The sequence below is a fragment of the Triticum urartu genome, chromosome 1, assembly GCF_003073215.2.
Source record: "Triticum urartu cultivar G1812 chromosome 1, Tu2.1, whole genome shotgun sequence".
Lineage (NCBI taxonomy): Eukaryota > Viridiplantae > Streptophyta > Magnoliopsida > Poales > Poaceae > Triticum > Triticum urartu.
In genome coordinates this window covers 48,890,567-48,962,655 of record NC_053022.1, presented here as the reverse complement: position 1 = coordinate 48,962,655, position 72,089 = coordinate 48,890,567, and the positions used below count along the sequence as shown (strand labels likewise).

Genomic DNA, 72,089 nt, shown 5'->3' with positions numbered 1-72,089 from the left:
ACAACCAGGGAACGACATCAATCTGTATCTGGGGCTGCTGAAGGAGGAGCTAGACACGCTGTGGAAAACGCCAGCCAATACGTGGGACGCCGCAGAGAAAGAATATTTCCCTATGAGAGCGCACTGCTCACGACGGTGCACGACTATCTCGGTTACGGATATCTCACGGGGCAGGTAGTCCACGGATTTTCTGGATGCGTAAGGTGCATGGATGACACAACGTATCGCCAGCTAATAGAGATCCCGGGTCTTCGAAAACCGTGTTCATGGAACATCGAAGGTGGCTTGCACGATGACCCGTGGAGGAAACGCAAGGATCTGTTCGATGGTGAAACCGAACCCCGAAAACGCCCGTGTATGAGGAGCGGCGAGGAAATAGACGAGCTGTTGAAAAATTGGAAAGACTGCCCACTGCCGGGAAAGAAGCAAAAGGCGCCAGAGCCGGGAAAGAAGCGAAAGGCGCCAGAGCCGCTGCTGAAGGTATGAAAACGAGGTCTGTTTTCTGGGACTTGCCGTACTGAAGATCCACCGTGTGCCTCACAGCCTTGATGTCATGCATATCACGAAGAACGTGTGCGAGAGTCTGCTTGGTACCCTGTCAACATGCCAGAGAGGACCAAAGATGGGCCGAAAGTAAGGGCAGACTTGAAATCAATGGGCATCATGGCAGGAGCTTCACGCTAATGATGATGATGATGATGATGATGATGATGAGGCAAAGCAGGACACAGAAAGTCGTCGCAAAGGCAAAAAGGCCAAGAAGACCGAAAATGACTACCCTCCCGCGTGCTTCACTCTAAGTCAGGAGGAGATCGAGCAGTTTTTCATCTGCCTCCTAGGAGTAAAACTTCCTTACGGTTACGCGGGGAAGATAAGCAGATACCTAGACCCAGCGAAGCAGAAGTTCAGCGGGATGAAGTCTCACGACTGTCACGTGCTGATGACGCAGATACTTCCAGTTGAAATCCGTGGGATCATGGACGCGCACGTCCGTGAAAGGCTATTTGGCCTATGCAACTTTTTCGACGTCATCTCTCGGAAGTCGATTGGCGTGAGGCAACTCAGAAGGCTACAGGAAGAGATCGTGGTGATACTATGCGAGCTTGAGATGTACTTCCCGCCCGCATTCTTCGACGTTATGGTGCATCTGCTGGTCCATATCGTGGAGGATATCATCCAACTCGGGCCGACGTTCCTGCACAGCATGATGCCGTTCGAAAGGATGAATGGTGTCATCAAAGGATACGTTCGCAACATGTCACGTCCAGAGGGAAGTATAGCCAGGGGCTTTCTGACCGAAGAGTGCATCTCCTACTGCACGAATTATCTAGGCATCGAGAACCCCGTTGGTCTGCCCGTCAACAGGCACCTCGGCAGGCTCGCTGGATGGGGTCACCGTGAGGGTCGCCGCGAAATGCATGTCGACTTCGAGGGTCGACTCGCCGACTTTGAAAGAGCAAACCTAGTCGCGCTACAACACATAGACGTGATCGATCCTTGGGTGGTAGAGCACAAAACCTTTATTGAGAAGACGTACAATGACCGAGGCCAACAGAGGACGGACGGAGATATACTCAAAGAGCACAACTCATGTTTCACGCGTTGGTTCAAGCAGAAGCTTCTGTCGTACCCTTTACATGAGGATTCTTCCGCGGAAGAACAACTCATATTCGCCTTGTCACAGGGCGCCGAGCACAACCTGATGACCTATGAGGCGTACGATATCAACGGCTACACATTCTACACCGAGAACAAGGACATGAAGAGCGATGGTTATCAGAACTCCGGGGTAACGATGGAATCCTACACCGGTAACGACAAGGACAGATACTACGGAAGGATCGAGGAGATATGGGAGCTGAGCTACGCTGGAGAGAAGGTCCCGATGTTCCGTGTCAGATGGGCCAAGAGCGTCCTAAAAGAAGACCGGTATTTCACCACCATGGTTATACCCGAAGCCAAATCCAAGACCGCGGGCGCAAACGTCACTGCGAAAAATAAGCCATGGGTACTGGCTTTCCAAGTGGACCAATGCTTCTTCATTACCGACCCGTCAAAGCCCAGTCGCGTTGTCATGAGGAGAGGCAAAAGGAAGATCATCGGAATGGATGGAGTAGCCAATGAGTAAGACTTCGACAAGTACGGCGACCCGAAGATCGAACATGACGACGACGATGAAGTAGCAGCACACACCACAAGAAGAAGCAGGACCACCCTACCTAAAGGACGTCCATTTCACAGAAGAACTCCATTTGCGAAAAAGAAGGGCAAGAAGATTATGAACAGACACTACAAGAAAACTGACATACTGTGACGAAAATTCTGGTGACGAAGATGGACAACGTCATGGAAATACCTAATGTGTGATGTTTCTGCAGGTGGCGTCACTGATTATCGCAAGTCAGTGACGATGGACATCACGAGTCAGCTTCAGACTTTGAGCGCACATGGCTACCAATTTCTATGAAGGTTTGGTAATTTCCATGATGAACCGACTAGACATCGAATTAATATTATGAATATGAGATAATTATTTGTTTGTCTTGTAATGTCTATTGGTGGGACCCGCCATAACTGGTTCACGGGTTATTGGCAGTAGGACCCATTCTAGTTTTTCACAATCTACTGAGCACCGTATTATTTTATTCCATCTAATATTAGATAGGTAATGGCCGGGGAAAAGCTTATTTTGTTCCATCGAATATAAATAGACACTGGCCGGGCAAAAAAAAAAACATGAATCCATGCGTTCGTGAGCTGATGCTATTTGAAAAATAGATATACAAGTTAACGGGGAAAAGTTGGTATAGGGAGTTTGAACCCGGATAAAATAATATTGTACTAAAAATATTTAATATGGCTCTGGACTGTATATATACGCCTACAGCACTTAGCTGGTTAATTTTTTTTAGGGCAAGCTGGTTAGTTATTTCTTTCCTGGGGGTGTATGATCCATCTGTTCATCTATGAACCACTAGGAATCAGACTACTGATTCCTAGCGTCCTATCAGACTACTCCGGTGTCGTTGGATTAAGCTTCCTGGAGCGTGGAGATTGACTGGTAAAACATGGGCGTGTGCGGTTAGTCGGATGTGGACCCTATGCATATTTAGCGGTAACAATCATGTCCCTAAAATCACGTCAGATTTAATTAGGGCTATATGGCTCTCATTTTCGCTGCTTCCTTCCTGTAGCTCGATGCTTCCTTCCTTTGCTTCATATAGACTATATTATTTGAACGTGGACGCATAGATGCAAGCGATATCACTTGAAAGTGGATCCATACTTATGTACAAGCACCTGTGTGGTGCTGACCTAGGAAGGAAGCATCTATTGTGATAGGTGGAAATATGGTTGACTAAATTTGGAAGCATATATCAATTTTTTTTAAACACTTGTGTGGTGCTTAGTACCGGGTAGGAATTGAACAATTCATTTCCGTCCGCTAGAGAATTTGCTGCCATGTCACTCGTACATTGTTTCAATTTGATGAAATTATATGTCTAGTGCATAAGTATTTTTTTTCTTTTGCCACTCAATGAATATGTATTTCAGAGGACCATATAATTGTTTCTAATGTAAAATTAAATTGCTTCCAATGAAACAAATATTTTGTTCACAACCAAAATTATTTACCATTGAGACTACAACAGTTTAAAAAAAAGTGGCATCTAGCGTTGTCCAGGGCTCCAGCCTCCAGGCACCACCAGGTGCCATGCTTCTTTTCGATTTTGGCCATGCTTCGTACTGACGCTAGGCATGCTTCCTTGCAATGGTAGCTGTGCTTCCTTCTGATGGTGGGTGTGCTTCCTTCCATTGCCACATGATGAGGGGCGTCAACAAGGAGTGGCATGGATGGAGCGAAGCTGATGCATCCTAGTTGAAAACGAAGTAGGTCAGCTTAGGATGTGATCCATGATTTCGTGTAGAACCACATTAGATTAAAATCCACCTGCAAGAAAACATTATATTAAAATCCACTAAAAGAAGCAACACATGTAAGGGTTGAAGCACGCACGTAGGACTGTTGAAGCGAAAATATCTGTACATGTACGGAAGCATTGCTGAAAATAATCAAGATGAGAATGATCGAAACCTATGGCAGGTGAAGATGGTATCGAGGCGATTCATGATTCCGCTGTCTTGGATTCTGAAAGGCTAAACGAACCGGAGAAAAAAAATATCAGTTGCAATTCCTGAAAGAACCTGGAGATGGGGTGGTACTTCGGCCGCTGGGTAATCATTCGGGCAGCCCGGCGAGGCAAGGCAAACACTGGTGATGGCAAGTGAGATTACCTAATGCCATGATGGTGCACTGGCTAGGTGGAATTCGGGTCGCATCAAGGAGTAGGACGGTGCATGGATCCAATCTGGCGGCGTCGTCGGAAAGAATAGCGGCAAGCAGATGGATGGTGAGCTCGCCGGTGAGGTGGATCAGAAGCAGGCGGAGAGATCAGGCGAGACGCGATGGACGGTGAGCTCGCCGGCGATGAGGTGGAAGAAGGGGAGAGGAACGAGATTGCTATCAACTGCGGATAGGAGGTACAAGACGAGATTATGGGAAGGTGGTGCGTGGTAACCGGGAGGTTAGAATCAGGTTTTTCTGCGAGCTGTGGACCGTGGGATGGTACATGAATGAACGGCGAGAGATCGGTCTGATGATTCCTTAGTATAGGACGGATGATAGAAAGTGTTTCCCTTCATCTATTCCGGGTTCTAGCAGGCGTCACGTTGCGGCAAGGCAACATGGTTCCGGCTGGCGGCATTTTTTTTTTCATAAGTTCGTATGTGACGGGCGTAGCACAGCCCATAGCCTGGCAAGCCCAGCAAAACGCCAGATACATCTCGTTGACCCTCTGTTTTTCTTCTTCTTTGGTTTTGTCCGACAGATTTACATTGAGCACAGACCACAGGGACAACAGGGGCAACATGTGGCAATTGAGTTCTGCGGGAGGTCCGTCAAGCTCGACCAGCAACCTGGGTGGCTGGGTTAACATGTGTACGGCGCTCAGCTATCCGCTCTCAGTTTAGATGAACCGCTTACATGCGGGGATTGATTGAGATATTAGTTTTGTTTTGTTCCTCCCTGTTTGTGAGTTCTTATTGGTCAATCGTGAGATGCTTCTATAGTAATATTTGCTAGGTTTGATAGTCATCTTTTGTGCCACACTGTCAGTAGTGTTGAGCTAGAATATGGAAGCTAGTTTATATTGTCACTAAGTTGAAAATTGTAAACCGAATTGTCCATGTTCTGATTTATCTTTTAGAGAAATTATTATGAGAACCTAGATAGTACATGTGAAATGGGTTAGTAATTAAATAATTAGCTACAGTAAAATATTTTCATTATGCTGATGCTCCCCCAGTATTGTTATAGTATTATTTTGTAGTTCTGATCTCGTGGCAATTCTGTTTCAGGGAATGTGAAGAGATTTGCAAGTGAATTGCTGTTGTAGAACTGCAGTCGTAGTTTTATGAGCGATTCAACATGATTTTGGCAAATTACTAATGGAGAACTAATTCATTGAACTGGTTTAGGCAATTTGAAGTGATAGTGACCATATGTTAATGCAGATTACTGTCCAAGTAAGCAGATATATGACAATTTTACAACTAAAGATCAAAGCCTAAACGAGCTTTTTAGGCCTGTGACCATAGCATAATTGTATGTAATTTATTTTCAGATGGAAGTTTCTTATTGATCACACTATATGTGCAGGACAACAACTAAGCTATGCAAAAGTTTTTCATGCTTCCTTCACCGTTCTAGGCTGCTTCAAGGTTTCTTCCTTTGAGGCTTTGTCGAATATTCTGTTTTTGCACCATTTTAATTTGTGAAGGAGTACCTACTACAAATGCTAATTTGTTCCTCTCAGGATTTCTAACTTTGTGTTGAGCTATTATTTAAGCGTGTCCACTTACCAATAGTTCTCTTTTCTAATGTATTGATATGTGTTTATTCCAATCTAATATTTCAGATGACCTTTGTTGCTCACGAATACGACATGTTTAGTTTTGATCATATCAATTATTAAACAATTACTAACATGTATTTTTTTTGTTAAGGTTCCAACCTAGAGCTCCGAGTTACTTGGATGTCGTTCTTTGTCGCAATTGTAGATTATTTCTGTAACTCATTCATAATGTTATATTTATGTCTTTGTTTCTAATAGGCTGATTCATAAGTCATCTTTCAAGAAGTTGATATGGACAATGGAGGATCAGAACAAGTCTAGTTGTCTTCAAGAAGTCACGAGAACAGGCATCCAACAAAAATTCCATGTTTTGATGAAGGTGGGAGCTAAGAGTCACACCAACAAAGTTAAAAAAATTGTATCCGATGGTTATGTAGCTTGGGTTACTTTGCATGGGGCATGTAACTGTGATGCGTAATATGCACATTGTTTAGAGACTAGTTAGCTTGTAATGTGATGTGAAATTGGTCAATGGAAAGATGGGCTTAAAAAGACCACAAGCCCATAATATGTTTTGAATCACACAATGTTGAGGTATTATTACAGGCAAAAACTATAAAGAAAATAATCCTTGAAAAGGCTAGCAGAAAATGGCAACTGCTCCATAAAAAAGGGCGGGCTGGATCAACCATAATTGAGTTATAAATAGGCTATGATCCACCAAAAAACTAGAACCCGAAATAGAAAAATCAACTAAATTATTGGGCTTGGCCCATTTGGAAATCCAGTGCGCATTGGCCTACCAAAAATCTAGTGACGACACTTTCGTCACCGAAGGTCCCATATCCGGTGACGTTTTTTGCGCACCACGTCACTAGGAATAATCTGTGACGGGGATTCTGTGACGATGCTCGTGACGCCTGAAAAGCGTCACACGTGAGTATTTTGTGACGTTTTTAGCTATTACGTGACATTTTTGAGCTCGTCACAGTAGGTCCGATCTCTTGTAGTGAGATAGCTAGCTAAGATCGATTGTATTTAAATCGTAGTCTTCATTTCTCGATTGTATTTCATGGGCACTTTTTGATATTATGAATATTTTTAAATTTTATGGGCACTTTTGAATTCATGAGGACACTTGATCTCGATCCCACTCCATCTCGATCTCGATTCCCCCTCCATCTCGATCTTGACCCCCTCCATCTCGATCCCACCCGCACCCTCCCCCGCTCCACCGTCACAAATGAATGCAACTAAAAATCCAAAAACACAAATTTGATTATATTTTCAAATAACAAATTTGATGATATTTTCAAATAACAAATTTGATGATATTTTCAAATAACAAATTTGATGATATTTTTTAAAAAATTATTACTGTTTTTATAAAAAATTATTACTGTTTCATATTCATATGCATTTTCTAAAAAATTATTAGATGCAACAAAAAATAATAAAAAAATTACTTATGGCGCACCGCTGGCTGGTGCGCCATTGCATTGCAAAAAAAAAGATTACTTATGGCGCACCGCTCGGGGGTGCGCCATTGCTATCAAAAAAACATTCTAATGGCGCACCGCCAGGGGGTGCGCCATTAGTAATGTCCCCCCTAGCCAGATCCACTTCCCCCCTCGCCAGATCCACTTACCCCCTCGCCACACCCTCACGCGCACCCCCTCCTTCCACCGCCCGCTCCACCGTCGCCGCCCTGCCTCCTCGGGCTCCACCGTCGTCGCCCTGCCTCCTCGAGTCGGGCAGCCACACGCGCCCAGCCTCCGCGGCCCCGACTCCGGCACCGCAGCACCTTCCTCCCTGTCCCCGGAGCAGCCGCCCCCGCCCACGAATGCCGCCGCCGAAGCTACATCGGTGACCGGTCCATAGGCAGGTAGCCACCACCCCTCCTTCCTCCTCCCTCCCCCTCCCTCCTTCCCTATTGCATCATATGCCCGCTCAAAATCCCCCCTGATTTCTGCACTGGATGAGCACCTGCCCTGCTGCTGCCCGCCCTCGCCCCACCTGCACCGGCCCCCGCCTCTGCTCTCGCCCCACGCATCGCGCTCGGCCTACCGCCGGCTGAGCCCCGACCCCGCCCGCGCGACCCTGCTGCCGCTGCTCTGTCGTGGTTGCACGCCTGCGCCGCTGCGCTGCTCTGCTGCTCTACATGCTGCTATCGCCGCCTCCTTTCCTCGTCCTTGCTGCTCCTCTCCCCTCGCCCCTAGTGCTGCTACTCCACTTCTCTAAATCCTTCTTGCTGCCGCTCTCTACTGCTTCTACTCCATCTTTATGCTATGAGAAATAACTGTCATCGAAATCTTGCTTTATGATTGAGTAATCTGCTAGTATAATTGTGTGATTGAGTAATCTGCTAGTATAATTGGTGATGTTGCAAATAGAAGTAGAGTACTGCTTGTTGTACTTGTGATCTTGCAAATAGGAGTTGGAGTAATTTAACTTAACTGGAGTAATTTGTTGCATCTGTTGTAGGTGGTCTAGTGCTGCCCATCTACTGCCCATTTCCTCTGGTACCGGAGTTGGAGTTTAGTGTACTGGACACTTTCATAGATTGCTAGGGTACTTCCTCTCCTTTCTCTCCTTTAGTGTACTAGAAACTTCCATAAATTTCAGAAACTTCATATAAAAATTTTATTCACTGCTGCTGATGTACTACTTGTGATGCTGCTGCTGCTGCACTACTTGTGATGCTGCTGCTGCACTACTTGTGATGCTGCTGCTACTTGGCTAAATTTTATTCACTGCTGTTGATGTACTACTTGTGATGCTGCTGCTACTTGTGATTTTGTCAACTTGTGATGCTGCTGCTACTTGTGATCTTCTGAAATGACCCCTTTCTCCTGAAATGTTGATTAATTTCCGTTTCGGTTGAGAATGGGGCACTCCTAGGTCAAGAAAATTAGCAAAGGTCATGCCCAATTTTCTTGACCTAGAAGGTGCCCGATTCTCAACCGAAACAAAAATTAATCAACATTTATAGTTTGACCTAGAAGATGCCCAATTTGTTAACTCTAGTTCAGGTGTTGAATGTTAATCTGAGTGTGTGTGATGGTGACTGAACAGATAAATCATGTCTCCCAACATTTTCAGCTAAGTGGACTCTCACACACACACTATCTAGCTTTACACTTAAGCAGTGGCGAGATCTGCTCCCTCCACACAATGTGCAACAAGCAAGCAGGTGGATCTAGCTAGGTAGCTTGGCTAGATTAGCTATGAGCCAATGTGGTCAAGTCAAAAGAGATGATGCAGATGGATGGATAGATGGATGGATGGGGATGCAGCACCACTCTACCACCTTCACTTGTCTAGCTTGTGGTTTACCCCTCACTCTCTCATGCACCAGAAGAATATGATACATACATCCACTTTGATAAGGCTAAAACTAGTAAGAGAAGCAGGGCAAAAAATAATTTTTGTATTTATTTTAGATCACATACACAAAATAACCTACCAGCAATACAAATCTAGTACCTACCAGCAATACAAATCTAGTTTCAGAAACATGTGATACATACACCCACTTTGATAAGCTAAAACTAGTAAGAGCAACAGGGCAAAAAATAAATCTATGTACGATATAGGGGTGCTATAGCTATATCCTCCATCCCATCCCACCGGAGCAAGCAAACCTACAAGCTGCTCCTCATGTTTTTCCCTCTACTAGTAGACTTGGAACTTCCCAATGCTGGCTAGTTTGCACCTCTACAAGTTGCTACTGCTTCCGAATAACCTAACAGCCATCGAAATCTAGTTTGAATCAGAAAAATGTGAGAAAACCCATCGATTGAGGCGGACAACTAGTTGTAGATGAGGAAGGGCATTTGAGGCCCCATCGAGTCTATGAAGATGTGATGGGTCCTGATATATTGACTTGCGGATTTATTTTTTCCTAGACTGCCTCGGTGTCGACAAACCCTAAATGATGAGACCATGATCTTGTTCCTTGACAATAACCAACTTTTTGACCAAACTTTTTTCCTATTTAGAGCGAAACATGGCCCACAACGATGAGGCCGGCGGTTCAGGCGGCAAGCAATTCTGGGAGCTGTCCCAGGAGATGGAGGAAGAACCTCACCGCTATGAGGACGCCGCGGAAGACACCGATCCTGACTACACAACCCCTAGTGGCGTCGGGGATGACACCACTGATGGTGCCGCCGAGGATGCCACCACTGATGATGGCGGCGCACACACAGATGGCAGCCAACCGAAGAAGCAAAGGAAGGACCGGCGCCCGAATGCGCTCCGCACCCTCAAGGAGGAATTCACTCAAGTGGACTCCGACGGGAATCCAACGGAGCCCAAACATATAGTCAAGGGGTACTCGTCAGCTCTCTCGATCAACACCGAGAACCTTAGGCATAAGGACCGAGGGAATTTGCGCAACCTCCTCTTCACGAAGCTGCACGAACGATACAAGTTCCCCGCCGAATTTGAAAACACACGCCTCTCAGGGAATAAAGTGAACAGTGCCGCCCTCACGAAGATGAGCACGGCCCTGTCTACTTGGAAAAGCGCGGTGAAGAGAATGATTGATAAAGGTGATAGTTATGAGAAGATCAAGGCGAAATATCCTTTGATGAGCGAAGATGAGTACAAGGAGTTCAAGATCAAGTGCGAGAGCAGTGCAACCTCCGAATCAAGTCAGTGGGGGAAAGAAATGCGGGAGTTGAACTTAGGGGAACACAAACTCGGTCCCGGCGATTACAGAGTGGCGGAGCCTATATGGGACAAGGAGGACGCGGAGCGTGCCGAGCAAGGCCTACCGCCCCGCTTCAAGAAATACAGCGGTGACAAGCAGACCAGGAACTATGTCAGGGCCCGGTACAAGGAGGACCCGATAACAAAGGAGCTTACCACGGATCCGAAGACCAGGGCGCTTGAGCTTCTTCTGGTAAGGAATACACCCCCGCGTAATTAGCTCCATATGGTTGCACTCTAATTAATCCCCAATATTTCTAAATGGTTCACGTTCCTTTCGCAGGACACTGAAAGTAGTAGCGCGGGGTCGTCTAAGAGCTCCCCTTTCAACACCCCTTTAAATAGGGTGTTGAACGTAATGAAAAACAAGGATAAGCTCACTAAGCCGACGTCAGCTGGTCGTGTGGCCGGCAAAGGCTTGTCCACAAAATGGGGGTCATACTATACCGCTGGTGTGCGGAAGGAGAAAAAGACCAGCTCGGAAAGCCAGACGCGCGAGGTTAAAGAACTCAAGGCACAGGTGGCGCGGATTCCGGAGCTTGTCCAAGAGCAAGTGCAACAACAACTTGGAACGACGCTCAACGCCATGGTGCCTACGTTGATTCATGGGCTGACGACGTGGATTGCGGGCGGCCAATAGGGGCCTCCCCCGGTTCCCAGCTTCACGGCCAGCAACTCGCACAGCGCGCAGGCGGCTCCATTGGTGTCTCCGGCGGCGGCGCCATTGGTGTCTCCGGCGGAGGCGGAATTCATGTCTCCGGCGCCGGGACGGGCATTGGAGCTTAATGCACCCGGGTGTACGCCGGCCGGCACCTCGCCAGCAAGCGCCCCCTCCGTCAGTTGCACGCCCACCGTTGGCGGTGCCTCGACATTAGCCGAGCTCGACGGCATCATGGTAACTAAGCCTCTCGGCCGATGACTTCATCTCCTTGCCTTTGACTGGGCATCCCTGACGCCCTGTACATGTTTTTGCAGGGCACCGCCGACGTTCCTTGCACTTCTGCACTTCGTGGGCGCCGAGTTGGTCGATGTCGCCAAGGGCAGAATCATTCAACCGGGCAACCCCATGTTCCACGGTAATCCGATGCCACCCACAATGTATAGGGTTGAAGTGGTTCGGGTGCTGCCAGGCTGCGACGAGCTGTTACCTCCGATTCGACCCGCTGGGGCCGACGAAGAAGATGAGATGACCCTCAGCACCTGTGTAAACTGGCCCCTGCTTTGGCCAAAGAGCCAGATTCGTTTGGGGGCGGGGGACACCACCCCACAGACAAGACCGCCAGTCGTGCCGGCGCCAAGCCATGGCAAGAACGCCGCAACGCTACCGGACCTGCCGGACATCCCTATGGCACAGGATCCGGACAGCCCTATGGCACAGGATCCGGACGGCGACGACAACGACGACGGTACATTTACCAAAGTTGATAAGTACTTTGCCGAACATGGGTACGCTGACGAGTTCTGCGGGCCTCTTTCTCAAGAACCCAACCAAGACGACCGCGATCTAGCTGGTACGGCGGAGAAATCCAATTGCAACAGGCGTCGTCTGGCGTTCAGTTCTCAGGACACGCCTCCAGCTCCCGCCTTCACCGAGCCTCAGATAGCTGAGGTGAGAAATATTATCAGCCCCAACACGCTCAAGAAGGCGGTCTGTGAGCAGAACTCGGTCCCATTACAGGAGATCAAGAAGAAGGGACGGAAACGAAAGACTAACAAGGGCGCCGGTGCGAGCCAGCCGGCACCGAGTTCGATCCGTGCTCAGGACGGGACACCTTCACCTAAGGATATCTCGAGGAGGGTGCATGTGGCGGGTAGGGCGATGCTACCGCCAAATATGCTGAATGTTGCAACCGGTGCTATGCGGAGTCTGCACGACAGTGTTCTTTCTTTGGAGAAGCAGCGTCTCAGAGAGAAGGATGTGGCATACCCGGTTTTCGTGGCCAAGGTGCCAGAGGGCAAGGGCTTTGTGGATGGCGACATCGGGGGTACGATCGTCCTACGGTTTGATGACATCTTTGCTATGTTTAACCTTCATCCACTGCACTACACCTTCGTTCGGCTGTTTTCGCTAAGTATGGAGATGCGGATCATTAGAGACAAGACCCCGGACATCGTGATAGTCGACCCCTTCTACATGCGTGCCAAGCACTTGAGCGGCGCTGGGGACCGCCAAGTTGCGAGTTCACACCTCGAAGGCGTCATTCTGGCAAACCCAGATAAGGATAACTTCCTTGTGGCTTACTTTCCCGAGTAAGTCATCCCTTAACCGCCCCGTAACATATGATTTCTTAGATTTCGATCGTTCTTTTTTTTCTAACATTCCGTGTTCTGTGCAGTGACACACATTGCACACTCATCCTCTTAAGCTCGAAATATTCCATGGCCACGTATTTAGACCCGAACCGTAACTCCAAGATAGACTACACAAATGTCAAGAAAGTTCTTGATGATGTTCTCCCCGCCTACGCCAAATCTGGAGGCACCTTCACCAAGGCAGTTCGTAAGTACGGCAAGCACATGTTCTCACACAATACGAAGTTCTGCTGCGTCAAGCAGCCGCCTGGCGGTCAGAAGGATGCCTACTACGCCCTCCATCACATGCGGGCGATCGTAAGGGACCATCATCAACTTCTGCTACCAGATAATCTCAAAGATTGGGCCGCGAGCTTGTCGGCAGTCCAGGACGCGGACCTTAGACAAGAATTCTTTCGCATCCAGTCGGAGTTTGCGGACATCATCCATCAAGATGTCCTTCATACCTCGGGGCAGTTCTTCCTCAGATATCACCGTCCAACAGTGAGATAGATGAAATGCTACAAATGCAGGGTGACAACGACCGTGATTTCATGACCATCACGACAGACGACGGCTTCATCCACGTTCCTGTCCGATGAGTCGAGTCGAAAGTAGTGATGTGTAGTTCTGAAACATTGATTGTCTCATGTTGTAATTATACTTTAATGAATTCGTATGTCTCTTTGGTTTGGACAGTCGTTCAACTTAGATGTAATCGATGCTATTTATTAGTAGGACCATGAATCGTGCTATTAATGTCTTGCTTTTCTCTTCCGATCCTTTTGTTGCATACTTACATATTGCTTATGTATTGTCTGTTGTTTGGCTTGTGCATAGAGATGCCGTCGTATGTCGTGTACAAGGGTAAGGTTTCCGGAGTCTACGACGACTGGGAGGAGTGTCGGAGACAGGTTCACCGTTTCAGCGGTAACAGTTACAAAGGGTACACCACTAGGGCGGAGGCCGAATGTAGATACGCCCGCTATCTAGAGGGAGAGAGGAGGGAGCGTTGGAGGAACCAGATGAAGACCAGTTTGATCGCGATGATGCTCATCGTGATGACCACAGCTCTCTTCTATGTGATGGTAGTTTAGATGATCGATATCGACTTGTAATGTGAAGGCAAACTCGATATTCGCGGTCTTGAGACTTGTAATGTTTTATCTTTGCTCGGTCTTTTGAATTCGGAGACTAATATGATGAATTGTATTCGGAGACTAATCTTCTATTGTATTCGATGAATCTGATGTTGCTGTGTGCTGCTGTCTATATTCTGTCCAATAATATATTTTGTAATCTGTGCAAAAATCAGAAAAGCAAAAAAAACCTAATATTCATACTAATGGCGCACCACACAAGACACTAATGGCGCACTGTGATCATCACAGTAATGGCGCATTAACTGCTGGTGTGCCATTAGAATGCCAAAGCACATGGGTATATATGGCCCCCTGGGAGGCATTCTAATGGCGCACTGCAGGCTATACTAATGGCGCACTACGTGGTGCGCCATTAGAACACCAGATACTAATGGCGCACCGGTGATGCACCATTAGAATTTAATTCTAATGGCGTGATGCCAGTGGCGCACCGGTAGTGCGCCATTAGAAGGCAAATTTGGTGCGCCACTAGCATGCCTTTTCCTAGTAGCGCTACTAGCTATCAACATAAAATGATTTGCTGCAGTGTGTGGCTACCAGGTGACATATATTAAGAAGCTGCCATGACTTAGGGCCTGCTCTGCAACGCTCCAGCTCTCAGCTTCGTCAACTTCACGTATGAAGCTGAGCCGAACGCTCTAGCTTCACGGAGTCGAAATCTGAGAAGCTGGCGGGCGTCTACGTGCAAAAACTGAGGAGTTTCCGAAGCTAGCATTTGCCAGCTCCCAGAAAACAGAGAAGACAGAGTTGGGTGAAATTACAAAGCAATGCCACCGCCAAGTGAATGATCGAACCGGTATGAGGAAAACTTCACGAGCGAACATAACGATTCACCAACCAACCTTCCACATGGGCTGAAAATAACGTCCACACCCACCAATCCGACCAGGCCCATGCCTCTTTCACAGCCACTTGGGCTCTCAGCCCACTCCAAAACGCTAACTTCAGAAGCTCACGCTGCCAAACGATTTCCAGATCGCCACCAGAAGCGAGAAGCCACGCGAGAAGCCAGATTTGAGAAGTTCTGCAGAAGCTGGGGCGTTGCAGAACAGGCCCTTAGATTCGACTTTCCAGAAGCTCGACAACATTGCACGTGTGTATTGTAACCACTGAGCAGTCAGCGCTGTGAGCCTGTCAGTTACCAAGAGGAAATCCATGTATTAGTTTTTTTATTTCGGAAATGATAAGGATGTGGCGTCAGATACGTGCACACGGCAAATTGAACGTTTCCGATGGCAATTCTAGTAACACAAGGATGGCAACTTAGTTGACACACACGGCAATTTTCTGTCAAAAAATAAACTGAAGCACGAAGTTGGCATGCTTGCCAATTAAATTTGTCATCCTCGCTTCAATAAATTTGCCATCGAAAACGTTTGATTTGTCATGTGCATGTGACGTCAGATACTTAACAGATTCCTAGTATTTTTGTAGATGTTTGCAGTCAAGTAATCCATCAAATTGTTGAACAGTTTACTCCAAATATTATACTTCCTCCGTCTGAAAATACTTGTCATTAAAATGGATGAAAAGAGATGTATCTATTACTAAAATTGAAATTTGTAACTACCAAATGTTCCGATCTTGTGATTAGATCCGAACGAACTGGATCACCATCGGATCTCAATCGCGCGGTCCACCTTTCACATATAATGCGCTCGGTTTTCTCTCCTTTCCCCATATTAATTATGAGATTTATTTCTCTGCATGCATCTATTAAATGGCACTTGCATGCGAAACATTAGCTATGACATTAACTACGAGATTTGTTTCCTGATTATTCATTGTGCATATAAATTAACCGTTTCCAGAAGGACGGATTTCCCCCCTAATTATTCGCTGCATGCATGGCTGGTTCCATAGATTGAAAAGAAAAATAAAGTGCATGCAAGGATTTGAACTCAGGTCGGCTGGGATATTATCCAACCCAATAACCAACCAAACGAAGTTTAGTTGTTATTTACTATTTGAAAACTAGATTTCTTTATGCTTCTCTGACTACCATGTCGGCCACAAAATGCATCCCATAAAAATTTATTGAAAACTTACTTCAATATTTTCTTTGTAAATAAGTAGATAATTGATAACTTATGTGGTAACTTCGATCTTGTTGAAAAAAATACTCCAGTAATTTCTATGTAAATAGCATGGTATGTAGCCTCGTTGTAAATATCATGGCAACTTCACATGAGGGATTTTTTTGGTTGAAACATACCCCGGAAACTTCTGTGCAAATGGCATGGTAATTTGTGCATCAGGACCTGATAACTTACGTATAAATGTCATGGTAATTTCGACCAGGGGTGAAAAAAATTATTGAAACATCTCCCCGATAATTTATGTGCAAACAACACGGTAATTTCTGCATGGCAACCCTGATAACTTAGGCACAAACACCACGACAACTTTGACCTAAAGGAAAAAAGTTGTCAAAAATGCACCCCGGTTTGTATAAACATCATGATAATAATGCATCATATACATGATAACTTAGGTACAAACACCATGATAACTTGGACCCCCAGGAAAAATTGTTGAAAAATATAACCTTAATAACGTTTGCGTGAATATCATGGTAATAGAAGCACATCATACCTGATACTTAGGTGAACCGCGCGGCGGGGGGGGGGGGATTTGTTGAAAACATATTCCCGGTACTTTATGTGCAAATAACACGGTATTATACACACAATGAAGTTGATAACTCACTACAAACTCTACAGTAACTTTTGACCCCGGGATAAAAGTTTGTTGTACCATGATAACTTGTGTGTAAATAACATGGTAATATACATATAACAGAGCTGATAACTTACTTAATCCATACATGATACCTCCCAATAACTCATGTGTAAAACCACATGATAATACACGCACATGAGAGCTGATAACTCATATACAAATATCGTGGTAATTTTTTGCCCGAGTTAATGAAAATTGTTGAAAAAACATATGTTGGAAATATGCCCTAGAGGCAATAATAAAATGGTTATTATTATATTTCCTTGTTCATGATAATTGTCTATTGTTCATACTATAATTGTGTTATCCGGAAATCATAATACATGTGTGAATATATAGACCACAACATGTCCCTAGTAAGCCTCTAGATGACTAGCTCATTGATCAATAGATAGTTACGGTTTCCTGACCATGGACATTAGATGTCATTGATAACGGGATCACATCATTAGGAGAATAATGTGATGGACAAGACCCAATCCTAAGCATAGCATAAGATCGTGTAGTTTGTTTGGTAGAGCTTTTCTAAGTGTCAAGTATCATTTCCTTAGACCATGAGATTGTGCAACTCCCGGATGCTGTAGGAGTGCTTTGGGTGTGCCAAACGTCACAACATAACTGGGTGGCTATAAAGGTACACAATAGGTATCTCCGAAAGTGTCTGTTGGGTTGGCATGAATCGAGACTGGGATTTGTCATTCCGTATGACGGAGAGGTATCTCTGGGCCCACTCGGTAATGCATCATCATAATGAGCTCAGTGTGACTAAGTAGTTGGTCACGGGATGATGTGTTACGGAACGAGTAAAGTGACTTGCCAGTAACGAGATTGAACAAGGTATTGGGATACCGACGATCGAATCTCGGGCAAGTAACGTACCAATTGACAAAGGGAATTGAATACGGGATTGATTGAATCCTCGACATCGTGGTTCACCCGATGAGATCATCGTGGAATATGCGGGAGCCAACATGGGTATCCAGATCCCGCTGTTGGTTATTGGCCGGAGAGTTGTCTCGGTCATGTCTGCATGGTTCCCGAACCCGTAGGGTCTACACACTTAAGGTTCGGTGACGCTAGGGTTGTAGAGATATTTGTATGCGGTAACCCGAAAGTTGTTCGGAGTCCCGGATGAGATCCCGGACATCACGAGGAGTTCCAGAATGGTCCGGAGGTAAAGATTTATATATAAGAAGACCAGTTTCGGCCACCGGGAAAGTTTCGGGGGTCACCGGTATTGTACTGGGACCATCGGAAGGGTCCCGGGGGTTCATCGGGTGGGGCCACCTATCTCGGAGGGCCCCATGGGCTGAAGTGGGAAGGGAACCAGCCCCTGGTGGGCTGGTGCGCCCCCCTTGGGCCTCCCCCTGCGCTTAGGGTTAGAAACCCTAGGGATGGGGGGCGCCTCCACTTTGCTTGGGGGCCAAGCCACCCCCTTGGCCGCCGCCGCCCCCCCCCATCTAGATCTAGAGGGGGCGGCGCCCCCCCTTGTCCCCTATATATAGTGGAGGGGAGGGAGGGAAGCCCCACCCCAAGTCCCTGGCGCCTCCCTCTCCCTCCGTGACACCTCTCCCTCTCGTTGGTGCTTGGCGAAGCCCTGCCGAGATCCCGCTGCTTCCACCACCACGCCGTCGTGTTGCTGAATGTCCATCAACCTCTCCTCTCCCCTTGCTGGATCAAGAAGGAGGAGACGTCTCTCCCAACCATACGTGTGTTGAACGCGGAGGTGTCGTCCGTTCGGCGCTTGGTCATCGGTGATTTGGATCACGACGAGTATGACTCCATCAACCCCGTTCTCTTGAACGCTTCCGCTCGCGATCTACAAGGGTATGTAGATGCACTCCTCTTCCCTTCGTTGCTAGATGACTCCATAGATTGATCTTGGTGATGCGTAGAAAAATTTTAAATTTCTGCTACGTTCCCCAACTAGGCAGTGGTATCAGAGCTAGGTCTATGCGTAGTTTCTATGCACGAGTCGAACACAAGTTGTTGTGGGCATTGGTTTGGTCAATTTACTTGCTGTTACTAGTCTTATCTTGATTCGGCGGCATCGTGGGATGAAGCGGCCCGGACCGACCTTATACATACGCTTACGTGAGACTGGTTCCACCAACTGACATGCACTAGTTGCATAAGGTGGCTAGCGGGTGTCTGTCTCTCCCACTTTAGTCGGATCGGATTCGATGAAAAGGGTCCTTATGAAGGGTAAATAGAAATTGGCATATCACGTTGTGGTTTTGGCGTAGGTAAGAAACGTTCTTGCTATAAACCTATAGCAGCCACGTAAAAACTTGCAACAACAATTAGAGGACGTCTAACTTGTTTTTGCAGCATATGCCGTGTGATGTGATATGGCCAAAAGGATGTGATGAATGATATATGTGATGTATGAGATTGATCATGTTCTTGTAGACTTGCATGTCGATGCGTATGACAACCAGCAGGAGCCATAGGAGTTGTCTTAATTTATTTATGACCTGCCTGTCAACATAAACGTCATGTAATTACTTTACCTTATCGCTAATCGTTAGCCATAGTAGTAGAAGTAATAGTTGATGAGACAACTTCATGAAGACACGATGATGGAGATCATGATGATGGAGATCATGGTGTCATGCCGGTGACGACGATGATCATGGCGCCCCGAAGATGGAGATCAAAAGGAGCAAAATGGTATTGGCCATATCATGTCACTATTTGATTGCATGTGATGTTTATCATGTTTTACATCTTATTTGCTTAGAACGACGGTAGCATAAATAAGATGATCCCTCGCAATAATTTCAAGAAAGTGTTCCCCCTAACTGTGCACCGTTGCTAAGGCCCGTTGTTCCGAAGCACCACGTGATGATCGGGTGTGATAGGTTCTAACGTTCGCATACAACGGGTGTAAGCCAGATTTACACACGCAATACACTTAGGTTGACTTGACGAGCCTAGCATGTACAGACATGGCCTCGGAACACGGAAGACCGAAAGGTCGAACATGAGTCGTATAGAAGATACGATCAACATGAAGATGTTCACCGATGATGACTAGCCCGTCTCACGTGATGATCGGACACGGCCTAGTTGAATCGGATCATGTATCACTTAGATGACTAGAGGGATGTCTATCTGAGTGGGAGTTCATTAATAATTTGATTAGATGAACTTAATTCTCATGAACATAGTCTAAAATCTTTGCAATATGCCTTGTAGATCAAATGGCCCACGCTAATGTTGTCCTCAACTTCAACGCGTTCCTAGAGAAAACCAAGCTGAAAGATGATGGTAGCAACTATACGGACTGGGTCCGGAACTTGAGGATCATCCTCATAGCTGCCAAGAAAGCATATGTCCTTGAAGCACCACTAGGTGAAGCACCACCCCCAGCAAACCAAGACGTTATGAACGCTTGGCAATCCCGTGTTGATGATTACTCCCTGGTTCAGTGCGGCATGCTTTACAGCTTAGAACCGGGGCTCCAGAAGCGTTTTGAGCAACACGGAGAATATGAGATGTTCCAAGAGCCGAAAATGGTTTTCCAAGCTCATGCCCGGGTCGAGAGATATGAAGTCTCCGACAAGTTCTATAGTTGTAAGATGGAGGAGAATAGTTCCGTCAGCGAGCACATACTCAAAATGTCTGGGTTGCACAACCGCTTATCTCAGCTGGGAGTTAATCTCCCGGATGATGCGGTCATTGACAGAATCCTTCAGTCACTCCCACCTAGCTACAAGAGCTTTGTGATGAACTTCAATATGCATGGGATGGAAAAGACCATTCCTGAGGTATATTCAATGCTGAAATCAGCGGAGGTGGAAATCAAAAAAGGAACATCAAGTGTTGATGGTGAATAAAACCACTAAGTTCAAGAAAGGCAAGCGTAAAAATAACTTCAAGAAGGACGGCAAGGGGGTTGCCGCGCCCGGTAAGCAAGCTGTCGGGAAGAAGCCAAAGAATGGACCCAAGCCCGAGACTGAGTGTTTTTATTGCAAGGGAAGTGGTCACTGGAAGCGGAACTGCCCCAAGTACTTAGCGGACAAGAAGGCCGGCAACACCAAAGGTATATGTGATATACATGTTATTGATGTGTACCTTACTAGTACTCGTAGTAGCTCCTGGGTATTTGATACCGGTGCGGTTGCTCATATTTGTAACTCAAAACAGGAGTTGCGGAATAAGCGGAGACTGGCGAAGGACGAGGTGACGATGCGCGTCGGGAATGGTTCCAAGGTCGATGTGATCGCCGTCAGCATGCTACCTCTACATTTACCTACGAGATTAGTTTTAAACCTCAATAATTGTTATTTAGTGCCAGCTTTGAGCATGAACATTGTATCAGGATCTTGTTTAATACAAGATGGCTACTCATTTAAATCCGAGAATAATGGTTGTTCTATTTATATGAGAGATATGTTTTATGGTCATGCCCCGCTGGTCAATGGTTTATTCTTATTTAATCTCGAACGTGATGTTGCACATATTCATAGTGTGAATACCAAAAGATGTAAAGTTGATAATGATAGTCCCACATACTTTTGGCACTGCCGCCTTGGTCACATTGGTGTCAAACGCATGAAGAAAGTCCATGCAGATGGACTTTTGGAGTCTCTTGATTATGAATCATTTGACACGTGCGAACCATGCCTCATGGGCAAAATGACCAAGACTCCGTTCTCCGGAACAATGGAGCGAGCAACCAACTTGTTGGAAATCATACATACTGATGTGTGCAGTCCAATGAGTGTTGAGGCTCACGGTGGCTATCGTTATGTTCTCACCCTCACTGATGACTTGAGTAGATATGGGTATGTCTACTTAATGAAACACAGGTCTAAAACCTTTGAAAAGTTCAAGGAATTTCAGAGTGAGGTTGAGAATCAACATGACAGGAAAATCAAATTCTTGCGATCAGATCGTGGGGGGGAATATTTGAGTCACGAATTTGGCACGCACTTAAGGAAATGTGGAATAGTTTCACAACTCACGCCGCCTGGAACACCTTAGCGTAATGGTGTGTCCGAACGTCGTAATCGCACTCTATTGGATATGGTGCGATCTATGATGTCTCTTATCAATCTACCGCTGTCATTTTGGGGCTATACTTTAGAGACTGCCGCATTCACTTTAAATAGGGCTCCGTCGAAATCCGTTGAGACGACACCGTATGAATTATGGTTTGGGAAGAAACCTAAGCTGTCGTTTCTAAAAGTTTGGGGATGCGATGCTTATGTCAAGAAACTTCAACCTGAAAAGCTCGAACCCAAGTCGGAAAAATGCGTCTTCATAGGATACCCTAAAGAAACTGTTGGGTATACCTTCTACCTCAGATCCGAAGGCAAGATGTTTGTTGCCAAGAATGGGTCCTTTCTAGAGAAAGAGTTTCTCTCGAAAGAAGTAAGTGGGAGGAAAGTAGAACTTGATGAAGTATTACCTCTTGAACCGGAAAATGGCGCAACTCAAGAAAATGTTCCTGAGGTGCCTGCACCGACTAGAGAGGAAGTTAATGATGATGATCAGGATACTTCTGATCAAGCTCCTACTGAAATTCGAAGGTCCACAAGGACACGCTCTGCACCAGATTGGTACGGCAACCCTGTCTTGGAAATCATGTTGTTAGACAACGGTGAACCTTTGAACTATGAAGAAGCGATGGCGGGCCCGGATTCCGACAAATGGCTGGAAGCCATGAAATCCGAGATAGGATCCATGTATGAAAACGAAGTATGGAGTTTGACTGACTTGCCCGTAGAGCGGCGAGCCATAGAAAATAAATGGATCTTTAAGAAGAAGACAGACGCGGATGGTAATGTGACCATCTATAAAGCTCGACTTGTCGCTAAGGGTTATCGACAAGTTCAAGGGGTTGACTACGATGAGACTTTCTCACCGGTAGCGAAGCTAAAGTCCGTCCTAATCATGTTAGCAATTGCCGCATTCTACGATTATGAGATATGGAAAATGGACGTCAAAACGGCATTCCTTAATGGTTTCCTTAAGGAAGAATTGTATATGATGCAGCCGGAAGGTTTTGTCGATCCTAAATATGCTGACAAGGTGTGCAAGCTCCAACGCTCGATTTATGGGCTGGTGCAAGCATCTCGGAGTTGGAACATTCGCTTTGATGAGATGATCAAAGCATTTGGGTTTATGTAGACTTATGGAGAAGCCTGCGTTTACAAGAAAGTGAGTGGGAGCTCTGTAGCATTTCTCATATTATATGTGGATGACATACTTTTGATGGGAAATGATATAGAACTCTTGGACAGCATCAAGGCCTACTTCAATAAGAGTTTTTCAATGAAGGACCTTGCAGAAGCTGCATATATATTAGGCATCAAGATCTATAGAGATAGATCCAGACGCCTCATAGGTCTTTCACAAAGAACATACCTTGACAAGATATTGAAGAAGTTCAATATGGACCAGTCTAAGAAGGGGTTCTTGCCTGTGTTACAAGGTGTAAAATTGAGCTCAGCTCAATGTCCGACCACGGCAGAAGATATAGAAGAGATGAGCGTCATCCCCTATGCATCAGCCATAGGTTCTATTATGTATGACATGCTGTGTACCAGACCTGATGTAAACCTTGCCGTAAGTTTGGTAGGTAGGTACCAAAGTAATCCCGGCAAGGAACACTGGGCAGCGGTCAAGAATATCCTGAAGTACCTGAAAAGGAGGACTAAGGAAATGTTTCTCGTTTATGGAGGTGACGAAGAGCTCGTCGTAAAGGGTTACGTCGACGCTAGCTTCGACACAGATCTGGATGACTCAAAGTCACAAACCGGATACGTGTATATTTTGAATGGTGGGGCAGTAAGCTGGTGCAGTTGCAAGCAGAGCGTCGTGGCGGGATCTACATGTGAAGCGGAGTACATGGCAGCCTCGGAGGCAGCACATGAAGCAATTTGGGTGAAGGAGTTCATCACCGACCTAGGAGTCATACCCAATGCGTCGGGGCCAATCAAGCTCTTCTGTGACAACACTGGAGCTATTGCTCTTGCCAAGGAGCCCAGGTTTCACAAGAAGACAAGGCACATCAAGCGTCGCTTCAACTCCATTCGTGAAAATGTTCAAGATGGAGACATAGATATTTGTAAAGTACATACGGACCTGAATGTAGCAGATCCGTTGACTAAACCTCTCCCTAGAGCAAAACATGATCAACACCAGAATTCCATGGGTGTTCGATTCATCACAATGTAACTAGATTATTGACTCTAGTGCAAGTGGGAGACTGTTGGAAATATGCCCTAGAGGCAATAATAAAAGCATTATTATTATATTTCCTATTCATGATAATTGTCTTTATTCATGCTATAATTGTGTTATCCGGAAATCGTAATACATGTGTGAATAATAGACACCAACATGTCCCTAGTAAGCCTCTAGGTGACTAGCTCGTTGATCAACAGATAGTCATGGTTTCCTGACTATGGACATTGGATGTCATTGATAACGAGATCACATCATTAGGAGAATGATGTGATGGACAAGACCCAATCCTAAACATAGCACAAGATCGTATAGTTCGTTTGCTAGAGTTTTTCCAATGTCAAGTATCTTTTCCTTAGACCATGAGATCGTGTAACTCCCGGATACCGTAGGAGTGCTTTGGGTGTACCAAACGTCACAACGTAACTGGGTGACTATAAAGGTATACTACGGGTATCTCCGAAAGTGTCTGTTGGGTTGACACGGATCAAGACTGGGATTTGTCACTCCATTGACGGAGAGGTATCACTGGGCCCACTCGGTAATGCATCATCATAATGAGCTCAAAGTGACCAAGTGTCTGGTCACGGGATCATGCATTACGGTACGAGTAAAGTGACTTGCCGGTAACGAGATTGAACGAGGTATTGGGATACCGACGATCGAATCTCGGGCAAGTAACATACCGATTGACGAAGGGAATTGTATACGGGGTTGCTTGAATCCTCGACATCGTGGTTCATCCGATGAGATCATCGAGGAGCATGTGGGAGCCAACATGGGTATCCAGATCCCGCTGTTGGTTATTGACCGGAGAGCGATCTCGGTCATGTCTACATGTCTCCCGAACCCGTAGGGTCTACACACTTAAGGTTCGGTGACGCTAGGGTTGTAGGGATATGTATATGCAGTAACCCGAATGTTGTTCGGAGTCCCGGATGAGATCCCGGACGTCACGAGGAGTTCCGGAATGGTCCGGAGGTAAAGAATTATATATAGGAAGTGCTATTTCGGCATCGGGACAAGTTTCGGGGTCACCGGTATTGTACCGGGACCACCGGAAGGGTCCCGGGGGTCCACCGGGTGGGGCCACCTGCCCCGGGGGGCCACATGGGCTGTAGGGGGTGCGCCTTGGCCTATATGGGCCAAGGGCACCAGCCCCAAGAGGCCCATGCGCCTAGGGTTCAAGAAGGGAAGAGTCCCAAAGGGGGAAGGCACCTCCTAGGTGCCTTGGGGAGGAGGGATTCCTCCCTTGGCCGCACCCCCCTAGGAGATTGGATCTCCTAGGGCCGGCGGCCCCCCCCCCTTGGACTCCCTATATATAGTGGGGAAGGAGGGCCTCTCATAACACATCTTTGGTGCCTCCCTCTCCCTCTCCAACACATCCTCCTCCTCCATAGTGCTTGGCGAAGCCCTGCCGGAGTACTGCAGCTCCATCACCACCACGCCGTCGTGCTGCTGCTGGAGCCATCTTCCTCAACCTCTCCTTCCCCCTTGCTGGATCAAGAAGGAGGAGACGTTACGCTGACCGTACGTGTGTTGAACGCGGAGGTGCCGTCCGTTCGGCGCTAGGATCTCCGGTGATTTGGATCACGTCGAGTACGCTTCCTCATCCCCGTTCTTTGAACGCTTCCGCGCGTGATCTACAAAGGTATGTAGATGCAATCCAATCACTCGTTGCTAGATGAACTCTAGATGGATCTTGGTGAAACCGTAGGAAAATTTTGTTTTCTGCAACGTTCCCCAACCCAGGCACGCCCTCCACCCTCGTGGGCCCCTTGTTGCTCCACCGATGTACTCCTTCCTCCTATATATACCTACGTACCCCCAAACAACCAGATACGGAGCCAAAACCCTAATTCCACCGCCGTAACTTTCTGTATCCACGAGATCCCATCTTGGGGCCTGTTCCGGAGCTCCGCCGGAGGGGGCATCCATCACGGAGGGCTTCTACATCAACACCAAAGCCCCTCTGATGAAGTGTGAGTAGTTTACCTCAGACCTTCGGGTCCATAGTTATTAGCTAGATGGCTTCTTCTCTCTTTTTGGATCTCAATACAATGTTCTCCCCCTCTCTTGTGGAGATCTATTCGATGTAATCTTCTTTTTGCGGTGTGTTTGTTGAGACCGATGAATTGTGGGTTTATGATCAATATTACCTATGAACAATATTTGAATCTTCTCTGAATTCTTTTATGTATGATTGGTTATCTTTGCAAGCCTCTTCGAATTATCAGTTTGGTTTGGCCTACTAGATTGATATTTCTTGCAATGGGAGAAGTGCTTAGCTTTGGGTTCAATCTTGCGGTGTCCTTTCCCAGTGACAGTAGGGGCAGCAAGTCGTGTATTGTATTGTTGCCATCGAGGATAACAAGATGGGTTTTTATCATATTGCATGAATTTATCCCTCTACATGATGTCATCTTGCTTAAGGCGTTACTCTGTTTTCATGAACTTAATACTCTAGATGCATGCTGGATAGCGGTCGATGAGTGGAGTAATAGTAGTAGATGCAGGCAGGAGTTGGTCTACTTGTCTCGGACGTGATGCCTATATACATGATCATACCTAGATATTCTCATAACTATGCTCAATTCTGTCAATTGCTCAACAGTAATTCGTTCACCCACCGTAAAATACTTATGCTCTTGAGAGAAGCCACCAGTGAAACCTATGGCCCCTGGGTCTATCTTCATCATATTAATCTTCCAATACTTAGTTATTTCCTTTGCTTTTTACTTTGCTTTTATTTTACTTTGCATCTTTATCACAAAAATACCAAAAATATTATCTTATCATATCTATCAGATCTCACTCTCGTAAGTGACCGTGAAGGGATTGACAACCCCTTATCACGTTGGTTGCGAGGAGTTATTTGTTTTGTGCAGGTACGAGGGACTCGCGCGTAGCCTCCTACTGGATTGATACCTTGGTTCTCAAAAACTGAGGGAAATACTTACGCTACTTTCCTGCATCATCCTTTCCTCTTCAAGGAAATCCAACGCAGTGCTCAAGAGGTAGCAGATATTTCAATAGGTGTCAACTTATTCAAATCAAGTCTACGATATAAAGAGAGAGGCATAACACTAACACCGGCTCCAAGATCACATAAAGCAGTTTTAACATAGTTTCTTTTAATGGAGCATGGTATAGTGGGTACTCCTGGATCTCCAAGTTTCTTTGGTATTCCACCCTTAAAAGTATAATTAGCAAGCATGGTGGAAATTTCAGCTTCCGGTATCTTCCTTTTATTAGTGACAATTTCTTTCAAGTACTTAGCATAAGGATTCATTTTGAGCATATCAGTTAATCGCATACGCAAAAAGATAGGTCTAATCATTTCAGCAAAGCGCTCAAAATCCTCATCATCCTTTTTCTTGGATGGTTAGGGAGGAAAAGGCATGGGTTTCTGAACCCAAGGCTCTCTTTCCTTTCCATGTTTCCTAGCAACAAAGTCTTCCTTATCATACCGTTGATTCTTTGATTGTGGGTTATCAAGATGAACAACAGGTTCAATTTCTATATCATTATCATTGCTAGGTTGAGCATCATCATGAACATCATCATTAATATTATCACTAGTTTCAGGTTCATTACCAGATTGTGTTTCACCATCAGAAATAGAAATATCATTTGGATTCTCAAGTGTTTCAGCAATAGGTTCACTAGAAGCATGCAAAGTCCTATCATTTTTCTTTTTCTTCTTTTTAGAAGGACTGGGTGCATCAATATTATTTCTCTGAGAATCTTGTTCAATTCTCCTAGGGTGGCCTTCAGGATACAAAGGTTCCTGAGTCATTTTACTGGTTCTAGTATCCACTCTAACAACATAGTCATTATTCTTACTATTCAATTCATTGAGCAAATCATTTTGAGCTTTAAGTACTTTTTCTACTTGAGTGGTAACCATAGAAGCATGTTTACTAATAAGTTTAAGTTCACCTTTGACATTAGCCATATAATCACCCAAGTGTTCAAGCATATCAGCACTGCGTTTTAATTCTCTACCAAAATAAGCATTAAAGTCTTCTTGCTTAGCCATAAATTTATCGAACTCATCTAAGCATGGGCTAGCAAACTTAGTAAATGGGATTTCAGCTTTATCATATCTATAGAGAGAATTTACCTTTACTACCTGTGTCGGGTTATCAAGACCATGTATTTCTTCAATAGGAGATGGATTAAAATTATGCATTTCTTCGACAGGCGGTAAATTAAGACCATGTATTTCTTCAATAGGAGGTAAATTCTTAACATCTTCAGCTTTAATACCCTTTTCTTTCATGGATTTCTTTGCCTCTTGCATATCTTCAGGACTGAGAAATAGAACACCTCTCTTCTTTGGAGTTGGTTTAGGAATAGGCTCAGGAAGTGTCCAATTATTTTCATTAGTCAACATATTATTAAATAGAATTTCAGCTTCATTTGGTGTTCTTTCCCTGAAAACAGAACCAGCACAACTATCCAGGTAATCTCTGGAAGCATCGGTTAGTCCATTATAAAAGATATCAAGTATTTCATTTTTCTTAAGAGGATGATCAGGAAAAGCATTAAGTAATTGAAGAAGCCTCCCCAAGCTTGTGGGAGACTCTCTTCTTCAATTTGCACAAAATTATATATATCCCTCAAAGCAGCTTGTTTCTTACGAGTAGGGAAATATTTAGCAGAGAAGTAATAAATCATATCCTGGGGACTACACACACAACCAGGATCAAGAGAATTAAACCATATCTTAGCATCACCCTTTAATGAGAACGGAAATATTTTAAGGATATAAAGGTAGTGAGATTTCTCATTATTAGTGAACAGGGTGGCTATATCATTTAATTTAGTTAGATGTGCCACAATAGTTTCAGATTCATAGCCATGAAAAGGATCAGATTCAACCAAAGTAATTATATCAGGATCAACAGAGAATTCATAATCCTTATCAGTAACACAGATAGGTGAAGTAGCAAAAGCAGGGTCAGGTTTCATTCTAGCATTAAGAGATTGCTGCTTCCATTTAGCTAATAACCTCTTGAGCTCGTATCTATCTTTGCAAGCTAAAATAGCTAAAGCAGCTTCTTTTTCCAAAACATAGCCCTCAGGAATAGCATGCGATTCATATTTATTAGGGGGAGAGTCTTCATCATCACTTTCATCAATGTTATCAGTTTCAATAATTTCATTCTCTCTAACCCTAGCAAGTTGTTCATCAAGAAATTCACCAAATGGCACAGTAGTATCAAGCATAGAAGTAGTTTCATCATAAGTATCATGCATAGCAGAAGTGGCATCATCAATAACATGCGACATATCAGAACGAATAGCAGAAGCAGGTTTAGGTGTCGCAAGCTTACTCAAAACAGAAGGTGAATCAAGTGCAGAGCTAGATGGCAGTTCCTTACCTCCCCTCATAGTTGAGGGATAAATCTTGGTTCTTGGATCTTTCAAGTTCTTCATAATGATAAGCAGATATAAATCCCAATTGACTCAAAGAATAGAGCTGTGCTCCCCGGCAACGGCGCTAGAAAATAGTCTTGATGACCCACAAGTATAGGGGATCTATCTTAGTCCTTTCGATAAGTAAGAGTGTCGAACCCAACGAGGAGCAAAAGGAAATGATAAGCGATTTTCAGCAAAGTATTCTCTGCAAGCACTAAAATTATAGGTAACAGATAGTTTTGTGATAAGATAATTGGTAACAAGCAACAAGTAACAAAAGTAAATAAAGTGCAGCAAGGTGGCCCAATCCTTTTTGTAGCAAAGATCAAGCCTAGACAAACTCTTATATGATGTAAAGCGCTCCCGAGGACACATGGGAATATCGTCAAGCTAGTTTTCATCACGTTCATATGATTCGCGTTCGGTACTTTGATAATTTGGTATGTGGGTGGACCGGTGCTTGGGTACTGTCCTTACTTGGACAAGCATCCCACTTATGATTAACCTCTATTGCAAGCATCTGCAACTACAACAAAAGTATTAAGGTAAACCTAACCATAGCATGAAACATATGGATCCAAATCAGCCCCTTACGAAGCAACGCATAAACTAGGGTTGTGGCACCCCGATCCGCATGGAGCAGGGGGCCTTCGTACGTTAGCCCAGGATAACACCTGACGCACGACAGGTCCATAATACAGCATTCGAGGTACAAGAATATTCATCAAATACATGTATATGAGGTTACATCATTGATGAATACAATTATCTGGCATAGCCCCAAGGCTAATAAATGACAGCGGAAGTCTGATTGAATGGCGGCGGAAGTCTTGGTTTGGCAGCATAACAACTCTGGTTGGGCTCCACAACTCACAGGACTGGCAAGGTTACGGCCTAGCATGACGGATCAAGCGAACAATACGGGTATGACCTACAAAACTAGCATGACACGCCAGGTCAGTACATTGAATGTACTTGCAAGACAACCAAACACATAACATCCAAACTAGCAGAAGACAAAGCAAGAACCAAGCGTATGCAATAACCTATCTCATATCAGTTACTAAACATGGCATGATAAAAATTAACTAAGCATGAACAAACTCATAACATCTACTAACATGGCATATCAGATCATATTTCTAACATGGCAATGGCAAAATATAGCATATCATCTCAACCATGGCATAAATTACCATATCAATCAAAGCATGGCATAGCATCATGAAATTATGCTGAAAAGAAACTACCAATAATATCCAATGCAGACATAGCATATTAACTTTCATCTTTTGTTCTATCATGGTTCTTTAAATGCAAGTAATGATATATTACTCATGCAATGTAACCAAACTTGTACACCGAGTCCCCCAGACTCTCTTAACAAAGGGTTGCCTCGCAACCGAACAGTGATCTTTCCGGCGATCACAACCAAACCATCATCGTGGTTTTAACCAGAGTAACTTGTGATCCTTACGGTGATCGCCACCAAAATAACTCGTGATCCTTACGGCGATCACCACCAAAACATCGTCGTGACTTCTCACGACTATCTCATAGTCCAAGTCACCGTATTTTTGTTATCACATATTTATTTACTCACTTAATTATTTCAGTTTATCCTCCATTTCGACCAAGACCTGATAGTGGGACCTACTACGAACTGTTGCTATCGATAGCCTTATACACTCTGCAGAGGTAGCACACTGTACCCACACCACGGAACCCATGGCCTCATCATCCCATTCGGGTGGACCAACGACATTCCGACGAAATCGACCTACTGCCATGATGCTCTGCCGGCCACTCCGACCCAATCCCCAATGGGCTGGTCCTGGGTGGCCCCGTGTCTACCAAAGACACCCCGACCACCGTCGTGGTCAACTCCCACTCGGGGACACTCCCACTCGGGGACTAGTACCAAAATCTCAAAAACGAGCACACAAGGTTATGTCTGCTTACCTGATCAGGGTAAGCACGCCCATAAACTTCCCTAGTGGGAGGCACCGGCGAGAGGTCATGACAATAGCTCGCATTAAGGCCTCCCATAAGGCAAATGTGGCTGCACTGAAAAGTTCGGTTTGGCGGCACTATGACTCGATCCCATCGATGACAGAGGAGGTTTGTTATTATTAAGTCATTTTATTTCCTTCTCCATCATCATGAACATATTTAACATGAGTGCAACATGCCGCATACAAATGCATGAACAAAATATTGAACTTCTCAAGTGCACAACCATAGCATAAAGAACGTGACAATAACATATCAACGGTGCATATAAAATTCTCATAACATTTTATAACGATGACATGCAAATAAAGTAGAGTAGTGACATGGCATATTAATAGCAGCACTTTAATTAACATGGCAAAAGATATCATGAAAACATAAGCATGCATGATAAGCATAAAGAAATACCTGCCGATGAAAACGATATGAAACAACTGTAACTACACACACAAGGTGCAAGCAAAGTCAACATGCATGTTCGGGGCTCATGATAAGAGGTTGGCTTGCCCGGGGGTCGACAAATACTCTGGGAAGAAGTGGGAAACGATCGCGGAAAGATTTGCCGGAAACAGTTCTCTCTTGGAGGAGGCTGTTTATGGGCAAGGGCAAAATGGTCATTTTCATTGGGTGAAAATATTATGAAAATGACACCAACGGAAAGAGCTCGACAACAGAGAACGTGAGCGTTGGAATCACCTGATTCGGAGTTACGGGTAAAAAGATACGGACGTTTAACGCTCAGGGACTAGTCTATAAAATATTTCTACAAACAGGTCCCTAGTAGTTTAAACAGAATGTGTCTTTTCTAAGAATACATTTTCCAGAGAGGAAAACATATTACCGGCCGAAGCAAAAGGAGGATACACTTTCGGTGATTGAAAGCGTACTTCACAGAATACGCTTTCGCGTGAGGGAGACGGCTTCGTGGCGGTGCGCCGCCACTTATCCACGTGGCCGACTGGGCCACGCTCTTCTCTCGCAGACAAGTGGGGACGCGCGAGGAGGGGCCCATCTGGCCTGGCATCTTCAACCTCCCGCTCGGGAGAGAGCGAGGCCGAGGGAGGCGTCCGCCCCGACGGCGATCGCCGGCGCGTCCGGCCACCTCTCGAGGCGCACGACCTACCCAGGAGATTAGGGCGGCGAGGCGCATCGGATGAGGGTGGTTGCGGCCGCCGAGGAGCACTATAGAGGAAGCAACAAGGCCCGCAGCGGAGAAGAGGGTTCGGTCGCCGGAGAGGTGGTGGCTAAGGTGGAGGAGAGGAGGGGTTGAGGCCACGGGGAGACTCACTAGACCCTAGGAAGGGCAGTGGTGGAGGTGGAACGGCGAGAGGGGGGCGGCATCGCTGGAATCGAGCGAAGCCCGAGGCGGAGGTCATGGCGGCAATGGGGTCAGAGAGAGGCTCCGGGGACGAGAGGAGGGGATGGGGAGGCGTTGTGGCCGAGGACGAGCCTGAGGGCTCTACTTATAGCCGCGGGAGAGCTCGGGAAGGGGGGGGGGCGAGGTGGCACGCGTCATGCGACGTGTCCGTGCGCCGGTGAGGGCGCAGGTGCGGCCAAGGCTCACGGGGAGGCACGGGAAGGCAACGAGGAGGATCAAGACGAACGCCAGAGGGTCAAGGAGACGAGGAAGGCGTGCGGACGAACGGAGGAAGAGGACATCGGCGAGGAAGACGACGAGGCACAGGAGCACACTGTTCCGGTAGTTGGCACGGCTCGTCGGAGAAGAAAACGAAGGGGGGCAGAGGTCCAGAGGGAAGACGACGTCGAGGGGGAACTATTGGGCATTGGTGGCGAGGCCAGAGGCGGTCGGGGCAGCGATGCCAACGACCATAGTGGCTAGACCACCGTCTGGGTTGGTTACACGCGTGGTCACCACTGGCATGGCGCGCTATGGGGTTTCTACTGAAGTAAGTTTATGTCTACCGCGTAGTCCTTCCAGCGTGGAGTGTTACTATGGTAAGTAGAAGGGCAGAGACAAATGGAGCCGAGTGAAACAAGCTCCACAAGTTTGTTGTTGCAAATTTGGAAACACCCTAGAGATTAAACCAGAGGGGGTAAAAGGTAGATAAGTTGTCTGGGAGGCTTAGGGTAGAAAGTAGGTCCTGGGAGTTTTGAGGTAAAATGGACAACTATTTACCATAGTTGCTGTACAACCACCAAAACTGACCCAGAAACTGAATCATGGTGAAGCACTCACTAGGAGTGATGGATTAGGCTATAACTTGGCAAAGACTGATGATTTGAACATATCAGGATGCTGTAAAAAGTTCATACCAAATGGACTCACCAAAATGGTACTTCCTTCCCAGTTATCAATTCTGTCCAAACATTTCAGAAAAATCCTCAGGGCAAATGGCTAGATGAAATGAGCCATAATCTTGTGGAGATAGGTTACATGGATATGAGAAGGGCTGGGAAAATTATCAGCCATAATGGAGCAAGATAAAATACACTTGCTTCACAAACTGAAAATGTGGACAGAAACAAAGAATTGCTCCTGTGCTCACATAGTTCAATGAAATGAATTGTATTTGGGTGGAGGCTAATGATTTGAGATACTAGAGAGGATGGAAAAGTTTCATCCCATTTGGAAACACTATGAAGGTGCTTCCTTCACAAACTTGTGTTCTGGTCAAAAACTTTGAAAAATTGCATATGGAGCTAGGATGAATGGATTGAGCTCATCTTTGGTATCCATGGGTTATGTAACAATGTTAAACGCCCTGCCAAATTTCAGCTCAATTGGACTTAGGAATAAAGCACTTCCTTTGCAAAATTTCAGAGAAGGCAGAAACTTTCATTGGATCATGTGCCAAATTTTGACCTGTGGAATCATGAGATGAGGATGGAACTAGTGATTATATAGCAAGTAAAAGCTCCACAAATTATGTGGGAATTTTCCCTACTATAAAAATAGTAATTCCTTTGGAAACTGGCAGAAGTGCAATATTGGCTTAAAATAGGAAAAGGCAATTTTCCTTATTTAATTATGGCTAATATCTTTGCCAGAGCTTGGATTAGGCATAAGAATCAACTCCACCAATTCTCATGAATTTAGGAGATGGCTAGCTATGCCTTTGGATTTTATTCCTCAGAAAGGCAAGAAAAGGAATAAATCATAATTCAAAAATATTGCATTGGACTTAGCAATATTTTTGCATATCCAAGGTTCAGAAATATAGGGTGATCTCTGGGAACAATTGGGAGGATCAACAGAGCAAGGAAAATGATGGCTCCTTTGTAATCACAAGGGCCACATTCAAATTCCAAAATTTTGGAATTAGGGTTTGAGAGGATTTTGAGCTGATGCAAATGAGGTCTTGCCCACTGAAAAAAAGACATGAGCAAGTTTTGAAAGGTTGAAAATGACAAATTTTCTCAGAGTCATCCAGCAAACTCAGGAGAAAATTTTGAAAATGAGTGCCAGGAAGGAATTACGGCACAAAAATTGATAACCCAATTTTGGGGCTATTACAAGGGTTTAAGCTTCTGTCACTCTAGCAACCCATCATCTACTTATTACTTCCCAATGCCTTCCTCTAGGCCCAAATAATGGTGAAGTGTCATGTAGTCGACGTTCACATAACACCACTAGAGGAGAGACAACATACATCTCATCAAAATATCGAACGAATACGAAATTCACATGACTACTAATAGCAAGACTTATCCCATGTCCTCAGGAAAAAAACGTAACTACTCACAAAGCATACTCATGTTCATAATCATAGGGGTATTAATATGCATATAGGATCTGAACATATGATCTTCCACCAAGTAAACCAACTAGCATCAACAAGCAAGCAATCCAACACACAAGCAAACAAAAAGCAAGCGAAAAAGAGGCAAACGGAAAAAGAAAGGGCGAATAAAACGGCAAGGGTGAAGTGGGGGAGAGGAAAACGAGAGGCAAATGGCAAATAATGTAATGCGACGGATAAGAGTTTGTGATAGGTACTTGGTATGTCTTGACTTGTGCGTAGACTCATCAGCAACGGTGCCAGAAATGGCTCGTTGTCGGGAGTCAAATCTTGACTTGACTTGGAGCGAATCTCCCCCGCAACGGCACCAGAAAATAGTCTTGATAACCCACAAGTATAGGGGATCGCAACAGTTTTCGAGGGTAGAGTATTCAACCCAAATTTATTGATTCGACACAAGGGGAGCCAAAGAATATTCTCAAGTATTAGCAGCTGAGTTGTCAATTCAACCACACCTGGAAACTTAATATCTACAGCAAAGTGTTTAGTAGCAAAGTAATATGATAGTAGTGGTAACGGTAGCAAAAGGTAATGATAGCAAAAGTAATGTTTTTGGTATTTTGTAGTGATGATAGCAATAGCAACGGAAAAGTAAATAAGCGAAGAACAATATATGGAAAGCTCGTAGGCAATGGATCGGTGGTAGAGAATTATGCCGGATGCGGTTCATCATGTAACAGTTATAACATAGGGTGACACAGAACTAGCTCCAATTCATCAATGTAATGTAGGCATGTACGTATTCCGAATATAGTCATACGTGCTTATGGAAAAGAACTTGCATGACATCTTTTGTCCTACCCTCCCGTGGCGGCGGGGTCCTAGCGGAAACTAAGGGGTATTAAGGCCTCCTTTTAATAGAGTACCGGACCAAAGCATTAGCACATGGTGAATACATGAACTCCTCAAACTACGGTCATCACTGGGAGTGGTCCCGATTATTGTCACTTTGGGGTTGCCGGATCATAACACATAGTAGGTGACTATAGACTTGCAAGATAGTATCAAGAACTATCATATATTGATGAAAACATAATAGGTTCAGATCTGAAATCATGGCACTCGGGCCCTAGTGACAAGCATTAAGCATAGCAAAGTCATAGCAACATCAATCTCAGAACATAGTGGATACTAGGGATCAAACCCTAACAAAACTAACTCGATTACATGATAAATCTCATCCAACCCATCACCGTCCAGCAAGCCTACGATGGAATTACTCACGCACGGTGGTGAGCATCATGAAATTGGTGATGGAGGATGGTTGATGATGACGATGGCGACGGATTCCCCTCTTCGGAGCCCCAAACGGACTCCAGGTCAGCCCCCCGAGAGGTTTTAGGGCTTGGCGGCGGCTCCGTATCGTAAAACACGATGAATCCTTCTCTCTTATTTTTTTCTTCCCAAAAGCAAATATATAGAGTTGGAGTTGAGGTCGGAGGAGCTCCAGGGGGCCCACGAGGTAGGGGGAGCGCCCCCACCCTCATGGTTAGGGTGTGGGTCCCCTGGCCTTGATCTTTTGCCAGTATTTTTTTATTATTTCCAAAAATACGCTCCGTGGAGTTTCAGGTCATTCTCAGAACTTTTGTTTCTGCACATAAATAACACCATGGCAATTCTGCTGAAAGCAACGTCAGTCCGGGTTAGTTCCATTCAAATCATGCAAGTTAGAGTCCAAAATAAGGGCAAAAGTGTTTGGAAAAGTAGATACGATGGAGACATATCAGAAGGATAGAATGAAATTTCGCTTGTCAATGTTCGATGAGACAACAACACAAACTGAAAGGCCAAAATTCAAGACCATGCACAACATTATTCATATTGACACGAAATGGTTCTATATGACCAAGAAAAACAGGAACTATTATCTGCTATATGGGGAGGAAGAGTGTAACGCCACGAGACCGTTGCGCCAGGTGTCTTCCAGTTATTTGCTGTTGTTGTCTTGTCTTTTGCTTGCGTGTTACATCTTACCATGTCATCATGTGCATTGCATCATCATGTTTTCAAAACTTGCATCCGTCCCGGCCTCTCCGTTCCTTTCGTTGTCCGTTCTGAGCCTAGACACACTCGCATGCGCCCGCGGCATGTCTGAAATTGTATTTTTATAAGTAGCCGGGAAATGTTCTCGGAATGGGTTGAAAGTTGGCATGCGGTGTTGTTTTGCTGTCAGTAGACCGCCTGCCAAGTTTCATCGCATTCAGAGTCTGTTTGACGCCCCAACGGATAACTATAGCGACATTATAGTCGGTCAAATCGTCGGACGTTTTCGGTCTCCGAAAACTGTTGTCGGGCTTTCCCTCTCTTTCCTCCCTAGACCGTCTACACAGTCCACTACCTACCGCCAGGTCCAACCTAACCTCTCTCGTCAGCCCGCGGCCCTCCTCGCGCGCGCGTCCGAAAGCTGTCTCGGACCCGATCCGGGCACTTGTCACCGTTGGGTCCGGATCATCCCCAAACATCTATAAAACATCACCGTTTTCTTATTTGGACTTCCTAGTCTATTTTTCTCGACCGCTCGATTTTAATTGGAGGACCAGATTAGCCCCTACCCAAAAATCCTATTGCTATATATAGTCCAACCCTAGACCAATCTCTAAAACCTAGGCTTCTTGTCCCATCGCGCCGCCACCCGCTCAATCCCCATCGGGATCACCCACAGCCAACCACCATCCATCCCATCTGTCGTGGAATTGTCACGGCAGATGTACTCTTGCAAGGACTTAGTCGTGGAGCCATCACAACTAGGAAGCTTAAAGGGGTTAATCGGGAAAAAGGACACGAGAGGTTTGTACTAGTTCAGCCCCTTACGGTGAAGGAAGGCCTACGTCTAGTTGGGTTGGTATTGCTTGAGGTTTCGATGACCAGGGAGCGAGATACGCTATGCCTGGCTCTCAATCAGTTGTTTTCTTGCCCTTAAGCCGCCGACGGGTCGTCCCCTTATATACACGGGTTGACGCCCTGCGGCCTACAGAGTCCCGGCCGGCTCATAGACAGTCTCCGGCTCGGCGACTAGTTAATTCTACCTTATGATACAAGTCATGCCATCATGGCGGTTTACCACTATGGGCCTTAAGTCGCCTGTGGGCTTTAGACCCTTTATTGAACCGCCATCTTCATGCTTGATCTTGGGCTTCTTCTGATGAGTCCCTCTTTGCGTAACCCGGCCCCTCCTGGGCGGCTTACACAAATAGTTATATCCCCAACATTAGGCCCCAGATTGATTTGAACCGGTTCATGTCAATCTTAAAATACCTTAAGAAACAAGCCTTCAGTCTTCTTGTCTGCGCAAAGGTTTTAACCCGCCATGACGTCATCTTCTGGATCCGCGTTAACCCGTCGTGACATCATCTTCAATTAAATTCATATTTTACTCCATCATATCTTCCAATGGATCTTTGCCTTTACCGACCATTCCGAAAAACGAGGCGTCAGGGTCGCTGGATAATGATGTTCGGTCCCCTCGTTTCTCGCGCCGTCTCAGTCGGCCCTTCCTTATAAATAGGTGCGACCTAGGTCTTTCCCATTCTCCTTCCTCGGTCGTCTTCCTCCTCGCACTGTTTCTCTGCCGCTCGAGCTCTGCCGCCGCGCCGCCGTAGATTTCCTTGTCTTCTCCAACTCAGATTGCTGCATCAACCTGACTTGACCAGAGAAACGCGACGGAACCCTGCAACAGCTCTGCATCCGTAAGTCCTTTTCCTTCCCTGCTTTTAGATCTGCATTGCGGCCTCCCGAGTTCGTCGGTGTTCATCGCCGCCCGTTGCAAACCCTTGATAGTTTTCCTCCTCAGTGCTCCTTTTTGATCTTTAGACAGTTAGAACTACTACGGCGACTGTTCCGCACCCATCTCGAATAGAAATAGATCTCATTTCCCTTGTTTAAAGGCCTCTTTCGAGTGTATGAACTTCTCTGCACTGGTTTTAGGTCTAGAAATTTTTCTTTTCAGAATGATCGTTTGATCCAAAATAATAGCTGCAACTTGTGAAACCTGTTTGTTCCACACTTAGCCAAAAAACGGCATCTGTCGACTCTGTTTCAGCCATAGTAGTTCATGTGACCGGTTTAAGATAATACTGACTGTCAGCACTGCCTGCTTTTGACGACTTAAGACAATTTTCATCATCGTTAATACTTGCAGCTGTTTAAACATTATCACACAACCACCTGTATGTCATTAGGCCCCTACTTAAGCCGCCATCTCAGACAACCCAATAATACTTATTCTCCGGGTTATAATAAACCGGAAAATTTCCTTTATCTTGTTGTAGGCTTCAATTTACTCAATGGCACCCAAAGTTGTTAAACCTCCGATTACCTGCAACTGGGTCCCATCCATTGTTACGGAGAGCAAACTGTCAGAGTTTGTGAAGTCCGGCCATCTGCCCAAGAAGGACGTCATGTATTATCGTGCTCCTGACCCGTCTGAAGAGAAACCTCAACCCAAGGAAGGGGAGGTGATCATTTTTACCGATCACATGAGCCGGGGATTTGCTCCTCCAGGTTCAAAATTCTTTAGAGACGTTTTGCACTTCTTTGACTTAAGACCTCAAGACATCGGGCCCAACTCCGTGTCAAATATCTGCAACTTCCAAGTTTTCTGTGAGGTTTACCTTGGAGAAGAACCCAGCCTACTCCTGTTCAGGGAATTGTTCTATTTGAACCGGCAGAATGAACGGGCCAACGGGCCCAGTCTGGAGCTTGGTGGCATATCAATTCAAAGGCGGAGAGACTGCCTGTTCCCTTATGCTGAATTGCCGAGTCATCCAAAGGACTGGAACCAGACATGGTTCTACTGCCAAGATACTTCTCCGGCTGGCGAAAATCCACTGCCCGGCTTCCGCGCATTGCGCCTTGAACCTACTCACCCGCTGCCGGATAAGTTGACAGCTATTGAACGCCTGCCACTCACCCCCAAAATCAAGAGGATTAAAGCTCTTTTAGGGAACGTCATAGATGGCATTGACTTGGTCCAAGTCTGGATTGCTTGGAGAATAATTCCGTTAAGCCGCCGCCCCGGCTTAATGTGTAATTATTCAGGCGAGAAGAATGACCCTCAACGTCATAACCCTGACGACTTACCAGATGACGTAGTGGAAGCTACAACTCAGTCCTTGCTGAAAGAGGGCACAGTGAATAGTAATGCCTTCGGCTTACTACCTTTTTGCCAGAAGAACCCGGCCCCTGCAGTAAGTTTCCAGCCATCGGGTTATGTTTTATCATGTTAGGCTGTATTCTTACGCATAACCAGTTATAACCTTTTACAGGCAAATGATAGCTTCTGGAACACGCAATATGATCATGAGGCGGCCAAGAAAGCCAGGGCGGCCAAGAGAGCCGAAAAGAAAACCACCAAGCCCACCACCTCAAGGAAAAGGAAGCCAAGCGCCTCTGAGCTGTTTCAGCTTGATGATACTGATGATAATGAGGAAGAGGTAACCTTTGAAATTCCCTTTCTCCTTTATTTCTACCTTACTGATGCTAACCTTCTTTCAGGAAGACACGGGCAACAGCCAACCCGTCGAGGAAGAGGTAATTGTAATCTCCTCCGACTCCGAGCTTCAGCCGCGTCAGAAAATTCGAAGAGTAACCCGGAAAGTAAGATTTTCACATCCTTTGGCTTACCAAGATCCTGACTTTCTTTTGAAGCGACAGAATTATGAGAGCCGGAGGCAGACCCGGACCAGCAAAGACGCGGAACTCTCCTCCGGCTTACCTGATGTGACCAGGAAACGCTAGACTGAGGTTATCTCCGATTTACACCTTCTTTTTCCTTTGGCAGGCTTCATTTGTTAGCCTCTCAATTATTCTGACTCCAACTATCAGGATATTTCACCTTCCTCCGGTGAGTCTATGCAGTCCAACATGCCAGCCTTCAAAACTGCTCCCGGGTAATATAAACTTGTTGTACCTTATGCTTTATTTTACTCATATTTGCTGTATTTAACTTGTCTACCTTTTCCACAGTGTGCAAGCAAAGCCTAGCAAAAGGGCAAAAAAGAATAAGCCGCCCCAAGAGCCGGTTGTGACTGAACCAGAGTTGGGCACAGCTACTCCTGATGCCTCTGCTCATGAGCCGCCGCCTCAACCGTCTCATGATGTTCCTATATCTTCCTCTGACCCGCCTACTGAACAAATCCTCAACGATTCTGGTAACCCGGAGGCTCCTAGCCCCGCCAAGGCAAATGATCAGGAAGTTGAAATTCTCAAGACTCAGTTTGTTGAGCCAGCACAACCGTCTGCACTTGCCAAGTGTTCTAAAAAGGAATTGGTGGAATGCCGGAAGGCTAAGCTGGATGTCGCTGACTATACTCATTTGAGTATTGGAGAGATTGTCTCCGGCTATATCAATCAAGTACAAAGCAGCCGTGACCTGGAAATTGACATGGTGAAGCAGATACAACAAAAATCTGAGGTATGACTTATACTAGCTTACTTTCAATCACACTTACTGTACCAGCCCCTAAGTCTATTGCTTATGAATAAATATGCTGTAGACTTAGAAAAATTGTTAGAGCTACTTATTCGGCTTAAAGAAAAAATAATTGAACTGGGTGTAACACAATACCTTTAACTTGCGATATACATTAGCCCCCAAGTGCCAAAAATCTTTGCTTGCAAGGTATTTGGGACTTAATATTCAAGACCGGCTTAATAATTTAGAAAGCTTCGGTATACATTAGCCCCCAAGTGTCAAGTATCTTTGCTTGCAAAGTGCTTGGGACTTAATAGTACTTACCATAACTTTTACTACTATCTGGTGCAATGCAGGCCACCATAAGTAAATTTGAATTGGAGATTGCTGATTTGAAGAATCGCCTGGCAACCCAGGAAAGTGAAATTGAAAAGGCCAACTCCAAATTTGAATTCAGCGTCTCTGAACAAGAGAAGTTGAAGCAAAATTTTCAATCAGAGAAGAAAACTTGTGCTGATGAAAAGGCCGCACTGGTGACCCGGGCCGAGACAGCAGAGGCATCGCTTGCGGAAGCAACGGCCGAACTGTCCGACTTAAAGCGCCAGATATCTCAAATGGTTTCAGCAATCTTCGGTGAGTGACTTATCCAAACCTTAAACACTGCAAAACTCCTTGAATGACCATTTCAGTTGTCTCCTCTGACTCACCTTATGCTTAATAACGCAGGCCCCAGGAGCACAAATCTTAAGCAGAACAAGGTGATCAAGCTGAAGGCGGTTTATACTCTGGTGGAACAACCCTACACCGGGTCACAATGTGCTCTGGCCGTTGTGGCTTTATCAAACGATGTTCCTTATCTCCTACAAGATGTGCTGAAGCGGCTTGCTGTGCTACCTCAGTGAATCCAAGAGTTAAGACGAGCATCTGCAAGAGCCGGAGCTATAGCCGCATTGAGCCGGGCCAAGGCGTGGCTTCCAGAACTAGACCCCGCTGACATTGCTCTTGGGTATCCAAGTTTAAAGGAAGATGGCACCGTATTTAATGATAAGGATTTCACCGCCTGTGTGAAGGATATACGTCCGGTGGCTACTCTTATTGGGAACGATACTGACCTCACCAAGTGTCAGCCGGGTTATGACAAGGAGAACCGGAGAATCCCCATGCCACATTACGACGATGTCAGCTTGATCCCTCCAACCCGTAAGCACACCTTTGCTCCTGAAGTCGACCCAACCGGTTTAATAGATGATGAAGCTGAGTTTGAAGCCTTGAGTGGCATTGACTGGGCCTCATCATCCTTCCAGGACAAAGCAGCCGGTGGAGAGACGGAGAAGGATAACCCGGGGGCTTCAAGTCAACCCCAAGAGTAGCTTGTCAGGCACCACCTGCTTATGTCATCGTAGAAAACAATGCATCATTCAGACTCGGGGAGTCTTGTAACAAAGTAAAAGATACCTTGAGTTTTGCTATGCCTTTGCGCATGCTTATGGCCCTTAATACTTGCATAAGCCGCCGCCATTATTCTCTTTGTAGTTTGTATGAATCTGTTATGTCCTTTGCAAAAATACCTTGCATTGCCCTGTAGTGCTCACAGCTGTTTTTTCCGGCTTATATAAACCAACCCCTGAGGGTAAACTTAACTCCTGAAAATTGGCACATATAAGTTCACCTGGTTCTTAACAACCTGATGTAACTAACATTAATTCTGGAAGACTGTAATGTATTCCATTGTATTTTCAAGAGGGTCACAAGATACCTAATGTTGGCACTTGTAAAATATGATGAACAAAATTCAAGGGTTTCTGATTCGAATACGATCAATGACCCGTTCCAAAGGGGTTGAGCTAAGATTCAGATATGATCTGTTAGCCCCCAGTGGCTGTGGCGATGCCAATCAAGTGGGTATCGACAGCTATGTTCTCTTTGGTTCGAATACGACATATGTTTGAACAGGAAGCCCCCAAGTGACCATAAGAGTTGTTTAATGACGCTGATTCGAATACGATCCACGTCAGACCCAAAAGGAGTTAAGCTATGATTCAGATATGATCAAGAAGCCCCCAAGTGGGTTTGGCAGTATGCCGATCAAACGGGTATCGACAGCTATGTTCTCTTTGGTTCGGATACGACCTATGTTTGAACAGGAAGCCCCCAAGTGATCAACGGCTAGATTCAGATATGATCATAAGCCGGACCAAAGGAAAGCCGGATTCAGATATGATTCGCTTCTCCTTGGTTATCTCCACCACCTGTCAAGGAAAAACACATAAACCTTTTTTGGGAGTGGAAAAAAGGATAGAGGTCCTGCTTTATTGCTTTATATAATATACATAGTATAAGTATATACACATTAGAGCTGACGGCTCAAGTATAATAAGGCCGAAGACGGGCGATATTCCACGGCCGATGGGTCTCCTCCTCCGACTTACGTGAGTCTTTATGCTCTCGAACGTCGATAAGGTAGTATGATCCATTGTTCAGATTCTTGCTGACCACAAAGGGTCCTTCCCAAGGAGGGGATAGCTTGTGTATGTTAGATTGATCCTGGATGAGTCGGAGCACTAAGTCGCCTTCCTGAAAGGTTCTAGACTTAACCCGGCGGTTGTGGTAGCGACGCAGGTCTTGTTGGTAAATCGCCGAGCGGGCTATTGCCAAGTCTCGCTCTTCATCCAACAGGTCAAGTGCATCTTGCTGAGCTTTTTCATTGTCTTCCTCAACATAAGCCGCCACACGGGGTGAATCGTGACGGATGTCACTTGGCAGGACCGCCTCTGCTCCATACACCATAAAGAAAGGCGTGTAACCCGTAGATCTGTTAGGGGTAGTATTGATGCTCCAGAGTACAGAAGATAACTCCACCACCCAATAACCCGGTGTCCGCTGTAAAGGGACCAAGAGCCGGGGCTTGATACCCTTCAAGATTTCTTGATTGGCTCATTCTACTTGGCCATTTGATTGAGGGTGAGCTACAGCTGAAACGTCAAGCCGGATATGCTCTCGTTGACAGAACTCTTCCATAGCTCCTTTGGAAAGGTTAGTACCATTATCAGTTATGATGCTGTGTGGAAAACCAAAGCGAAAAATCACCTTTTTCATAAACTGGACTACTGTGGCTGCATCACACTTACTGACTGGCTCCGCCTCCACCCACTTTGTGAACTTGTCAACTACCACCAAGAGGTGAGTCTTTTTATCCTTAGATCTCTTGAAAGGCCCGACCATATCAAGCCCCCAGACTGCAAACGGCCAGGTAATTGGAATCATCCTTAACTCTTGAGCCGGCACATGGGCTCGTCGTGAGAATATCTGACATCCGTCACATTTACTGACCAGGTCTTCCGCATCAGCATGAGCCGTCAGCCAATAGAACCCATGACGGAAGGCTTTGGCCACAAGAGATTTTGAGCCGGCGTGATGACCACAATCACCTTCATGAATTTCACGAAGGATCTCCTGACCCTCTGTAGGTGACACACAACGTTGAATCACTCCAGTGACGCTGTAATGATGTAACTCGCCATTGATAATTGTCATGGACTTGGACCGCCGGACTATTTGTCTTGCCAAGGTCTCGTCCTCTGGCAACTCTCCCCGGGTCATGTAAGCCAAATAAGGCATTGTCCAATCCGGGGTAACGTGGAGAGCCGCCACCAGCTGTGCCTCCTTGTCTGGTATTGCCAGATCTTCTTCCGTAGGTAACTTAATGGAAGGATTATGCAAAACATCAAGAAAGGTGTTAGGCGGCACCGGCTTACGCTGAGACCCCAGCCGGCTTAAGGCATCCGCCGCCTCATTCTTCCTTCGATCAATGTGTTCCACTACGTAACCCTTGAAATATCCAGCCACAGCATCGACTTCACGATGGTAAGCTGCCATGAGGGGATCTTTAGAGTCCCACTTGCCTGACACCTGTTGAGCCACAAGGTCTGAGTCTCCTAAGCATCTTACCCGGCTCAAGTTCATCTCTTTGGCCATCCGGAGACCATGGAGCAGGGCCTCATACTCAGCTGCATTGTTAGTGCAAGGAAACATAAGCCGGAGCACATAACAAAATTTGTCACCCCGAGGGGAAGTTAATACAACTCCGGCCCCCGAGCCTTCCAACTGTCTGGACCCATCAAAGTGAATAATCCAATAAGTGTTATCGGGCTTCTCCTCAGGTGCCTGTAGCTCTGTCCAGTCGTTGATGAAATCCACCAAAGCTTGGGACTTAATGGCAGTGCGCGGCGCGTACTTCAGACCATGAGGCCCAAGCTCGATGGCCCATTTGGCGACTCGTCCTGTAGCCTCTCTGTTCTGAATAATGTCTCCCAAGGCGGCAGAACTTACCACAGTGATAGGGTGACCTTGGAAGTATTGCTTCAGCTTCCGGCTTGCCATGAACACCCCGTAAACAAGTTTTTGCTAATGAGGATATCTTTGCTTTGACTCGATGAGTACCTCACTGACATAATAAACCGGCCGTTGAACCGGGTGTTCCTTACCAGCCTCCTCGCGCTCTACCACAATCGCCACACTGACGGCTCGTGAATTAGCGGCCACATATAACAGCAAAGGCTCTTTGTCAATGGGAGCCGCAAGAACCGTCGGTTCAGATAACTGCCTCTTCAAATCCTCAAAAGCAGCATTAGCGGCATCACTCCAGACAAAGGTGTCTGCCTTCTTCATTAATTGGTACAGCGGTAGGGCCTTCTCACCTAACCGGCTTATGAACCGGCTCAAAGCGGCAACACGACCCGCCAATCGCTGAACATCATTAATACATGTCGGTTTAGCCAAAGAAGTGATTGCCTTAATCTTCTCCGGATTAGCCTCGATGCCCCTGTTTGAGACCAAGAATCCCAAAAGCTTGCCTGCAGGCACACCAAATACACACTTCTCCGGGTTAAGCATCATTTTGTAAACCCGGAGATTGTCAAAGGTTTCTCTGAGATCAGATATCAAGGTTTCTGCCTCTCTGGATTTCACTACTATGTCATCCACATAAGCATGAACATTGCGCCCAATCTGATCGTGAAGACAATTCTGTACACATCGTTGATAAGTTGCCTGGGCACTCTTGAGCCCAAACGGCATAGACACATAGCAGAAGGCTCCAACGGGGTGATGAAAGCCGTTTTCTCCTGGTCCTTAACTGCCATCTTGATCTGATGATAGCCAGAATAAGCATCCAAAAAGCTCAAACGCGCACAACCTGCCGTAGCATCAATGATTTGATCAATACGGGGGAGAGCAAAAGGATCAGCCGGACAAGCCTTATTTAAGTCCGTGTAATCCACACACATCCGCCAGGTGCGTTTTCTTGAGTACGAGCACCGGGTTAGCCAACCACTCCGGGTGAAAAACTTCGACAATAAACCCAGCCGCCAAGAGCCGGGCGACCTCTTCTCCTATAGCTTTTCGTCGCTCTTCATTGAATCGCCGCAGAAACTGCCTGACCGGCTTATACTTCGGATCAATATTAAGAGTGTGCTCAGCGAGTCCTCTCGGTACACCCGGCATGTCAGAAGGTTTCCATGCAAAGATGTCCCGGTTCTCACGGATGAACTCGATGAGCGCGCTTTCCTATTTAGGATCCAAGTTGGCACTGATGCTGAATTGCTTAGATGAATCGCCCGGAGTAATCAACAAGCTTAGTCTCTGCAGCCGATTTAAACTTCATGGCCGGGTCATGCTCCGTAGTCGGCTTCTTGAGAGAAGTCATATCCGCCGGGTCAACGTTATCTTGATAAAATTTGAGCTCCTCTGCTGCACAGACAGACTCGGCGTAAGCCGCATCGCCTTCTTCACACTCCAGGGCCACCTTTCGGCTTCCATGCACAGTGATGGTACCCTTGTAACCCGGCATCTTGAGCTGTAGATAAACATAACACGGCCGTGCCATGAACTTGGCATAAGGCGCCGCCCGAACAAAGCGTGATATGGACTCTTGATTTTGACCACCTCAAAAGTTAACTTTTCCGCCCTAGAATCATGCTCGTCTCCGAAGGCCACCTCTAGCTCAATCTTCCCCACAGGATACGCCGACTTACCGGGCACCACTCCATGGAAGACGGTTGTTGGAAGTCTTTAAATTCTTGTCAGTTAAGACCATGCGCCGAAAGGTCTCGTAATAGAGGATGTTGATGCTGCTACCTCCATCCATGAGCACTTTAGTAAACTTATAACCACCAACTTGCGGTGCCACCACTAGGGCCAGTTGACCCGGATTATCAACCCGGGGAGGGTGATCCTCCCTGCTCCAGACAATAGGCTGTTCCGACCACCTCAAGTAACGAGGGACTGCCGGTTCAACAGAATTCACAGCCCTCTTATGAACTTTCTGATCACGTTTACACAAACTTGTGGTGAACACGTGATACTGCCCACTGCTTAACTGTTTCGGATGGCTCTAATAACCCGACTGCTGCTGCTGACCTCCTTGACCAGACTGCTGTTGATTATAACCACCCTGGCTTCCCTGAAAACCGAATCCTGAACCACCGCCCGGGCCATGAAAGCCGCTGGCTCCTGAAACGCCGCCTGGGCCTTGATTGCCATCAAGTGTGTTAGAATTCTTGAAAGCTTTCATGATTGCGCAATCCTTCCATAAATGAGTCGCTGGTCGTTCCCGGGTACCGTGTTTCGGACAGGGTTCATTGAGTAGTTGCTCGAGAGACGGACCTGACCCACCAAACCGGGGTGGCTTTCCCTTGCGCTTCTGATTGTTACCCTGTGCATTGGCCACAAATTCCGGGTTACTGTCCGCCTTACGCTTATTACCTCCTTGACTCACCGGGTTATGCTGCTGACCCTTTCCATTGTCGTTCTTCTTTCCCTTCCCTGTCTTTTCCTCATCAGACGCGGGATCCTTGGTACTATCAGAATCGGCATACTTGACTAAAGCCGCCATCAGCGTCCCCATATCGTTGCAATCACGCTTAAGGCGCCCCAGCTTCTGTCTCAGAGGTTCAAAGCGGCAATTCTTCTCCAGCATGAGAACTGCTGAGCCGGCATCCATCTTGTTAGACGAATGTATTATATCCTTGACCCGGCGCACCCAATGAGTCGTAGATTCACCTTCTTCCTGCTTACAATTTGTCAGATCCACAATTGACATAGACTGCTTGCAAGTATCTTTGAAGTTCTGGATGAAACGGGCTTTTAGCTCCGCCCATGAACTAATGGAGTTGGGTGGCAAACCCTTTAACCAAGAACGGGCCGTTCCGTCCAGCATCATGGTGAAATATTTAGCCATCGCCTCATCACTAACCTCTAGCAGCTCCATAGCCATCTCATAACTTTCAATCCATGCCCCAGGCTGTAAATCGGCAGTATAATTCGGCACCTTCCGAGGCCCCTTGAAATCCTTGGGCAGACGTACATTACGTAAAGCCGGTACCAGACAAGGAACTCCTCCGGTTCTAGTAGCAACCCCCACTTCAACGGAAGTCGTCGGGTAAGCCGGTGAGTTCTGTTGGGCTGCTAGCTGAGCCGCTAGCTGAGCCGCCCGCTCGTCCTCCTGACGTACCCGATCCTGAACCGGGTTATGCCCGCCGGGCTGGTTCCGGCGCTGAGCGTTACTTAACAAGGCCTCTGATTCCATGTTCCTACTATAACTTGGGCTCCGATTTTGACGAGGCGGAGCTAAACAGGGCGGAGGAGTCGAGTGAATCCTATCCCAGCTGTAGGAGTAGGTCTCTTGCTGAGCCAGGGCTGTTTGGACAAGTTCTCTGATCTTCCGGGTTTCCACCGCTGTCGGATCATTCCCATCTACTGGGAGAGCCGCCAAATGTGCTGATGTTGCAATTAAGTTCTCCATGAGGTTGGAGAAGTGACCCTGCGGTATTGGCACGTAATTGGGCGGTGTCATATTGCCGTGAGGCGGTGCCATCCCCTGAGGCCAGACTGGACCTCCCGCTCTGAATGTAATAAGCTGATTCACACCTGGCAGGTTACTTGGGCCGGCCCCGGGTGTAGCAAAGAGATTCCAAGGATCATAATTCTGAGGTAAACGGGACTGAGTTTTCTGATGTCTCCTCCTCATTACCTCATTAGATGCGTTCAGGCTCAACGTGAGCTGCAAGGCCTCTACCCGAAGTTGCTGCGCCCGTACGTCCAAAGCCGCCCGCTCTGCTGCTAATCTAGCGTCCTCAGCTGCTAAGGTTTCTTTGACCCGGGCGATCTCGTCGCGAACCTGTGCCACCTCCGCCTCATGCTCAGATTGGTTCGCAGGGATGACTATAACAGTTAACAAAGCCGTAAGCTTATCCATGAGATCCATCAGCACCTGAGCCGGTGAGCGCACAGGGCCTCCTGCCCCGGCTGCTCCTAACCCGGACGTTATCGCCGCTGAAGCCGTAGAATATTGGCCGGGTTGAGTACCAGCCATGAAGACTCCTGCCCGGTTTGGCGACTCTGAGAGGTCCGGAATAGTGCTGCCATCGGAACAGCCCCCAAGCACGCCATCTTGAACTTGATACAGCAAATCTGTTGAGCCGGCGGATGAATTATCGTCAAAGAGGACGGCCGGCTCACCATCACCTTCCGATCCTTCAGGAAGTTCACCTCCATGGATGCAACCCACAAAGGCATGCTTCACGATGGGTTGAGCTCGGGCGGGTTTCGCACGCTGAGCCGTCTCGACGAGGTCGGTGCAGCTGTCCGGCTCAGGGCCCGGCTCACCAATCCGGCCGATGAAGACGTGAATTCCGCCAAAGGGGACCCGGTAGCCGTACTCAATTGAACCGGCGTCAGGGCCCCAGCCTTTGTCGTCGATGTAGATCTTGCCGCGATGACTCTTGGTCATCCGGCCAACTGTGTATCCCTCGAACCCTTCGAAGCTGCCCTTCAAGAACTCGAATCCACCGTGCGCTGGCCCCACGGTGGGCGCCAACTGTTGTGGAATTGTCACGGCAGATGTCCTCTTGCAAGGACTTAGTCATGGAGCCATCGCAACTAGGAAGCTCAAAGGGGTTAATCGGGACAAAGGACATGAGAGGTTTATACTAGTTCAGCCCCTTACGGTGAAGGAAGGCCTACGTCTAGTTGGGTTGGTATTGCTTGAGGTTTCGATGACCAGGGAGCGAGATACGCTATGCCTGGCTCTCGATCAGTTGTTTTCTTGCCCTTAAGCCGCCGACGGGTCGTCCCCTTATATACACGGGTTGACACCCTGCGACCTACAGAGTCCCGGCCGGCTCATAGACAGTCTCCGGCTCGGTGACTAGTTAATTCTACCTTATGATACAAGTCATGCCATCATGGCGGTTTACCACTATGGGCCTTAAGTCGCCTGTGGGCTTTAGACCCTTTATTGAACCGCCATCTTCATGCTTGATCTTGGGCTTCTTCTGATGAGTCCCTCTTTGCGTAACCCGGCCCCTCCTGGGCGGCTTACACAAATAGTTATATCCCCAACACCATCGATCCATCTCCACCAACCACCGCAGCCACCTCCCACTCGATTTGGGCCGCCAGATCTCTGATCCGACGGCCCAGGAGGCTCCCAGCGCCCCAGCCTCACCTCCCGCAGAGGCACCTGCCTCCTCACCTTGGCCCAGCGCCACCACCGGTCAACTGCCTCGCCGAAGTAGCGCCGCCAGATCAGGCCAGGATCCCCTCGCGCCCTCTCCTTCCCTTCCTCCTTTCTTGATTCCTCCTTCCCGCCTCTCATCTCTTCCCTGTTTCTCTTGACAGGCGTCGAGCCACCATGTCCGCCGCCAAGTTCTTGCCGGGAGCGACGCCGCCCGGATCCGGCTGTCTTCGCGTCGTCCGCGCCCCTGCCTCACCATGGACGCGCCTCCCCAGCTTGTCGGAGTCCCGGCAGCCCCGCCTGCTCCCCTGCTGCTGTGGCTGTTATGCTCTGTCGAAGACGGCGAGCCCCGCCTCATCTACGCGCCGATCTGCCGCGGGCTGCCCTCAAAACGGAGCTCCCCCGCCACCTAGCCTCGAATCCGGACGGTTCCCGTGCGCCCTCGCCCGCGCAAGTCCCTCGTCGCGCCGTCGTCGTCAAGTCCCTGTCGTTGCTCTGCTTCCCGACGAGAACATGACGAGGTGCCCGCTTGCCCGCTCGCCCGTTCCTTCCCTATCAGCGCTCGCGTTGACTTGTCATCGCTGGACTGCAACGCCAAGGCCCAGCAACGTTTTTCCCTTTGCCAACTCCTGCCGCCCAGCTCCAGCCTCCGCGGGCCGAAGGCCTCAAGGGCCTGATGTGAGCAGCTCCCCCAGCCCTTCAGTTTCGGCCCGACTCGTATTTTTTCCCATGGAACGATTTATCTTTTTTCCAGAGACTGCAGTTTTTATAGAAAAGCCCCTCATGTTCATGCATATCCTAACTCAATAACCTTTTGGTTTACTTGTATAATTTCTCAAAAATAACCCAACTTGTAAATTTCATAATGCCTTCTTAAGCGAACCAGATGATAATTCTTCAGGGAGATAAGCTTATCAAGCTTGTGAACAAGGGAACATCAACCAACTAGATCGACGAATTTGAGAATAAGCAGTCAACATTTCTTACAAAAACGGGAAAACCCACCTCACCCAAAAATATTTGGCGCGCACTAAATGTCGTCAGTTGTCCGATCCATCCCACATAAGTTGATGGATCGGGCTGGGTCGATCAAAGTAGGCAGTTGATCGGCTCGGGAGGGAGCGGTGCGCGGGCCCCACAGGGGGCACGTATTGTGCAGAAGAACCGTTGATAGGAGGGGGAGGTTTTTTGTTTTTCTTTTGAGGAAGATCAATCAGGTGTTTTTAAAAGTATTTTAGATTTTATTTTATTTTAGAATTGCAAACCTTTATTAAGCGATATTCATCGGAATACAGATAATATCGGGCAAAACATAAAGCGCCCAGTAGGAAGAGAAGAAGCTGCCTTTGCTAGAGAATGCACTTCTCCGTTGTGTTCCCGCCTTTCATGGATTACCTCAAGTGTCCGGAAAGGTTCTCGCCGGTGACTTATCTCTCGTAGGGTAGCAGCATAACGACAAGGAGAAAAGTGCTTGATGTTTGCCACCACTTCGGAGGAGTCGGAAGCCCACTACACACCAAATATACGAAGGTGAAAAACCCTAACCCCACCAAGCCCACTACACGCCAAATATACGAAGGTGAAAAACCCTAAACCCACCAACCCGACCAGTTCGCCGCCGCCCCTCCCCCTGCCCAATGTCGAGGTCGCTTGGGAAGGCGGAGAAGGCCGCGAAGCCGGCGGCGATGGAGCAGTACGTCACCCTTGTGGTGAATGACCAGGAAGGGCGCAGGCTCACCCGCACCATGCGAAGGACCGACAAGCTGCAGGCCATGATGGACTTCTACCACGACCTGGTGCCGGCCGTCGAGCGCGGCGACGACGACGGAGTGTTCATGCGCTGCGGGAAGCGGATCCTGGGCTGTCAGACGCCGGAGGACTGCGGGATGAAGGACGGGGACGCGATCCGGTTCTTTCCGGACATGCTCGTCACCCTCGTGCTGCAGGACTTCAGAGGCCGCAGCTTCACCCGCACCATGCGGAAAACCGACGGGATGAAGGTCCTGATGGATTTCTACGCCGCCATGGTGCCCGCCGCTGGCGACGACGGCGATGGGGGCGGCGTCTTCTTGTACCGCGGCGAGCCCGTCGCGGCCGAGCAGACGCCGGCAGGCCTCAAGATGGCGGACTGGGACAGGGTCTATTTGGTTCCCCGGCGTCGGGGCGAGGTGAAGGAGGACAAGTCCGTCGACTACATGACGCTCAGGGTGCGGGACGACAGAGAGCGCATGATCTACTGCACGGTGCGGAGGAGCGAGAAGCTCAAGCCACTGATGGACTTGTACCACGCCACCGTGCTGGGCGACGGGGCGTCCATACTCGGAGGGGCGTTTCTATTCGATGGCCAGCGGCTGCACGGGAGACATACACCGGCACAACTCGATATGGAGGTTGGCGACGTGGTGGATTATCTCCCCGAGCAGATATAGATTGTCCGACGTTCACGATGTCGAAATGCGGAGAACTTGGATTTGTAATGAAAATCTTACTTGATCAAAGTTGAACAATTCCCCATTTGCCATCTATTGTCGTTCCACGGTTGTTCTGATTTTACTAAACAGCGTTAATGAGAATTTGAACTGCAGAAACGGCTTATATTATTGTACGGAGGTAGTATGTTGAACTAATTTTTTTATGGGTAGTATGTTGAACTAATTAATTAGTCCCTATGTGACCAGAGAGGCAGTGAGCTGCATTTAAAACAATCGATATATAGTTTCCTTTTTAACCGCAAAACATGTGCTGCTATAACTTTATATGAATGTTATACTAAAACTTCATAAACTGTTTTTTACATCATCATCCCCAATGTAGGTTGCAGTCAACAGACCAAATCCAGCTGAGCTATACACAACTACAGATTACAGGATGTGAGGAGCTTTATTTGGTAAAAGAATGGAAGGCAATTACAATTAGCTTTGCTCTTTCGATTCTTGGACATTAAAACACTATTTACACCACTGTGCACAGCGCTGTACAACAACAACAACAACAACAAGGGGAAGAAGGGAGAAGAATGGTGTTTTACATTTCGGCAACGGTGATCAGAGTGTCAAACTAAGGTGTCACTTCGGCAGAAATGGCAGCCGGGAGAAGCTGAAGCCTCCACCATTCTCGCTGACAATCAGATCCGAGCCGTTCTTCTTGGTGGACGTCGGCCCCTGAGCGCCCTGACCCGAGCTCTTCTTTGCTATTTTCACTGGAAGAATCTGCAGCCTCGAATTGGGGTCGGTTCCGAAGGTCTCGGCGAGGAGCTGGTAGCTCTCAACGAGCTCCAGCTGACGAGCAACAATTTCTGAACACCTTGGGAGGAGTTCGACGGGCTCCCCGCCCGGGATTACAATGTATTCAATTGCCAACCGGGCCTCCTGAATGGTTGCAGAGTATAATATAGCTGTTATGCAACTACTATGTTTTATCTCACAGTAAGTACAACAAGTAAACATAGCACTATGAACGGAACTACTAGCAGTTTAAAGTTCCAGAAGGACGGTAGGAGTAAAAACAATGGTAACCTGTAAAACGCTCATCTTGGTTTTGACTGTATTCTGAGAAGATATAGATTTTTTTCCCTGTTAAGTGGTACTGTTTCACAAAATATAGAAGTGAAGAGATTACCTCCAATGCATCAATTTCCTCCAATGATGGCTTCCGTTTCGGAGCATCATCTTCAATCTCTATTTCTCCTTCCAAAACTTTAGGTTGTTTGCGTGATGGTGCATCAAGTTTATCTCTTCCAACAATCATTTTGACAGCCTTTACTATCTGAGCCATCGTATTTGTCTGCAATTTACAAGACGGAACTCTGTTAGTACAGATGTAATACTTTTTTGTACTGGACATCACAAAATAAATTTATCATGAGATGACCTTAACAACAAATATAGGAAGCTTGTGGTACTTGGCAACATTACGGATCCACGGATTCTGCTTCATTTCAGAACTTGACGCGAGAATCACATTGGCCGCTTCAATGTCATCTGTTATGTCCAATTCATCCTCAAAACCCATCACTGTTGCTACTTGCAAGATATCAGCTTCTGAAACCTGAAAGCACAAAAAATAACTACCATGAGCTTCATGGTTTTACTGTTAAATACAATACTATAATATTGCATAGCACAAAATTCAGTCTTCGACATCAGTGTAGGAAAATACAGGGAGATGGGCCATTAAGACTTGATGGTTGGGACAGCTGAGGTGCTACAAGGAAGGCAACTCTTTGAAATACTAGTTACATTCTTTTGTGAGTCCTATAATTTGCAGAAAATGAAGTATACGACTCAAAAAAGAACGTAGGCAGTATCCAAGGCCATGCAAGAAATGTCCATCCAGGCACTAACCCACACAGCATCGATGTATATAATATTACAATTGCGCAAAATTATAATCTATAAAAACATAATTAGTATCTCCACTTACCTGGTAAGTGTAAACACGTACTGGAGGCCTTCCAGACACATATTGTTTGCCTTTTGTTTTCTTTGTACAACCAAAATCACCATTGACATTATCGTCTGATGGGATGTTCTTGCTTTTTGCTTGCCTGGAGGAACCAAAATCATCGATGAATTTATCTTCTGCTGTAACCGCCCTGGTGACCAGATCTTGATGATACGCAGGTAAGCGCTCTGTTTCAGACACTCTCTCAGATATCACCAAAGATCCTCCTGACTCGGTGATCTTGCTATCCATCATGCGAGCTTCAAACTTGGGAGGCTTCCCTGTACCAAAGAGATGGAGACTTAATTCAGAAACCAGAAGATCTCTACAGATCCTCCTCATGAGTAATGACTATGTGCTATGCTCGGAGTTGACTGTGAACATCGTTACTGTGAATTAGACAGTTACCTGCAAGAATAGCATCAACTGTAGATTCTAACTTGTGATGCACTCGACATTCAGTCTTCGACACCATCTCAACAGCACATGAAAATGTTGGGGGCCCTTTTCTCTCAAGAATTGTTTTCTGAACTTTCCGCTTCTTTGCCTCTTCATCGCCAAGAGTCACACTCTGTATAACAAACTTACATTGTTATTTCACTAATAAGTATTTTTTTTCTTGATGCAGACTCAAATGTGTCATTTTAATAAACTATTCTAGTCACGTTTAGTGTTGAAATGTGATTAAAATAACTACAGGTCCAAATTTTACTTGAAACTCAATATTGGCAAATATGATAAAGTTGTCATCATGCTACTATCCTTTGGTTAGCTGAAAAGAAATATTACTATCCTTTCGTGTCTAAAATACACCAAAGAGTCAAGAAACCTCGCAAGGTATTTTAGGAAGACAATGAGATACACTGATTTGTTCACCCAGCAGAATAAATTAACAACGCTTAATCCGCCCCAGAAGGATCGAACCCAGGTCGGCACAGAGACACCACTGTGCTTGGATAGCCTAGTTGTCATGTCCTTTGGAATCTAAAAACCACATTAGGATATATGACAAGCTTCAGGATCAACTGGTTGACTATTGCGCTTTAATCTGATGTTCAGGAGGATGCTAAGCTTCAAGAACATAAGAGAAACTGTTGGAGGACAGCTGGCAGAAAAGAAAATAAGTTCACCTCAATCCCACCAACAAGCATTTGCAAGCAAGGGTTTTTAATTATGCTGTCAATTGTCACCCCATGAGCAGTTCCTACAAGTTGAACGCCTCTTTGAGCAATGGTGCTGGCTGCCATTGCCTCAAGTTCTGTACCAATCTCATCGATAACAATAACTTCCGGCATGTGATTTTCAACAGCCTCAATCATCACCTACATAAACAATGTTTCATGTGTATCATCGAGCATGCACTAGTAAAGTATTAAACAAAGACACTAGAAGATTCCGCAAGAACCTACGTTATGCTGCATCGTAACTTTAGGAACTTGCATTCTCCTAGAGCGCCCAATGCCGGAGTGAGGTACATCCCCATCACCTCCTATTTCATTAGATGTGTCCACTATGATCACACGTTTGTTACCCTCATCTGCCAAGATCCTAGCTATTTCCCTGTATTATTGAAAGCATTTTGAATTGTTAGGATCAGATTGCAAAACCCTGCGATTTATCTTTGGTCTTCTCAGCCATGTTACTGAGTTAATATACATGTAACATGCATTAGCGTAAGATGACGACTAACACCACTGATCAAAGAACTGGAGTGTAGGTGATGTGTACCTGATCAGAGTAGTCTTCCCTACACCAGGAGGTCCAATCACCAATATGGAGCCGCCTCCCACGACCAAATCACGGATCATCTCTGCGCTGCCCGATATAGCCCGCCCAACACGGCAAGTGAGACCGATTATGTTAGCCTTGCGGTTTCTGATGGCGCTGATCCGGTGCAACGAGTGGTTGATCCCGGATCGGTTGTCCTCGGAGAAATTGCCCACCTGCAAAGAGAGAAACCGATCTTCCAAGTGAGCAAAACAAGCATCTTCACATAAGCAACTTTCATACTACAGTAAGTAGTAAGTATTGTTGATCTTCCAACTGAGCAAAACAAGCATCTCCACAGAAGCAACTTTCATGCTACAGTAGTATTGATACTGCAACAGAGCGTCAGAGCCAAGGCAATTTGGGGATCGCAGTCGCAGGCGTCACGGTGGTAAGCAGAGGAAGGCTGAGGTGACGGCACCTTGGAGACGGCCTGGCGGAGGTCGTCGGCGGTGACGGGCTGGTCGGAGATGACCCAGTCCCCGGAGGGGAACCGCGCGAGCGGGCGGCGGCCGAGGTCCATGACGACCTCCACCAGCTCCCAGACCTCCGGGTGCAGCGCCAGCTCGCGCCGCATCCTCGCCGGCACCACCTCCAGGAACGCCTCCAGCTCGCCCCTGGCCCCCGCCCGGGCCCCGGGCGCCGGGGCGGCGACCGGGGATGCCGGCGGCGCGGCGGGGCCCGAGGGCGCCGCGCCGCGCCACGGCACGCACCGGTCGCCGGACGGCCGGCGCACGGGCGGCTGCTGCGGGACCGCCCTCCGCGGCGGGCCTCCACGCCGTGTCGCGCCGCGCGCGCACCCTGCCGAGGAGGCGCGGCACGCCGGGCGGAGCCGGATCGGGGTGGGGTTGAGCGCCTTGAGCATCGTGCCGGTGGCGGTCGTGGTCACCGGGTGATGGCGGGAGGAAGGGTGGAATGGCGCGCGCGTATATGTAGAAAATGGTGGGATGTTTGGCCGAACAGGTGGCGGGCGGGGAGCTCGGCGGGGGGTGGAGGAGGGAAGGGGATCGGAGGCGGAGGAAGGAAGATTCCGGGGAATACTGCGACTGGAGGTGGAGTGGTGAGGCAGAGAGGGGCAGGCGTGGAGCTGGAAGAGTGTTGGAAAGGCGGGGCCGCTTCTTGGCCGTTAACCTCCTTCCCGCCTTGCCAGCCAGATGGACCACGCCTATGGACCGCTGTGGTCGGTCAGTCGTGCGGCAGATGCTACCGTGCAGACACCGGATATCCACATTGTTAAGTTTCACACACACACACACACACATCCCTCTTAAGATCTTCCAGGAATGAAAAACTATTCACGAGTGTGTTATGTGCACTCGGCTATAATTTGCTACTTTCTCTTGTAATCATGTGCTAATGTACCGCTTATACAGTTTTATTCAAATTCTTACTTGTAATGCTTGGAGAGACCATCTTTTCCTTCACAATTTGTATACCATTTTAGCGGAGAACTCGAAAATGGCAGCTCCATGGAGGCCTTAATTTGAAAACTTCAAAATTCAAACTTTTAGTTTTAAAAAATTCTGAAAACAATACACATATACCTGGAGACATAATGTACATGTGTGTAAATTTTTAGGTAAAAAATACGTTAAAAATGAGAGCTGCACAAAAAGGATAATATGTGGCTTTTTAGCATACATGTTGTTCATCCTCAAAGTCCATAATTTTGGTTTTTTTTGTGCAGCTCACAATTCAAGGTTTTTCATCCTCGAATTTTACACACATACACATTACATCCTTGTATATATGTGTAATTTTTTAGAAATTTTTTAACTAAAAAGTTTGAATTTTGAATTTTTCAAAATTAAGGCCTCCATGGAGCTCGGTCTCCCAAATGCCCCACTCTGGAGAACTATGTTAACTTAGGTAATAATGCCACTATTACCCTAAAAAAGTGAACATTGCCATCACAACCATGATCGGTTGTCTTTTATTTTAGACTTTCCGCATGTGTTTCATAGTAAGTTACTTAGGGTGCGTTTGGGAGCCAAAGTATTTTGTAGTTTTTAAGGAGTATTGTATTTCCTGAAAAAACCTTGATATTCAATACTTTGAGTCGTTTGGATGAAAAAATACTATAGTTTAACAAACCGTGGTATCTCTAAAACTGTGGTATTTTTGTAGTATATAAAAAAGAAGTCTGGACCTTTTTTTTAAAAACCGAGAAACGTTGGCTGGGTTGTCTCTCTGTGTCCATGTTCTTCTGGCCATCGCGCATGTGACACCTAAAATCGATAGCTAGCCGATCGATCTATCTGGCTAGAGTGGCGCACATGCACGTACAAATTACGACTTAGCGCCGGCTGACTGTCTTTGATTGATTACAAAAGATAACTCTATACATATCCTTCCTAGCATCTACTAGGAGAGAACATGCCCGTACAAAGCTGCATGCATACGGTGGCAATTAGCACAAGCTGATCGATGAGTATAGCTGCGTATGCATGCAACAACGTAACAATTTGTGCAAATAAAAAAAAACTGAGAAGAGCTGCCACTTGCCAAACACCTCGGCGGTATTATCGGAACTGAGAAAATCTATGTTTTTCAGAAACTGGAGTATTTGTTGCCTATCTATTGAAATACTGAGGTTTTGGAATACTATGGTTTTGAAAAAACGGTGTTGCCAAACTAGGCCTTAATGTTTCAGTTTTGCTTCACCGAGAATCTAAGTTTCCCATGCTCTTCCCTTGCAGGCAAAAGGAAATGGAAATGCATGTCTCCCTCATGCACAGTTGGTGCGGTGAGTTATTCTCATTGAGTTTCTAATTTTCTATGGCCAAGGCGCAGCGAGTCGGTTCGACTCATAGAAAATCGAGCACATTATTCTCGTGAGATCCGTATTCTCAAAACTGCTACTATATCAGTAATTCAAAAAGAAAAGAGAATAAAATTGCCACAAGCATGGTCCATGGGCCAAGTCCACGGGAGAAAAGAGGTGCAGCACAGAGTAAAGATGCCTGGCAATCGAGTTCTGTGGAGGAGAAAGAAGAGGGTAGCTTTTGGGGATTGCTCTCTCTGCGGCTCTGCCCACCCATCCCTTTCGCCTCCGGCTTCTTCCTCTTCTCCCTCTCTGCTTCCTGTTTGGTCCGATTCAAGGTTCCATTTTTCAACCAATGTGCGTCTACTATTCCGAGACGCCACCTGTCTCTCTTTCCAAGTGGGAAGTAGAGGCTCCCCGCTGCCACGAGCTCCCGGGAGGCAGAGGCCGCACAGCCGTCGTGCCTTCATACTGGTTTCTGCAAGCCAAAGGTTTGTAGCAGAAACCGCGAGAGTTACATAAGAAACATCAATATATTAGATCATTGATGATGCGTGTTGCCACGTCCGTCTATTTTGTACAATAAAATTACAGGAATTTTTGTGAATATATGGCCACATGAAACATATCAAATTTGCATAACAATAATTTTTTTCTAGCCATACATCCACAACACAAACAGTAGTGGAATAATGCTATGCTGAGAAAATGTGGCAGTAAACACGGCCCAGAAACCACATCTATGAGTCATATCATTCAAAAAGGTGCCCAACAGCACTAACAGAGGAACTGTTAAAGTGCTATACACCTGGATCCGAAGCAAAATTGGACGGGTTACCAGCCATCTAATCTCAGGCGCACAAGTCTGCAAACAATAACAAAAATCAGATAACTTTTGTGCGGAGCGGAGCTCACATATTATCTTTTGAGGTTTAGTTCGTAACAAACCTATGTGTCGGTTTCTCTAATGGAAATCGACGACGTGGCTCGTTGCTTCAAAAGAAAAACCTGAGCTCACATAATGCCATACTCAGTTAATTGAAATAGCATGCCCAACACTGAGGAAGCAAATAGGCAAGCTGCATTTTTGTGAATACAAGTGATCGTGTGACTGGGAAAGTCATCTTCCCTCCTGCTTCCTGCATCTTTTCTTTATTAGGCCGTAAGTCATGTTTAAATTCCTAACAAATGGCAACACAGAAACCAATATTTATCAAGCCTTTGTCTCGGCAATGCTTGTTGTCAAGTTGAAATGCTAAATGTAACAGGTACAGAACTGAATCCTAAGACAGAATATGGTGCTATTAAACTGAAACGCAGCAACACCGCGGAGTATAATTATAACTCCTTCAGTAGAGAAAAAAAAAAGTAATCCTGCATGTAAGCTGGTTTAGACAAACAACATCAACCAAGAAGTTAAATACTGTACCAGGCCAGCAGACTTCTGTTTGCATCCCTTTTCTCTCTTTGCGTTCTCCCAAAGCAAAATTTTCCTTAACCTTCTACTGCCCATATCCTTTCAAAGAAGCAACATTCCCGCACACGGCCACTGCTAAACTGGAAATGAAGCTCGGGATTGGGTCTTCTGTCCAGGGTTTCACCAAATACACAAATGTTCCAAAACAAAAGATCTTTTGAGTTTTGACCCTCTCTAGAAAAGCTAAGCAGTGAGGATCAGAGCCTGCTACTTCAATTTGAGTTTTGACCAATACAATTTTCCAATGTGAATGCATCTCACCACTTTGCCAGCATAGGAACTCCCAGGAAAATAATTAGACATAAAAAGGTCCTCTCTTACAAGCAGGGTATGCACAGCAGGTCAGGAGCGGGGTCGTCGTCAAACACAGTGTGTGCGCCCTGCTGACGAACCAAGGAACATTTCAAATAATATCTTTCAACCATTGGCCTCAGTTGAACATGGTATACATGAGAACACAAGTAAATGCTCAAGGTGATGAACACCTTCAGTCTTCAGATGCAAAAAATTCAGTGGTCCGTAAGATCCGATGGATGGACTATTAAGCTTACCTTCATTGACACCATGACGAAGAGGATGCTGCTGGAAGCTCGGGTAAGAGGGGGGCGCTCAATTTGTGTTTTAACTTTTGAGCACAGGCAATTAGCAACGGTGCTGCATCAGTCAGCGTTTACGGCAAAGAGTGAAAGACATAACACTTGAAAATAAACATGTGAGACAATCTGTCGAACACCTTGTGGGCGGTGTAGAATCAGGTGGAGCAATGGAGAACTAGCGTTGGCCTGTGCGGTAACAGCAACAACGGCGGCCCAGTGGAGATGGGGCGGCATGGGTGAAGGTCTGGGGTTGCACAGGGACTGAGCACGGCCTCACCCCAAGAAGACTCACCGTATCCGCTTTGTTCACCGTCATTGACCTGCACCGCCGAAGAGCAACGCCTACTGAGACGAGCACCGTCATCACGGCACCGGCGTCGGGCACGCCGGCCTGGACCGTGCCGCTAATGTGGGACACGTCGACTGGCTTCTGGGTCTGGGTGTCGTCGTCGGAGCTTCACTTTTGGAGCAGCCAGCGCCGTGCGTGGAGCCGTCATCGACCAGGCCAGGCGCGCATGCGTACCGCACGCCGTCGCGCTGCCCCTTGACAACCGAAGCCAGCGTGCACCGCTAGGGCACAGTCCCTCCGCCCTCGGCAGTCGGTACCCAGAGCTAGCAAACACGGCGAGCCCATCCTGGGTCGAGAACTCGAGATAAGTAAATCAAACGGTCCCGGCATGTAGCGGTGAACCACTGGCCAATAGCAGTGCGCCGCCTCCGAAGCATCTCAATCTTTCTCTTCCGTATTTGATATTTTCTTGAGGGATAAAGCTCTTCCGTATTTGATTCCTTCTCTGAATTTCTGTGTCTTTATTTTCTTTTCCCTGGGACTCATGCACAGACAAGACAGTCTTGATGCATACATCTCTTTTTCTGCACACATACGGACGGGACCCATTAGCTCTCGTCTCTACTTATAAAAACCCATCACTTTTAATTTGACTTGATAATTTACTAGCAAAAGAGTTCGTGCGTTGCAACGGGAGAGAAAACATAACACATGCTCTTAACTCAACAACCATCACTCAAGACCACAATAGGTTCATCTCCTTTATTTTTGCGAGACATCATATTTGTGTGTTACCGCTTATCCTCCTTCGCACCCTCGCCGGCGATGGCCTCGGTGTTCACACAAAACAACAAAAAACATGTGTTGAATATGGTTAATCCTAAGGTGTTTCTCTCTCTCTCCCTCTCTACTCCCTCTCCCCCTCTCTCTCGCGCTCGCTTTCTCTCACTCTCGCGATGAGAAATCTGTTGTTTTCCCCTGCGATATTTTTCAGAGGTATGCATGTGTAGTTATCGATGTTTTCTTTTCTGTACATCGTTATAGTGGGGTGTTTATTTGCAATCCGGATCATCGCCGGTATGAAAAAAACGAATCTTGCGCTATAAATTATAAGTTTGCTTCCATAACAATATTTTAAAAATATTTAACAGGTAAAATTAACATCATATTTAGATTCCACACATTTTTCTAATAAAATTTCATATATATAATATGTTAAAATCGAAGTTACGGTTTAAAAGATACAGATAATTTAGAAAATCATTTGGTTTGACTCAAATATATTCCAAAATATATTTAAAAATACTTAACAGGTAAAAATAATCTCATATTCATATTCTACATATTTTTCTAATCAAATTTCATATATAACATGTTCAAATCGGAGTTACGGTTTAAAAGATATGGATGATTTTAAAAAGCATTTGTTTGACTTAAATATGATCCGCGAATTAATTATCTAAAACATCAGGAGGGGGTTTCGAAAAATGTAAAATAACGGTTCAGGTGTGACTTAAATCCGGACGGTGGGTTGATTTCAAGAAAAGATAGGGACTTTTATATAAAATACGAAAATAACGATTCGTATTAACTTAAAACAGGACTACGGGTTGAATTCTCTGAAATAGAGGGACTTTTCTGAAAAATGCCATGACGGACGAAAGAAACCCAATTTGCTTTATTATTAGGTAAAGATATAGATGGTTCATATTTTTGTACTCATCCGTTCGGCCAACAACACGATATCAAAGACGAGATCGCACCTCCTTGAGAAATCGCCGGACATCGTCACGTCATCCACGTAGAATATGAAGTATAGGCTGTGCAAACACAATGCATTGATCGATGTACCAGGCACGTATATATGAGTACAGAGAGGGGCCACAACCTCGACTATACAAAGGAAACAGGAGGTGGGCTCAATACACAATATACTCAACACCCCCCGCAGTCGAAGCGGCGCCAGTGACGCAGAGACTGGAACGAAACTCCTCGAAGGTGGAAGTCGGCAGGCCCTTCGTCATCACATCGGCGAACTATTGTGCAGTCGGAACATGAAGGACCCGAATACGTCCAAGGGCCACTTGCTCGCGCACAAAGTGAATGTCCAGCTCAATGTGCTTAGTCCGGCGATGATGAACGGGATTGGCGGAGAGGTACACTGCAGAGACGTTGTCGCAGTAGACAACCGTAGCCTGGGAGATATCGTGATGCAGCTCCTGGAGTAACTGTCATAGCCAGGTGCACTCGGCAACAACGTTAGCCACAACTCGGTACTCAGCCTCCGCGCTGGAGCGCGATACTGTGGGTTTGTCGCTTGGACGACCACGAGACAAGTGAAGGGCCGAGGTAAACGCAGTAGCCGGAGGTGGAACGACGAGTGTCGGAGCAGCCAGCCCAGTCTGCGTCGGAGTAGGTCACCATCTCTAGAGAAGCGGACGTCGTGAGGGTGAGCCCAAGAGTCATCGTGCCGCGAATGTAACGGAGGATCCGCTTCACGAGAGTCCAATGGGAGTCACGAGGGGCGTGCATGTGGAGACACACCTGCTGAACTGCATACTGTAGATCTGGTTGGGTGAGAGTCAGATATTGAAGAGCACCGACAATGGACCGGTAGAAGGGAGCATCCGACGCTGGCGAGCCCTAAAGAGCAGAAACCTTGGCCTTCGTGTCAACAGGAGTAGCAACAGGGTGCCAGTTGAGCATGCCAGCACGCTCAAGGAACTCGTGCGCATACTTCTGCTAATGAAGAAAGAAGCCATCCGGTCGCCGAACGACCTCAATGCCAAGAAAATAATGTAGAGCGCCCAAGTCCTTGATGGCGAACTTGTCACGCAGCCTGAGAGTAATCTGCTGAAGAAGAGTTGCGGAGGAGGCCGTTAGGATGATGTCGTCGACGTAGAGGAGCAAATATGCAGTCGTGTCACCATGGCGATAGACAAATAGTGAGGCGTACGAGCGAGTGACGCTGAAGCCCAGTGTCTGAAGAAATCCGGCGATCCGCTAGTACCAAGTGTGAGGTGCTTGCTTGAGCCCGTATAGAGACCGGAACAGCAAACACACATGGCAAGGAAGAGATGCGTCGACGAAACCGGTGGGCTGCTCACAATAAACCTGCTCCTCAAGATGGTCGTGGAGGAAGGCGTTGGAGATATCCATCTGATGAACTGGCCAACCTCGGGACACCGCAAGCTGGAGGACTGTGCGGATCGTGCCCGGTTTGACAACCGGTGCAAACGTCTCAGTGAAGTCAACTCCAGCGCGCTGTTGAAAACCACGAACCACCCAATGAGCCTTGTAGCACTCAAGTGTACCATTCGAGCGGGTCTTGTGGCGAAAGACCCACTTGCCACTGATGACATTGGCGCGAAGAGGCCGGGGAACCAGTGTCCAGGTGCGGTTCTGCTGGAGAGCGTCGAACTCTTCCTGCATCGCGGCAAGCCAGTGAGGATCATGAAGGGCTGCGTGAGCGGACGCAGGAATAGGGGACGGCTCCGCAGTGGAGGCGGCGAGGAGGTACTCGTTGCTCGAGTACCGCAGACTCGGCCGGTGAACGCCAGCTCGGGCTCGTGTGACGGGGCGAGACGGCAGCGCCGGGACATCCGGCGAGGCAGGCGGCGAGACGGCCGGCGAAGCCGCCGGCGAGGCACCCGGCGTGGCAGCCGGTGAGGGGGCGGCCCTCGAGGTGACCAGTGAAGATACCGGCGACGCGGCGGCCGACGAAGAAGCCGGCGAAGAGGCCGGTGAATATACCGACGACGCGGCGGCCGGCGAAGAGGCCGGCGACGCAGCGGCCGGCGAAGATGCCGGCGAAGCGGCGACCGGCGAGACGGGCGATGCCGAGGCCCCTGACGGAGTCGGCGAGGGCGACGTGGGGGCGCGAGGCGCAGCTCGTCCCACGGCGCGAGGACCGCCGAAGCCCGGAGGCGGTCCAAGAACCGAGCGGGGCCGCCCACCTGATAGGGTCGCTAGAGGGCCACCGGTGGCCGGCGGCGACGGGGCGACGGGAGGTACCTGCTGAAATGGAAACACCTTCTCATCAAAGTAAACGTGCCGGGAGGTGAATACACGATGTGAGACGGGATCGTAGGAGCGGTATCCTTTGGTGTTAGGTGGGTAGCCAAGGAAGATGCAAACGACGGAGCGAGGTGCAAGCTTATGAGGCGCAGTGGCGGCGATGCTAGGATAGCAGAGACAACCAAAGATGTGAAGGCGAGATGGTGAGGGGCATAGTTCCAGCGTGGGCGACACGGACGGATGTTGATGAGGATGGTGGCGGTGGCGAGAGCGTCCGGCCAAAACCGGGGAGGCACGTTAGAGTGAAAGAGCAACATGCGGACGCAGTCATTAAGAGTGCGAAGGATACGCTCGGCATGACCATTTTGTTGGGACGTGTAGGGACAAGTGAGGCGGAAGATAATGCCGTGAGAGGCTAGAAGGTTACGAACAGCGATGTTGTCAAACTCTTTTCCGTTGTCAGTTTGTAATGCAAGGATAGGACGACCGAACTGTGTGGTGACATAGGAATAAAAGGCGGTGAGTGTGGCAAGGGCGTTGGACTTGCGACGAAGAGGAAATGTCCATACATAATGAGAGAAATCATCTAAGATCACCAAATAGTATAGGTAGCCCGTGTTGCTCGCAACCGGGGATGTCCAAACATCACTATGCAATAACTGAAACGGAAAAGTGAAAATAGTGGTAGAAGTGCTAAAGGGAAGACGAACGTGCTTTCCAAGACGACAAGGCTCACAAGTATGGCCGTCGATCTTATTGCATGAGAATGAAAAACTCTGAAGAATTTGACGCAAAGTGGTGGGGTTCGGGTGTCCCAAACGAGCATGCCAAAGGTTGACACCTGCAGCAAGGGCGACTGGGGTGATGGAGGCGGTGGCGGTGGAGTGCACTGGATAGAGCTCGTCAGGACTATCACAACGGTGAAGGACCATCCGAGTACGGGCGTCCTTCACAGAAAAACCAACACCATCAAATTCAACGGTAATGGGATTCTCACGAGCAAGACGACGAACAAAGACAAGGTTCGTAACTAAATCAGGAGAAACAAGAACATTAGACATGGTGACAGGCGTAGATGTGGAAGGAAACGAAGTATGACCAACATGTGTGATAGGTAGAGAGGAACCGTTACCAACGGTGATACGAGTAGGAGTACAAACCGGAGTGAAGGAGTTTAAGGTACCGGGATGAGATGTCATGTGGGTGGTGGCGCCCGAGTCCATGTACCAAGCGCCGCCGGTGCCGAAGGAGTTCGGTGATGAGGCCGACTACAGGGCAGCCAAAGGAGTAGGGCCCCATGGCGGGGAGACCGGTAGCGAGGCGAAGCCGGCATAGGGCTGAACTGGGGCGGGCGGTGCATGGCCACCGGCCATCGGTGGGGCGGGCAGAGCCGCGGAGTCGGCACCGGTCGGCTGCTGCAGCACGTCGAAGTTGGTCGGATGGCCCGCCGAGAAAGTCGGCGGCGTGGTGTAGCCGCCGAGGGGCTGAACCAGGGCGGGCGGAGCGTGGCCGCCGGCCATTGGAGGCGCCGGCTGCATGTTGGTGAAGGGAGACGGCGCGCCCGTGAACATGGGGCTGAAGGGAGATGACGCAGCAGAAGACATTGCAGCGGCGACAACGGTGGCTGGGGAAGGAGGCGCGGCAGCGGCCAGGGAGGCGGCGGCGGCCGGGGTGGCGACGGTAAGAGGAGCGGCGGTGGCGCGGATGAGGGGCCGCGGCGGCTAGATGGAGATAGGGCAGGAGCGGGGGTGGGGAGAGGCGGCGATGAAGAGCCTGCGGCGACGGCGGCGGCGCGAGGAAGGCACAGCGGCGGCAAGGGTTAGGGTTGGAAGGAGGAGGTTGCGGAAGTGGGGAGCAGAGTGCAGCGGCGACCGGCGGTCGTGGCGGCGGCGCGGAAGCGCGCGGCGGCAACGGCGGCGGGTGGCGACGGTGGCAGCGGCGCGGAGGACGCGCGGCGGCGGCGTGAGGTGGGCGGGGCAGTGGCGACCGGTGGCGGTGGCGGCGGTGCGGAGGGCGCGCGGCGGTGACGGCAGCAGGTGGCAGCGGCGGGTGGCGGCGGCGGCGTGAAGGACGCGCGGCGGCTGCGGCGGCTAGGGTTAGGTCGACCGACATGCGATAGATACCATGTAAAATATGACGTATAGGCTGTGCAAACACAATGCATTGATCGGTGCACCAGGCACGTATACATGAGTACGGAGAGGGACCACAACCTCGATTATACAAAGAAAACATGAGGTGGGCTCAATACACAATATACACGTACACAATACACTCAACAATCCACACCAAGCCAGAGAGAACAACATGCCCTCTACACCGACGAGTGTCACTCTTGCTCGATGTTAGAAGGAAGAGAGAGAATTGTTGCAGAATATAATGGATGTATTATTGAGCCTCGAGGGCGAGTATATATTGATTACAAGGTTTGGAGGGCAAGACGTCTCTCCTAAAGATAAGGTAGGAGATAGATTATAAATTCTAGACTATCAAAACATATGTAACCCAAATATATCACTACTAGGAAAATGCTTATAGATAGAAGTTTACCAGTAGCGCCTGTTTATGACCCCATGCTACTAGTATTTAGCAGTAGCGCTGGGCAGAAAACACTCTACTACTAATATATAACAGCAGCGTTTGTTTGCTTGGGCCGCGCTACTGTTACATGGGCCGCAGGGTAAAAGCAGTAGCCCACTTAGCTGTACCGTTTGTTTTGAACGGCCGCTACAACTGGTGGGCTTAGCAGTAGCGTCGGCCTCTAAACAGCGCTACTACTAGAGCAAAAGAAAACCGGCCCGAGCGCCCCTGCACCCCCTCACACTCTCACAATCGATCCCCTCCGCTCGCCGCCGCCGCCGCGGTTAGGGTTCGTCCCCCGCCGCCTCACCCCCGTCGACGGTGCCGTGCGCCTCCACCACGCGCGATCGCCTCTCGCCTACTCCGAAGCTCCAGCCCTGTAAGTCCCCCTCGATTTCCTCCTCCCTGCGTGCGCCACACTAGCTAGGCTCCAATCGATTTGCTGCGGCGGCTCGCCATGTTTTGAGATTTAGGGATTGCACGGTGGCTCCGCGCTTCGATGCGACATGCTCCTCACGTGATTGGGGAGAGAGTAGAGAGAGGGGTTAGGTGAGAGAAGTAGAGGCTTTTTGTTGCTCACCGAAACTTAGGAGAGAGTAGAGAGAAGTAGCTAGAGAAGTAGAGGCTTTTAGCACATATAATTGAAACTTGGGTTTCAATTCTTGGCTGCTGCCCCTGGAGGAGTGGTGGCGGCGGCGGTGCCTAGTGTTCTAGGGTTTAGAGAGGGGGCGTCCATGTCGTGACTATTGTTTCCGACATTTAGGATCATTGATGTAGTACTTGTAACTACTTGTCATTCCTTCGCTGGAACAACCATAGTGCTCGACCGTAGAATCGTGGGCATTTTTTTAGCTCTGATATGACAACAACGGTTGAAGGTTTCAATTCTTGGCTACTGCCACTAACTTCTTTGTTGATGCACATAAAGATATGACCAAGAAGCCCTCACTGTTATGTGGTTTCATGGAAAAATCAATGCTTGATTCGATACTCTCTTTCAGGTTGAAGAGAGTATCTGTATGTGGTGATGCTCAAATTGCTAAGTTCTTATGATGCTGTTAGTGAGCCCATTTTTGGTAAATTTCAGAAAAAGAAAACACAGATAGACAGAGAGTTGTATCTGATCGAAAAGGGGGGTGTTTGCCTTTTATAGTTTTAATTATTGTGCATCTGATGCCAAAGGTGGAATGGATGTGTACTTATTGTGTTCTGGAAGATTCTAAGCTGGTTCAACTTTTGGATGTGGGAATAGATAAAGTGTTCCCCTGGACTGAACTTTATGTTTACTTTTTAGTTGTTATTTTGCTTGCCATGTGAACTCTAGCTATGAAAACTTTATGTTTACTTTTTGGATCGTTAATCCTTTAATCATATTGCTTTAGGGAAATGGCGCCACCACCACCACCACCATGTCGACGGTGCAAGTCAAGGTGCGCCAGCAGCCTTGCAACTGGCACGCTATTTGGCATCTACTTCGAGTCTAGTTTTCTTCATGCGGCGGTAATAAATTATATGAAACTAGTAACTACTATTTTGTTTCCAGTGTTATTGGCATTAATGCATCGTGTATATATCATTTTGCTTTTTGTACACAGATCATCCCATGCAATGTGAGGTCAGAATTCAACAATCTGACTGGAGACTCCGTGACCTTTGAGGCTCCTGGGGGCCCCTACACTATGGAGATTGAGAAAGGACGAAAGATGACGCGGGTGGGAGGAGATGGATGGGTCCGTTTCATCGACCACATGCGTATCACCGGTGGTGAGTTGATCAGCTTCTCCTTCGGAGCTGAAAGACCCAAGTTGGCCGTGATTTATGTCAACAAAGTAGAAGATTATGAGGATGATGAGGATGATGACGACCCACTCGGTGATGCCATCGTAGCTCAAAGAATGAAGTTGAGCGAGGAGGAGGTGTGAAACCTATGAGACATCATTCTGCCACGTGCTGACTTCGTCGGGGTGCCATTCGTGACCCACCTGACAAGTACCATGGTTGATCGGCATATCATGGTATGTTGCATTTACTGTAGTTTTTAGAGTAATTTGATGATATGCTTTATTGTTATACTTAGTTTAGAGTCCGATGATATATGCTTAGTGAATCTTATATGCTTTATTGTTATACTTAGTGTAGAGTCTGATGATATATATGCTTAGTGAATCTTATATGCTTAGTGAATCTTATATGCTTTATTGTTATACTTAGTGTAGAGTCCGATGATATATATGCTTAGTGAATCTTATATGCTTTATTGTTATACTTATAGTGTAGAGTCCGATGATATATATGCTTAGTGAATCTTATATGCTTAGTGAATCTTATATGCTTTATTGTTATACTTAGTGTAGAGTCCGATGATATATATGCTTAGTGAATCTTATATGCTTTATTGTTATACTTATAGTGTAGAGTCCGATGATATATATGCTTAGTGAATCTTATATGCTTAGTGAATCTTATATGCTTTATTGTTATACTTAGTGTAGAGTCCGATGATATATATGCTTAGTGAATCTTATATGCTTAGTGAATCTTATGTGCTTAGTGAATATTATATGCTTTATTGTTATACTTAGTGTAGAATGTGTGAGGCTACTTATTAATTGATATGTTTTTCTTATTCAGAAATTGCCAAAGAGCCTATCTGAGAGTTGTGGTATCAAGCCTGATGAAGAAGGCTCTGCTGGAATACGCCTTACCGCAAGGGGCTCCGTCACCACTTGTGCGTACGGCGTGGACACGGACGGTCGCACACATTTCAACTCGGTTGGGTGGAAGAGCTTCCTCATCGGCAAGAATCTTCATGTTGGACAGGCAATCCTAATTACTATCAGGAACACCCACCGCCCAGGCTTGAGGATGATGGTCGTCATCGACATCATCTAGAACTTCATATGCATGCGTGTGGCTGTTGAACCATATATATGCTAGTATGAGTATGACTACCTAGTAGACTTATCAACTATGATCTATCCATGCATTGTTGACTACTATA

General features: G+C 47.1%; 2 protein-coding genes and 1 long non-coding RNA gene across 6 annotated transcripts; 1 reads left to right on the top strand and 2 right to left on the bottom strand.

Moving 5' to 3' along the window:
- The first annotated feature begins 52,765 nt into the window (after positions 1-52,765).
- Positions 52,766-53,759, top strand: LOC125546193. The gene has a single exon (XM_048710365.1). It carries the CDS (start codon positions 52,793-52,795, stop codon positions 53,582-53,584), a length of 792 nt encoding a protein of 263 aa, XP_048566322.1. The 5' UTR covers positions 52,766-52,792; the 3' UTR covers positions 53,585-53,759.
- A 257-nt stretch (positions 53,760-54,016) lies between these two features.
- LOC125546183 (protein SEEDLING PLASTID DEVELOPMENT 1) lies at positions 54,017-58,459 on the bottom strand. The gene is made up of 9 exons (XM_048710358.1): positions 57,787-58,459; positions 57,327-57,541; positions 57,008-57,158; positions 56,729-56,920; positions 56,007-56,169; positions 55,578-55,879; positions 55,026-55,202; positions 54,774-54,938; positions 54,017-54,523 (listed from the first exon to the last, which is right to left on the bottom strand). The coding sequence occupies exons 1-9, from the start codon at positions 58,228-58,230 to the stop codon at positions 54,221-54,223; spliced, it is 2,112 nt and encodes a 703-aa protein (XP_048566315.1). The 5' UTR covers positions 58,231-58,459; the 3' UTR covers positions 54,017-54,220.
- A 1,716-nt stretch (positions 58,460-60,175) lies between these two features.
- Positions 60,176-63,013, bottom strand: LOC125546170. Of its 4 annotated transcripts, none has more exons than XR_007300471.1 (3): positions 61,078-62,972; positions 60,938-60,994; positions 60,176-60,607 (listed from the first exon to the last, which is right to left on the bottom strand). It is a non-coding gene; the product is annotated as an uncharacterized LOC125546170 (long non-coding RNA). The 4 variants fall into 4 exon arrangements; XR_007300469.1 differs by lacking the exon at positions 60,176-60,607 and having other exon boundaries at positions 60,644-60,994; positions 61,078-61,989; positions 62,158-62,969; XR_007300470.1 differs by lacking the exon at positions 60,176-60,607 and having other exon boundaries at positions 60,644-60,994; positions 61,078-61,986; positions 62,158-62,968.
- Positions 63,014-72,089: the final 9,076 nt, after the last annotated feature.

What these genes read in the sequence shown, in the direction of transcription:
- LOC125546193 (XM_048710365.1), top strand. Translation starts at nt 52,793, where the DNA reads ATGTCGAGGTCGCTTGGGAAGGCGGAGAAGGCCGCGAAGCCGGCGGCG.
- LOC125546183 (XM_048710358.1), bottom strand. Translation starts at nt 58,230, where the DNA reads ATGCTCAAGGCGCTCAACCCCACCCCGATCCGGCTCCGCCCGGCGTGC. An exon ending in TACGTGTTTACACTTACCAG is followed by an intron (nt 55,203 to 55,577) that starts GTAAGTGGAGAT and finishes TTGTGCTTTCAG; the next exon opens with GTTTCAGAAGCTGATATCTT. An exon ending in TTCCTATATTTGTTGTTAAG is followed by an intron (nt 54,939 to 55,025) that starts GTCATCTCATGA and finishes TGTAAATTGCAG; the next exon opens with ACAAATACGATGGCTCAGAT.